Source organism: Lepus europaeus, chromosome 17, assembly GCF_033115175.1.
Source record: "Lepus europaeus isolate LE1 chromosome 17, mLepTim1.pri, whole genome shotgun sequence".
NCBI lineage: Eukaryota > Metazoa > Chordata > Mammalia > Lagomorpha > Leporidae > Lepus > Lepus europaeus.
This window is the reverse complement of record NC_084843.1, coordinates 7,884,254-7,953,918: the sequence shown is the minus strand read 5'-3', so window position 1 is coordinate 7,953,918 and position 69,665 is coordinate 7,884,254. Positions and strand designations below refer to the sequence as shown.

At 52.8% G+C, this 69,665-nt stretch overlaps 3 protein-coding genes across 3 annotated transcripts; all 3 read left to right on the top strand.

The window, feature by feature from the left end:
- The first annotated feature begins 28,755 nt into the window (after positions 1–28,755).
- HMX3 (H6 family homeobox 3) lies at positions 28,756–30,389 on the top strand. Its single transcript, XM_062215108.1, is given in 3 exon segments — positions 28,756–29,161; positions 29,715–30,292; positions 30,294–30,389. Coding segments are annotated over 3 exon segments (1,080 nt in total).
- A 9,556-nt stretch (positions 30,390–39,945) lies between these two features.
- On the top strand, positions 39,946–41,690 carry HMX2 (H6 family homeobox 2). Its single transcript, XM_062215134.1, has 2 exons — positions 39,946–40,213; positions 41,033–41,690. The coding sequence occupies exons 1-2, from the start codon at positions 39,946–39,948 to the stop codon at positions 41,584–41,586; spliced, it is 822 nt and encodes a 273-aa protein (XP_062071118.1). The 3' UTR covers positions 41,587–41,690.
- A 3,699-nt stretch (positions 41,691–45,389) lies between these two features.
- On the top strand, positions 45,390–54,269 carry BUB3 (BUB3 mitotic checkpoint protein). Its single transcript, XM_062214233.1, has 8 exons — positions 45,390–45,497; positions 45,862–46,056; positions 46,471–46,540; positions 48,238–48,389; positions 50,814–50,972; positions 52,575–52,752; positions 52,996–53,212; positions 54,200–54,269. The coding sequence occupies exons 2-8, from the start codon at positions 45,862–45,864 to the stop codon at positions 54,213–54,215; spliced, it is 987 nt and encodes a 328-aa protein (XP_062070217.1). The 5' UTR covers positions 45,390–45,497; the 3' UTR covers positions 54,216–54,269.
- The last annotated feature ends 15,396 nt before the right edge of the window (positions 54,270–69,665 follow it).

Below are 69,665 nucleotides of genomic sequence, written 5' to 3'. Positions count from 1 at the left end.
ACTTAACCTACTGTGCCATCTATGCCACAGCACTGGCCTGGACACTCAGCGCTGAGGTCAGGGCAGCCCAGGGTGAACTGAGATGTCGTCCCCAGGTGAGGGTCAGGGCCGGGGCTGGATCCGTAACTCACTGGGCCCTGGGCTTTCCACCCACCCCACCCCAGAGGAGTCCTCTTCTCCCTAAGGCTGGTGCACTCCTGGGATGTTGTTGTAGCCACCGCAGACAGCAACCATCACTCAAAGATCAAGTATGACTAGGGCGACAAAGGCGAACTTGGATGGTTTGGGCTCAGGTGCACACAGTGGGAGGATGCAGTCCTAGCCTGGTCACTCGGTAGCTGGGCGACCTTTATCAAGGCGCTCAACCCCTCGGAGCCTCAAGTGGGGGTAAAAATGCGTATTCCAGCAGGGTCTTGGGGAGGGTTCCATGGTGAGCGTGCGCCAGAGCCCATGGTAGGGAGTCTGAGCGGCGGTGGCATTCGTGCCTGGAGTATGGCACCCCGGGAACTGAGGGAAAGAACCCCAGTTCCTGGGGGAGGGACCAGCATTGCCACATTTGTTATGAATCAGCTCACCATGTGGAGCCAAAAATACTCTCCGTGGGTAGAGTCTCTGTGACTGATATTAAAAATGACTGATTTAAGAGGAAGTGCTTCACCCGTGTTGCAAACGAAGAAGGTAGGTCTGAAGTGTTCTCAGCCTTAAATGCTGCCAGTATTTCATCTTTGGATAGTCATAAAGTTAAAGGTTAATAGGCTGCACAAATGACAGGGTTTAAAGGGAAAGATGGGGAGGGGCTGCGGGACTCCGGGCAGCCACGGGCATGTCGGAGACAGGTGGCCGTGCACCTGCAGGAAGGAAATATGGAGGCGGGGCCCAGTGAGCACCCGGGCCTCTTCTCAGCCTCGCCCCCATGTGGCAATTCCTTATGCCAGGAGCTCCTTTATCATCGGGGGATTTGCTTTCTGGTGAGATCTGAGGACTCTCAGCCGCGGGGAGACTGACGCTGGGTGGGGTGGGAAAGGTTTGGTTCAGAGTTCTGGGGAAGAGAGCTGGGTCAGGGGCAGGTAGGGGTTCTTGGTGGCTCAGCAAGAAGCTGGGACGGTCTGAATGAAATTGCAGTGACCCCAGAGCTGCGGTTCTCACATTTGAGGGCAGAATCACTGGGGAGCTCGGGGCTCAAATGTAGATTCCTCGGCTCCAGCCAGGATGGACATGGGGCCCAGGAGTCTATATATTTTTTAAAAATTTATAATTTGAGAGGCAGAGCCAGAGAGAGAGAGAGAAAGAGTCTTCCATCCACTGGTTCACTCCCCACCTGGCCGCAATGGCCAGAGCTGTGCCGATCCGAAGCCAAGAGCTTCTTTTGGGTCTCCCATGTGGGTACAGGGGCCCAAGGACTTGGGCCATCTTTACTGCTTTCCCAGGCCACAGCAGAGAGCTGGATCAGAAGTGGAGCAGCCGGGACTCAAAACAGCACTCATATGGGATGCTGACATTGCAGGTGGCAGCTTTACCCACTATACCACAGCACCGGCCCCATAGGAGTCTATATTTTTAAAAGTTCCCACCCATGTCCAAAGGTGGCTCTAAGATGGCCGATTTGTGGCCCTGAGTCAGCGAGTGCACTGGAATGAAGCCCTACGTCCAGGCTCCTGGGCAATGATGACGTTGGAGGTTGTCGAGCTACAAGCTGCACCCAGCAACCATGTGCTTGTTGAAGCTCTGTGCCTCCCCCGGGACTTCCTCTGTAAAACAGAATGTGAGCAGCCTAGGTTGGGGACCACCTCCCCCACTTTGCCACTAACAGGGATTTGGAAGCAAAGCCCAGGAATGGCCTGCCAAAGTCAACCACAAAAGTTGGGCTCCCAGTGCTGGGCTCCTCCTACTGCGCTACAGGTGTCTCCCTGTGGATGGGGGAGGGGGGTGCTCACCCCATCAGCTGCTGCCCCTCCCCCTCCCACGGGCGTCTGTCCTGGCTCTGTCCTGCGCTCAGTCTGCACTCTAACACGGGCATCTGTAGAGGCCTGGCTGCAGGTGCGCAGGGGGGCTCCCTAGAATTCACAGTTTACCCCCAGTCTGGGTCTGGACACGGTCTGATTTGAGGAGGGAAAAACTGTCAAATCCAATCAAGCAGAATCCTTGGCAGAATTCCGCTGTGCATGTCCCCTGCCAGAAAAAACATTAATTCACCAAAAAGGTCTTCTCTTGGTAACAGATGACAAAGCACGTTTATCGTTCCGTCTCCCTAGGTCCTCATGAAACCACAAGGAAGTAGAGGCTGTTGTTCCACTTTAAGGACAGAGAAACTGAGGCCATCGAGGCCAGGAGACTTGTCCAGGATCCCCGTATAAGCAGAATATGACTCTGTCTACCCCCCCAACACACACAATATGACTCTACCCCCCAACACACACACACACACACACTGTTCACACCCCAGTCCTCAAAACTGGTGAATAGGCAGAAGGCACTGTGCAGGTGTGAGCAGTCCATGGCGTTGAGGTGGGGTCTCCTGGTTATCTCTGGGGTTACCAGGGTCCATACAGGGGACAGGAGAGTCAGACCTGGGGAGGACTCCACCCTTCACTCTGGGCTTGTAAGGTGGAGGAAGGGAGGCGGGTTAAACCACTTCTTGGGACACTGGCATCCCGTATCTGGGTGCCTGGGATTCTAATCCATCTTCCTGCTAATGAGCCTGGGAGGCAGCAAATGATGGCCCAAGTACTTGTGTTCCTGCGACCCATGTGGGACACCCAGGTGGAGGTCCTGGTTCCTGGTTTTGGCCTGACACAGCCCTGGCTGCTGCAGGCATTTGGGAGAGTGAAACAGCAGATGGACGATCTCTCTCTCTCTCTCTCTCTCACTCTCTCTCTCTCTCTCTCTCTCTCTCCTCTCTCTGTTGCCATGTATGTCAAATAAGAAAATAGTAAATAAGGGGCCGGTGCTGTGGCGCAGCGGATTAACGCCCTGGCCTGAAGCATCGGCATCCCATATGGGCGCCGGTTCGAGTCCCGCCTGCCCCTCTTCCAATCCAGCTCTCTGCTGTGGCCTGGGAAAGCAGGAGAAAATGGCCCATGTCCTTGGGCCCCTGCACCCACATGAGAGACCAGGAGGAAGCTCCTGGCTCCTGGCTCCTGATTGGCACAGTTCCAGCCATTGCAGCCAATTGGGGAGTGAACCAACGGATGGAAGACTTCTATCTCTCTCTCTTTCTCTGCCTCTCCTCTTTCTGTGTAACTCTGACTTTCAAATAAAATAAATAAATCTTTAAAAAGATAGTAAAGAAATAAAACTTGAAAAAGAAAGGTGGAGGACGGACCGTGAGCCGAGGATTACCAGCCACCTCCAGGAGCTGGAAGAGGCCGGAAAATGGATTCTCCCCGGCGCCTCCGGGAGGAGCCAGCCGTGCACAGCAAGAGCCATCGCGGCCTGTGTGCTGACTGTCGCTCTGTGTGAAGCCCCGGATCTGTGGAACTCTGCTGTAGCAGCAGTAAGAAAGGCACCCAGCCAGGATCAGAGAAACGGGCGAGGGGACACGGTGCCTGATGCCCAGCCACGTTCCCCCGCTGCAGCCGTGACACTGGCGATGGGGCTGTGAATTATTCAAGCTCCAGCGCCAGTCCTGAGCAGGTGCACCCAACAGCCTCTCGAGCTCTTGCCCTCAGCCCTGGCCTGAGCCGTCGCTCCACCGCCCCCACCCCCTCCGCCCCTGCCTATGGGATGTGACTGGGGGTTTGCAGAGAGGGACGTGTGGTGTGAGCTTTTGGAAGCACCAGCCACCCTCTGTGCTTCGTCTGTGCGAGCCTGGGGACCCCTCCCAGGGCCCTCGCTGGCTCTGGGGTCCTGGCCAAGTCTGTGACCCAGGCTCAGCCTCTCGCCCGGAGGCTCCAGGCCTGGCCCAGAAAGGCGCCTCTCACGATCAATCTTGCCACGGGCTCCATGAATTTTAAATAATAGCGGCTTTGCTCTTTCTCGCCGGCTCCCTGGGTGCTGCAGACTACAGATCATATTTCTTCACATTTTCATACAATTATTTTAAATGGACAAGATAATGTTGAAATTCTTATTTAAAATGTATGCAGGTAGAGAATGAACCTTCCAGCTTTTTATATTTAACACCAGACGGAGCGATAGAGGAGAATTTAACAACAGCCCTGAAGTGCCAGTGCGTCGCGCGCTCATGATGGACTGGGACTTTTAAGCAGCCGGTTTTCTTCGATGAATAAATAATCACACCCCAAATAGACACTTTGGCCATCGCTCATCTCATTTTCGACTGCGCACATTTTATTGATTCTTAAGTACAAGAGTTTCACAATCTTAAGTTAAAAGGGGAAAAGCAGTGTCTCTGCGGTCTTGACCCAGCCCGTGGGGCACACCGCCTGGCTTCTTCCAGGATGAGCCCCCGCCAGAGTGGTGGCCCCCAGAAGTCCACGCAGCCAGCCCCACTCCAGAGCACAGGGGAGACGGACAGAGGCCCAGCCCGGGAGGAAGCGGCGGGGTGGGGTGGCGGTGGAGCCCAAGCCCCTCCCCAGAACAGCACAGGGAATTTTTCCCCCGCGGCACTCCCTCCTGAGGGTCTCTTGTTTTCTAAATGCTAAGTCGGATTTTCTAGAGAATGTGATAACACACAGCGCGTTTCTAAATTGAGGGTATCCCGACGTGGTACCGGTAGAAGGGACCCTCATTTCTGGGGCACCGGCTACCGTTGTGCGTACTGGAGAGTTGGGTAAGGAATCACCCTGCCTTGTGGCTGAGGGACCCCGAGGGACCGGCTGCCAGGGAGACCCACTGGGGCTTGAACCCTGCCCCTAGGGGCATCCTGGTGCTGCCCCTTAAACAAGAGGGCATAAAGAAAGCCAAAGCCACGCACCCCTCCGAAGCCAGTCACTGGCGGTGGTTTCCGGTAATGTCTCCCCCAAAACAACCATCAGCGCTTGCATTGCGTGTGCTCTGTGTGCAGGATTGGAAGTGTCACACAGCAGGCAGGTTCCTCACCTAACAGTGGGTTTGCGGGAGACCCCACCCCATCCCTGTGGCCTGCTCTGTGGCTGGCCCTTCTCTGCCTTGTGCTATATCAACCTCCGTGAAAAGGGGTCTTGGCCCATAGCGGGTAAAGCCGCCACCTGCAGTGCCAGCATCACATATGGACATCCATTCAAGTCCCAGGTGCTCTACTTACGATCCAGCTCCCTGCTGTTGGCCTGGGAAAGGGACAGAAGATGGCCCAAGTCCTTGGGCCCCTGCACCTGCGTGGGAGACCCGGAAGAAGCTCCTGGCTCCTGACTTTGGATCAGCCCAGCTCTGGCCATTGTGGCCATCTGGGGAGTGATCCAGTGGATGGAAGACCTCTGCCTCTCTGTAACTCTGCCTTTCAAATATATATATATACACACACATATATATATATATATATATATCTTTTAAAAAGAAAAGGAGTCTCACTACTACCTCTCCCTCTCTCGTTACTGTGCCTTTTAAATAAATAAATAAATAAATAAATAAAACACACCCAAAGTTGGAAAGCTTTAAAAAAAAATACTAAGGGGAGCAATTGGCAGATCATTCATGAGAGCTGTTCCAGCTCCACAAAGGGCACCTTGTAAGAGCAGATATCAGGGCCAGCATCGTGGCGTACCTGGTAAAGCCACTGCCTGGATGCCTGTATCCCATATGGGCGCTGGTTCGAGTCTCAGATGCTCCACTTCCTATCCAACTGCCTACTAATACACCTGGGAAAGTGGCAGAAGATGGCCCAAGTGCTTGGGTGACATGGGAGACCTGGAAGAAGTTCCTGGCTCCTGGCTTCTGCCTGTCCCAGCCCTAGCAGGTGCAGCCATTTGGGGAGTGGACCAGCAGATGGAAAATCCCTCTTTCTCTGTAACTCTGCCTTTTGAATAAATAAATCTTTTTTTTTTTAAGGCTATAGTAATTGTCATGTAGTCTTGTCACAAAAATAGACAAATAGGTCAATATCAATGGAACAGAATATAGAACCCAGAAGCAGTCAGAGAAAAAGAAAAGCACAACACTACCCACAGAGAGGACCCCCCACTGCCCCTCACCTCACAAGGCTGGACTTGGGCTGGGCATGAATTAGTGGGCAGGGGAGCAGCCTTTGGTGTGACGGCTAAGGCGCCTCTCGGGACACCTGCCAGCTTCCGCAGGACAGGAGGCCCTGGGTGCTGCAGCTGATGGTGCAGGTGCTTGGGTCCCTGCCACTCACATGGGAGACCTGGACGGAGGTCCGTGCTCCTGGCTTCTGCCTGGCCCAGCCCTGGCTGTTGTGGGCATGTGGAGAATGGACCAAGAGGCGGAGAGCTCTCTCTGTGTCTCTGTCTCTCTCTGCTTTTCACATAAAATAAAAATTAAAAATAAGAAAGTTTTAAAAAGGAAAGAACAAGTTTGTGTGTTCTTAATGATCCAACATTAAAAAGAGAAAGAAAGAAAGAAAGAAAAGAAAACAATGTGGCAAAAAGTGACGACTCACTCCGGGACTTTGTCTGCAGCATCCCCGCCACACCTGCCTGCTGCTCAGGGCACTGACGTGTCTTCTCCAGCAAACCTCGCTCAGGTGCCCGGGTTTCCCTGGGCCTGGGGAGCAAAGCCCCATATGGACCCATTAGCTGGTGCCGAGGGGCCAGGAGGTACCAAGAAGACGAAACTCAAGACCTGGCGTGGCTCACGACTTTGTATGAAATCCACGCTCCGAGAGGGGGAGCAGTGTGGGACTCGGGAGGGAAGAGCCCGTAGGTCCAGGATCCCACACCCAGGCAGAGGAGCCTCCCCCACTCTCTGGTTCTTCTGTGGGTGCTGCGCACAACGTAGGTTCTTCCACCAAGGAAAACCATCACAGGTGAGTCAGGAGCCCAGCCGGGTCTCCTCAGGGTCATCTGCTTGTCACAATTCCATCTGAAAAGTCCTAGGAGGCCATCACACCTCCTGTTAGCAGTGGCGACGACCCTTGTGCTGCCCTGATTGGTGCTGAAAGTATTTCACGGGCCTTGGTGCTGTCCTGAGCAAGGGGGCGCATTCTGCTCGCCCACCCAGGAAGACGGCGGCCTCGTTCTGTGGCAGGGCTCCTTGGGGTGCTCCTCAGGGGCACCAGCGTCCGAGATTTACAACAAACCCCGGGGAAAGTTCAGTGGAACTGGGATGGTTATGGCCGTGTTCCTTGATGGAGAATCAGACCGGCAACCGGAGCAAAGACTTGCCTTTTATTACCCGCACCTGTCTGTAAAGTAGCTGGTTTATGTGCCAAGAAAAGGATGAACATATGGCACAGTATTGGTTTTTCAGTAACTTGGTTTAAGCCAGAGTGGGGGGAAAGCCCACCCTGACACTATTTATGTAACAATTAATGCTGTCAACAGCCCCCCCCCCCCCCCGAGTCACGCCTAGCGCTCCAGTCCAGGATGGCTCAGAGATGTGTCAACAATTCCAATATGAGCTGTTGAGGCACATCCATTCGAAAGGACTTATTTCTACAACTTATAAAATGTGCTGATGGATCGCTCCTTGACTGTAGGTTACAAAAGGCTCCTTTTTCTCCAGTAAAATCCCCGCCTCATAAAGCTAACGTCAAGATAACAAGCAGCTATGACGCGCAGGGCGTTTCTGCCAATGCTGCCTCGCTTATTCTTAGCCACCGCCGGGGGAGGTGGGTGCTGAGATAGGCTGAGTGTCCTCTGTACGGAAGGCTTGGGCCTAGAAGTAACTTGGATTTTTCCATATTCTGAAATGGTTCCATGTCCACCTGCGATCCCTTGGGAATGGGGTCCAAGCCTGAACAAGAAGCCCACAGATGGCTCCTGGTCATCTCACACACGTAGCTTGAAGGTCATTTGTACACTGCTTTTAGTGGCCCCGTGTTCTGATCGTGAGATCAGGTGTGGAATCCTGCACTTCTGGCCTCATGTGGGCACTCAGGGTTTCAGACTTGGAGCCTTTTAGTTTCAGCTTTTCAGACGGGGGATGCTCATCTTGTTTGTTGTCTTCCATGCTGTAGCTAAAGAAGCTGGCCTTATGGAAGTCAGTAACTTATTCAGACTTGTGTAGTACTTAGGTGTGAACAAGGATTTCTGCACCAAGTCTTGGGGATCTAAGGGGTCCAATATGGGCAACTCGCCCAGAAGACCTAATATTTCAAAATTAAGTTTTTAAAAAATTAGATTCTCAAAACCTGGTTTTTTTTTTTTTTAAAAAGGTTTTATTTATTATCTGTTTGAGAGGCAGCGTTATAGACAGAGAGAAGGAGAGAGAGAGAGAGAGAGGTCTTCCATCTGCTGGTTCATGCTCCAAATGGTTGCAATGGCCAGAGCTGGGCCAATCCAAAGCCAGGAGCCAGGAGCTTCTTCTGTATCTCACACACAGGTGCAGAGGCTCAAGGACTTGGGCCATCTTCTACTGCTTTCCCAGGCCACAGCAGAGAGCTGGATTGGAAATGGAGCAATCAGGACTCGAATCAGCGCCATACGGGATGCCGGCACTGCAGGCGGAGGATTAACCTACTGTGCCACAGCGCCAGCCCGCTGTTTGTTTTTAAAGACAAAACACTGTGAAATGGTTTTGAAAACTGTTTGGCATCTTCTTAGGAATTTAAACACAATCTGTCCTGTGACCCAGCAATTCCACTCCTCAGTATTCACTCAGGAAAAATGAAAACACACATCTGCACCAAGACTGGCAGAGGCACGCCCTTAGCCGTCCTGCGCGGAGAACAAACCAAACTGGTCAACAGGGGAGAGAGAGCGCAAAGCCGTGCAGGCACACCAGGCAGCAGTGAGCAGGAATCTGCTGCTAATACTGCAACGACTCGGATCAATCCCGAAAGCATTATGCTGAGCCAAAGAAACCAGACACAAAAGAGCAGTTATCGAATGAGTCCATTTATATGAAATTTAGAACGGGCAAAGCTAATCTACAGCGACAGAAAGCAGGTCAGTGGTTGCCTGAGGCCAAGAGGGAGGAGCTTTGGAGGGAAATGGAAATGCTCTTTATCCTCACGGTGGAGGCGGCTACTTGGGCGCGTGCATTTGACAGGGCTTCTCGGCTCTCCACTTAGAAGTGGTGCCTTTTATGGCATGCAAATGATACCTTAATCCTGTTGCTTTTCTAAAAGGCAAGATGATGTGTTGGAGAGAGCCTGGTTCTTGAGGCAAGAGGACCTAACCCCATCAGCCCGGCAATTTCATGGACTCGCTGAGTGGCATTCAAACATGGTGCTTGGCCCCCTGGAGCCCCGGCGTCCCTATGCATTAAACAGAGGTGACAATGCGAGGATTAATGTGGCTGCAGCACAGAACCCTTAAACAGACGTCCCAGATGTATTTATGACGCCTCCGCTTCTGCCTGGTTGGCTGCAGTCTGATGGCACCGACACTCTGGCTGCAAGGGAGGCTGGGACGTGCGTGGAGCCCTTTATTCCAGCCAGCAATGTGTTGTCACAGAAACAGGCCTGTCGTGCGGAAGAGGGGAGAGGCCCCGAAGACCCCCTCTCCCCAACTGATCTGCGGATCCCTGGACACCCACACACTGATTCTGTACGGCACTGTGCATGTGGGTGCCGGGGCTGGTCATTGATCAGATATTGTCGATTCTTCCTCCTTCTGAGCGGGATGTTGTCTGTGCAAAAGCTGTCACGTTAGAATTTCACTAACTGCCACCCTCCTCTTTGCACCAAACTTGCATCTTTCTCCCAGAGGGCAGAGTACCCGGCAGCATCGTCCAATTGGCCAAGTCTTAAGTCTCACAGGCGGCAATTACTAACAAACCAACAAGCATCAGAGCAGGCATCAGTGAGGCCCAGATGTGTGCATTTTCTCACTTAACTCTGTCTACAAAGTTGCTGTGTTTTGGCCACAAGACGTGGGAACACCGGCCCCACACAGGGGAATCCCCCCACCGTCAGGATCCTGGAGGTGGAGGCAGAGCCTCGCTCCTGTTGCAGAAGCTGAAGTGGGCCAATCCCCTGCCTTCCCAGCCCCTGCCGCATCTCAGCTGCCCTGGACCGGATGGACCAGATGCCGCTGGCCGAGACACTGTCTTGGGAGGGAGGTGCAAAGGCTGCAGAGCTGGAGTCAGGCCGGTGGGGGTCTCTGCTGGGGGTTTCAGGAGCACCATGTTCGGCAGGAGGGGGTACCCAGTGCGACCTTGCACTTGCCATCCAGACACCTTTGGTTCTGGCTGCTTTTTGAGCCTGTTCTCCAGCATTTCCGTGTCTTCCAGAATTGCCTGGTGTCCTCCTTCCCTCCCTTCCTAACAGTTCTTTTCTTTTCTTTTTTAGATTTATTTATTTATTTGAAAGTCAGAGCTACACAGAGAGAAGGAGAGGCAGAGAGAGAGGTCTTCATCTGCTGGCTCACTCCTCAGTTGGCCTCAAAGGCCAGAGCTGAGCTGATCCGAAGCCAGGAGCCAGGAGCTTCCTCTGGGTGTCCCATGTGGGTGAAGGGGCCCAAGGACTTGGGCCATCTTCTGCTGCTTTCCCAGGCCATCGCAGAGAGCTGGATTGGAAGTGGAGCACCCAGGACTCGAACTGGTGTCCATATGGGACGCCAGCGCTGCAGGCCACGGCTTTACTTGCCACGTCACAGTGCCGGGTCCTCCAAAGAGTTCTTTCAGCCGAATCCCACTGCCACCCTGGGGTCCATCCATGAACATTATTTGTTGGGGGTGCTTGATGTCAACTCTGTAAAGGGCAGAAGGCTGGCCTCCTGCTCCACGCCCCCTGAGCCATGGTGTCTGGGCCCAGAGCCTCCTGCACTGGGAGTGAAAACAGCTCCCTGTCTATTTCTGGCCTCAGTTTCTCTCCCAGTCAAGGCTCCAAACCAGTCCTGGGAGTTAGGAAGAACGGGCAGAGCCCAGACCTCTCCCGTCTCCTCTCCTCGCATCTCTCCTGGGAGCTAAACAACATAATGAAACAAAAGTCTTACTCTTTTCTCTGCCAAAAAGCCAAAGCCAACGTTCATCCCAGTATTCATAAAAGAGACTATCAGGTGACCAGTTATTATTTTTTTTTTAAATAGCTGAATTCTAAATCCCATGGAGCATTTGGCTAGAAGCCATCCCACCACCATCGTCATCTTAATGACAACAGCAAGCGTTCTGGGCACAGGTAAACGCACTCTGGTTAGGGTGATCTCAGCGGCAGCTGGAGAGGGTGGCCACACCCACTGCTTGAGCTGCCGGCACTGCCAGTTTTGTTTATTCTTAACCATTAGCTCCGCTATTAAGAGACTTTCCAATCTACTATCATTTGTCGCGAGAAAGCAGTCATTTTGTCCGTCAATTTCAGAGCTGATTGGTGCTTGATAGGAGCCCACGCAACCTGCTTTGTGTTCATTTTGTGTTTTATTGCAAAGAGCACTAATACTTTCTCCCCAAAACTCTTCCCTTTGAATGCTTTATTTCAAGCATCCTGTAATCTTTTGAAACATTTTTTGCTGATTAGAAAAACGCTTGCTTTTTGGGGAGAATTTGAAAATTATACAAGAGTACAAAAACTAAAATATAATTATCCATTTTTCCATTACCAAAAAAAAAAAAAAAAACCCTGTGAAAGTTTCATTATTGTGTTTTTCAAGATTTTTCTTCTATACACACAGATTCACGGTGCTTTTTAAAAAAAAAACAAAAAACAAAAAACAACTGTGTCCCTGTTTTATTATTAAGATGATATGAGAACTTTTCCTTGTCATTAAACAGACTCCAAAGCACCGGTTTTGATGGCCTATGTAACATTCCATTGCCTAAAGCACAGTTTATTTAACCATTTGCTTGTTTAGACTTTATGGTACAGGCAACAGTGGGATGGAGGGCTCTGTATTTGTGGGCATGCGTGTGAGAGCTGAATCTTCCACCTATTTCTTTAGGATGTATACTAAAAAGAAACTACTGGCTCAACGCGTGTGGACATCTTAAAAGTGCTAATCTAGGGGTGAGCACCATGGAGCAGCAGGTTAAGCCACTCACATCCCATATCAGAGTACCTGGGTTCAAGCCCCGCCTCCATTCTGATCCAGCTTCCGGCTCATATACACCTTGGGAGGCAGCAGATGATGGCCCAAGTACTTCCTGCCACCCGTGTGGGAGATCCGGATGAAGTTCCTGGCTCCTGACTTGGGCCTGAAGGGGAGTGAACCAACAGAAAAAAGATCTCTCTCTCTCTCTTTCTCTCTCTCTCTCTCATAACTCTGCATTTCAAATAAAATAAATCTTTAAAAAAATAAAATAGAGGCTGCTGCTGTGGCGCAGTAGGTTAATCCTCCACCTGCAGTGCTGGCATCCCATATGGGCGCCGGTTTGAGTCCCGGCTGCTCCATTTCCCATCCAGATCTTTAGCCCAAGTCCTTGGGCCCCTGCACCCATGTGGGAGACCTGGAAGAAGCTCCTGGCTCCTGGCTTCGGATTGGCCTAACTCCGAATTTGGGTAATGAACCAGTGAATGGAAGGCTTCTCTCTCTCTCTCTCTCTACCTCTCTGTAACTCTGCCTTTCAGATAATAAATAAATAAATAAATCGTTAAAAATAAATAAATAAAAATAAAATACAAAATAAAGATCGGGGCGTGGGCTTGGTGCAGCAGCTAGGACGCTGTTTGAGATGCCTGTACCCCACATCAAAGCCCCTGGATTCAAGTCCCAGCTTTGGCTCTCATCCAGCTTCCTGTTTGTGTGCATCCTGGGAGGTGGCAGGTGACGATCGGTTGCTTGGGTTCCTGTCACCCGCATGAGGAGATCTGGGTGGAGCGCTGGCTCCTGGGCTGTTGCAGGCATTTGGGAATGAACCAGTGGATGGGAGCTCTCTGGCTCTCTTTCTGTCTATCACATTATAAATAAGTAGGTAAATAAGTAAAACTTGGAAAGGTGCGATGAGAGAATTTAACAGATAAACATCTAAGGGTCACGGAGATATGTCCCTTTCTCCCCTCGACTTCCTCCCCAAGCCGTTATTTCTTCCTGGGGAACTCATCGGAGCTCCTGCAGCCACTGCACCACCGAGAGGGACGTTTTCTTGTATTATTTAATAATGATATATTTTTTGCTATTTTTAAATAATGGAGAATGTGTGAACTGTGCCTCTCCCCCTATTGCCAGGTGCTCCATTACTGTAAATTGTAAAATAACATTTTAGTGAGTAATATTCCTTCTCCAGGTCATACATCAAATATATGTCATCTTCATTGTTTAATTGATGCTTTATTCCCCTCATTAAGACACAAGCAGAAATAAATTTCACTTCCTCCCCTGTAGATGCAATTTCATTTCGATCACACGTGTCAGTGGGAGCAATAAAACATCAATTAAGCAATGAATTCCTGACAAATACATGGCATTTGATGCATAATTACCCCCCTGCAATCTCATTCTCCCCAAGGCCAAGGCTCCCTGGACCATTTATGCTCCAGGTTTCTGATGAACTAGACCGTGAGCACCCAGCTCCCTGGCCCAGGACGAGTATTTTGGATTCTGCTCGCCAGGGAGGAGTCGGCCAGCAGGGATCTTGCCATCAGGGATGGTGGTCTTGTTCTCCAGATCAGGAAATGGACCCCATCCTCCCATTCGTGCAGGGATTAAGCAGAGCCGGAGTTGGAACCCAAGTCAGCTCACTTTCCACCACACCGTGCATCCCCCTGGGGCCTGGGATGCGGGGAGCAGAGGGACAGACTTCCACGAGAGAAGCCTAGAGGAAGCCGGCAAGGCTGGGGATGTGTCTCAGCCTTCCTGGGGGGCCTGGGGTGGTGGGCCGCCGGCTGAGAAGCTTGCACAGAGCAGCCCCTCGCTCTTTCCCATCTCCCTGGCGCTGCCTTCCACACACATGGTTGGAGGCGCCTGGGTGCTGGGCTCTGAGCAGGCCCTGGGGAGACTGGCTGTGTGCTCAGCGCCATGAGAGGTAGATACGTTCAGTGTGGTAGGAGCGCCGTCCCAGCCCAGGGAGGCCTACACAGCACCACGAAGCGCCCGTTCAATAAAGAGCACTGAATGGATTAAAATGCTTTGAAACAGCGATTGCTTCGCCCCCAGAGGAGCCAGCCCTACGCCTTGGCTGCAGGCATCGTGGAAGCAAATTGGCTGGCCAGCGTCTGGGCTGGGCGGGCAGGCCGTGGGCTGCCTGGCCCACTCTGATGATCCCAAGGGTGTTAAATGTTTGGGGGCCTCTGCTGCCTCCTGGAACCTGAATGCTGGCTCCTTTTTCAGGAAACGCTGTCACAATTGGACTATGGTGTCTGGTTGGGGGGTGGGGGTAGAGGCGGGGGTACAATGGGCCGTGCCTGAAGTGTCATTTAAGGGGATGTTTAACTTCCACTCCCTGTTTCTGAAGAGTCATTTTCTGCAGAGACAGGAAGAATAATAGGAGGAACTTGGCTCATTTTGGCAAATTGCTCCAATTTTCCCACAATCTCAGCCCCCTGTATCAGCTGCCCCCACCTGTCTATTTGGGCCACTTAATGCCCTGGATTCAGACCTAATAGAGGCTGTTTGTTTGGCCCTGGCTCAAAGGCTAGACTTGTTTTCAGGACAGAAGCTGGAGGAAAAACCAAGCTGGACATCTAAATCACAGCCAGGACTCATTACATAAATGATATATTTACACAATCGATCCTTTTCTACCGGGTAATTAATTTGGCATTGGAACCGTTAACGATTTCATTGTCATATGTTTAAACTGAAATGGTCACCACAAATTTCCAAAGACAAGGAACAGGTTGGGCAGAGGGCTGTCCTTGGTTCTCAGAGTGGGCGTGGCCTCCCTTGCTTCACCATGGCCACCCCAAGAGGGACAACCCCAGCTATGAGCCCCAAAGGCAGGCCTGGGGACCTGCCTGTCTTGTCGGATCAGACCATGTCGCAGACGGAGGGGCGAGGTGTGGAGAGAACACACGGGAGGAGATTGAGGGGCAGCTCCCTCACCGAACCGTGCTGATACCCCCGGACCCCTGAACGCCAGGAACACACGCCTCACCTCCCCACCCCAGCATGGCACCAGGCGCTTCTGCCTCCAAGGAAAGGCACCAGGGACTCTGTTTTTTGGAAGACTCCTGGAGTTTAGAGCCGGAAGTACCTGGGAGTTCGTGTCCCCCAGGGCAGATCTTGACCAAAGACCACCCAGAGGCGCAGGGGGATGAAAGACAGGGACGGTTCTGAGCCACAGCTCCCCCTCCAGAGCCCCACAGGGTCTAAATGCATCCGCTCGTGCACAGCGGCTCCCGTTTGGTATTTTTGTTTTATTTTATTTTATTTCTGAAAGGAAATAAATATTTCTGACCTCACAGGAGGGAGATGTTGGAGATTAAGAGGAGACGATAATTTTCTTTTTAAGGTTTGTTTTATTTATTTGAAAGGCAGAGTTACAGAGAGAGGGAGAGACAGAGATGGGGAGAGAAAGAGATCTTCCATACATTGGTTCACTGCCCCAAACAGTCACAACAGCCAGCACTGGGCCAGGCCAAAGTCCGAAGCCAGGAGCTTCTTCCAAGTCTTCCAAATGGGTGCAGGGGTCCAAGGACTTGGGCCGTCCTCTGCTGCTTTCCCAGGTGTATTAACAGGGAGCTGCTCTGGAAGTGGAGCAGTCAGGACTCAAACCAGTGCCCATATGGGTGCCAGCATTGCAGGCAGCAGCTTTACCCATTACACCGCAATGCTGACGCCCAAAATATTTGTCTAAATGCATGCCCAGCACCTAGGTGAGGTCTGGTCAGGCTGACATGAGCAGTTCTGGGAGCACCAGGATCCCACCCTGGGTACTCACTTCCTTACACCGCATCTGTCGTTTGGATTTTACCTATGAGAAGAAGGGAACAGAGTCATATCTAAGGCCCACAGTCCCAGTCCTAGAAATACTCAACAGAACCTCACACACGCGTTCACCGGAAAGTGGGTTAACATCAAGCCTCCGAGTGTGGACGACAGAAACTCCTCAAATGTCCATCCACAGCCAAATGGATAAAAACTGCTGTGACCACTCAGTACAGTGCTAAATGAAAACAAATAAACCACTGCACCAAACACAGCGGCTAACTCACGATCATCACGCCAGCAAAAAGAAGCCGGACACCAAAGAGAACAATAGCAAGATTCCAACCCTATAGCATTCAAATACACTTGAAACTCATCTGTGGTCAGGATGGTGGTTACTCTTGTCGGACATACGAGGAGTGCAGATGAGACGGAGCACAAGGAAGCCTTGCAGGATTCTGGAATGTTCTGCTTCCTAATCGGAGTGCTGGTTGCATGGGCCGTTCACTTTGAAATATCCCAGTTAGGTCCTCATTCACCACCTCCTAACAAACTCCACAGCCTCCTGTCCCTTCCTGCTCTGACAAACTCTTCACTGTATCAACAGGGTCTTCCCAAGGCCAGATCCGATCAGACCCTCTTGCTTCCTGTTGAACACTCTTCCACGGTGCCCCATTGCTTAGGTCTTCAAGCCTTGATGGGCACAGAAACGCCCAGGGGGCTGGTTTATTAGGTATCCCTTACTGTGCAAAATTACCTGCAAGGCTTGGTGTCTTAAAGAAACACAGATTTATTAGCCTACAGCTTTCATGGGTCGGGGGCCTCGACGTGGCTTCCCTGGGTCCTCAGCTTCCTGGTTTATTTCACAGCCCAGGGTCTGTGCTCTCCTCTGAAGCCTTGACCGGGGAAGGAGCCACTTCTAAGCTCACCAAGCATTCTGGAAGGTTCCTCGCAGCTGTTGAACTGAGGGCTTTCATTTCCCCCTGGTTGTTGTGATGTGAGGCCACCCTCGGGCCATCCAAGCATGCGAGCTGAGAAGGCAGTGGAGCGAGCCAGCTAACAAGACAGGCTCTTCAGTGATGCAGCCACAGAATTGCCACCCCATTGCCTTCGCTGTACTCTGCTGACTACAGCACAGTTACCAGGTCCCGGCCACACTCAAGCGGAGGGGCTCACACAGGATGTGGGGCATTGTGGTGCCCCAGCCAGTTCAGCTGTGCCCCCCAAATACAAATGTTGAAGCCTTAACCCCCAGTACCTTATTTGTGACCTTATTTGGAAACACATCTTTGCGTCGGTGACCCAGATGAGATCATAGCGGATTTGTAAGTGGTGTCTGCAATAGCAGATCACATGAAGACCCAGGAGCACACAGAGAGGGAAGCTGGCCATTGCCGTGGGAGTGGCAAAGCTGCAAGCCAAGAGATGCCAAGAAGCTAAGAAGGTAGAAGCTAGGAGTGAGACATTCTTCCCAGCACAGGTTCTTCTCTGGAAACTCAGAAGAACAGGGCCCTGCTGAGTAAAAATATATGAGTGTGTGTGTGTATGTGTATATTTGATGGGGCCGGCACTGTGGCCCAGCATGTTAACGCCCTGGCCTGAAGTGCTGGCATCCCGTATGGGCGCCGGTTCTAGTCCTGGCTGCTCCACTTCCCATCCAGCTCTCTGCTATGGCCTGGGAAAGCAGCAGAAGATGGCCCAAGTCCTTGGGCCCCTGCACCCGCGTGGGAGACATGGAATAAGCTCCTGGCTCCTGGCTTCGGACTGGCACAGCTCCGGCCGTTGCGGCCAATTGGGGAGTGAACCAGCAGATGGAAGACCTCTCTCTCTCTCTCTGCCTCTCCTCTCTGTGTAATTCTGACTTTCAAATAAATAAATAAATATTTTTTAAAAATTATTTATTTGAAAGGCAGACTTACAGAGAGAAGAAAGGAAAGACAGAGAGACAGAGAGATTGTCCATCTGCTGGTTCACCCCCTAAATGGCTGCAATGGCGAGGACTGGGCCAGGACGAAGCCAGGGGCCAAGGAGCTTCATCTAGGTCTCCCATGTGGGTGCAGGGACCTGAGCACTTGGGCCATCTTCTGCTGCTTTCCCAGGCATGTCAGCAGGGAGCTGGATCAGAAGTAGAGTAGCTGGGACCCAAACTGGTACTCATTTGATGCCAGGGTTGCAGGCAGCGGTTTAACCTGCTGTGCCACAGCTCGGGCATCTCCCCCACCCCCAGTGCCTCTCCTGATTCCTTAATTTTGGACCTCTGGCCCCTAGAACTATGAAATCATGAAGTTCTGTGGTGGTTGTTTTTAATATTTATTTATTCACTTTTTAAAATTTATTTACTTATTTTTTTTTTTGACAGGCAGAGTGGACAGTGAGAGAGAGAGACAGAGAGAAAGGTCTTCCTTTTACTGTTGGTTCACCCTCCAATGGCCACCGCGGCCGGCACGCTGCGGCCAGCGCACCACGCTGATCCGAAGCCAGGAGCCAGGTGCTTCTCCTGGTCTCCCATGGAGTGCAGGGCCCAAGGACTTGGGCCATCCTCCACTGCACTCCCGGGCCACAGCAGAGCTGGACTGGAAGAGGGGCAACCGGGACAGAATCCGGCGCCCCGACCGGGACTAGAACCCGGTGTGCCAGCACCGCAAGGCGGAGGATTAGTCTAGTGAGCTACAGCGGCGCTGGCTTTATTCACTTTTATTTACTTGAAAAACAGAGGAACAGAGAGAGAGAGAGGTTGTCCATCCTCTGGTTCACCCCCTCAAATGGCCTCCAGCCAGGGCTGGGCCAGGCTGAAGTCAGGAGCCAGGGACCAGGAACTGCATCTGGGTCTCCCCGCGGGTGGCAGGAACTCCGTACTTGCACCACCTGCTGCTTTCATCTGCTGGGCTGTAAGAAGAAATAGAGGCAGGCTTGATCCCAGGATGCAGTGGGCTTGACCCACGGCCCCACCACACCTGCCCCAGGTCTGCAGTCCTTTGTTTCTGCAGCCCCAGTGACCAGGCTGTGAGTCAATCAACGACACTCAGTGGAAACGGCAGATCCTAGTGCCCACGCTCCCCCCCCCCCATGACTGCCCTGTGATATGAAGGTATAGTTGAGACCTATTGACTCTGATGCAGAAGTCCAGGACCCACACGAGAGCAACGGTCTCTTTGGTTAGGCCCTGTCCCCCTCTCCCGCACTCTGTGCACCTCCCCGGCCCCCATGGCTGTGCCTTGGCCGGGGCTTCTGCTTCTTTGCCCTCTCCCTTCTCCTCCCTAATAAGGCACTGGAGGCCTTGCTCCCCCCTCCTCGGGAAGCCGCCGTGACCTCCCTACAGCAGCAGACTGAATGCGCTGTTTCCTTCTTTGAGATCCAGATCACTCCGTGCCTCCCGGGCTGGCTGCACCGCCTTATCCACTCCCTCCTCAGGCTCCCTTCCGGGGCTGTGCGTGCCTCGAGGACACAAGCAGAGACTCATCCAGTCTTGTCCCCCAGAGCCTGGCCCAACATCTGCCCAGCTTACTGTTACTGAGTCAATGAATGGAAGCACCCCTAGGGCACTCAGCCCTGGGCATGCGATCTGGAGGAAGCTGGAGCCGCTCCTTGCCTGGCCGTCTGCAGGAGACGGCTGGGTTGATACCATGTGACCGCCAGACTTGTGTGGCAGAACAGAACCACTGGTTTAGGGAGAGTGGGTCACGCCCAGTCACCCAGGTAAGGAGCACAAAACCAGAGAACATCATTGGAGTTGGAAGGGAGCATCCGGAATAATAGCCCTGTATGGGCCATGGGGCCGGCTGCTGAGAGTCCAGCTCCAATGTGGCTCACATAGCCCCCACCGAGAGCGAAGAGGCCCAGGCTGCCCCCTGTGCAGCGGGGAGAGTTTCCCACACACAGGAGGCTGAGCCCGTGTTCCTGGGTCCCTCCTCCTCTTCCCAGCCACTGCAGAAGGAGGAGCGGTGGAGGGGAGGTTGGGGCAGCCCCATCAGTGACACGGGAACAGCTTCTCAGGCTGCTCAAGACAAGACACCTTGGAAAGCTTGTCCACGTGCGTGGTGGCTGGGAGCTGGCTGTGTTTACAACAAGCTAGTGAGGCAGCATTCGTGCAGTCCACAATCCACCCACTCCGTGTGTGGAAGCTAGCGGGCTTCCGCAGTCGTGGGGCTGGGCAGCCATCACCACTACCGACTTCAGAACGTGTCACCAGCCCCGAGAGGAATCTCACGCCCTGTAGCAGCCACTCCCCTCCCCTCATAACCCAAGACCCCGGCAGCCGCTTAGCTCCTGTCTGTCTCCGTGAATTCGTCTGTTCCAGACATTTCACACAAACGGAGTCAGACACCACGGGGTCCTTGCCGATTGCCTTGCCCCGCTTCGCACGGTTACTTCAAAGTTTCATCAGATGTAGCAGATACCCCTACGCCATGAAGTAATACTTCATGGTGTGATTATGCCCCATTTTCTTTCTTCCTTTAAAAAATGTTAAAGATCTGTTTATTTATTTACTGGAAAGGCAAAGTGATGGAGAGAGGGATCTCCCATCTGCTGGTCCATTCCTCAAAGGGTGCAATGGCCAGGCTGAAGCCAGGAGCTTAGAACTCCAGCCAGGGCTCCTGGGCCACAAGCCCTTGGGCCGTCATCCTCTGCCTCCCCAGGCACCCTAGCAGGGCACTGGACTGGAAACAGAGCAGCCAGAACTCAGAGCAGCACTCTGATATGGGATGCTGGCACCGCATGCAGCAGCTTCACCTGCTGTGCTACCACACTGGCCCGTCTATGCCATTTTCTTTATCCATTCATGCGATACGAACTTTTTTAAGGGTAAGAATACTGTTAGAACTTGACAAATCTAAAATAATTTTCTAAAGATTTATTTATTTATTTGAGAGGTAGAGTCACAGAGAGAGAAAGGAGAGAGAGAGGAGAGAGATCCTCCATCCACTGGTCCATTCTCCAAATAGCAGCAACTACCAGGACTGGGCCAGGCCAAATCCAGGAGCCAGGAGTTTCACCCGGGTCTCCCATGTGGGTGCAGGGGCCCAAGCGCTTGGACCACCCTCTGCCGCTTCCCAGGCACATTATTGGGGAGCTGGATGGGAAGTGGAGCATCTGGGCCATGAGCCAGTGCCCGTATGGGATGCTGGCTCTGTAGGCTGTGGCTTTAACCCGCTATGCCACAACACCAGTCCGTAAAATAAATTTTTAGGTATAGACCAGATTTGCTACTCCTCTGCTAAAACAAACAAAAACGCAACTTTGGGATACTATGCACAACACAGGTGAGCTGCAGACTTTCTGGACTCATAAGGAATACACACTGTATGTTGTTACTGATATGAAATTCTAGAACCAGAAAAACTAGTCCTTAGTGACGAGATCATAGCCATGGGCTGGTGGGAGTGTCCTGGGTGAGCTCACAGCAAAGGGCCAGGAGGGCGACTGTGACTCCAATGCACACATTTGCCAAAGTTCATTGCCCTGTGTCCTCAAAATGTAGTAACTGTAATGCATAGCAAGTTATACTTAAAAAAAAAAAAAGGTGGAAGTTATCGATATAAAAATGGAGTCACTTATGTGAAGCTGGAACATGCGGCCATGAAGAGGAGCCCTCGGGCATGTATGCCTTCTCTCAAGAAATGTCTGCAGGCTTGCCTATGATGGGAGCTATGCACCAAGTGCCTAAAAAAATGTAGCATTCGAGGGGCTGGCACTGTGGCACAGCGGGTTAACGCCCTGGCCTGAAGTGCCAGCATCCCATATGGGCGCAGGTTCAAGTCCCAGCTGCTCCAATTCCCATCCAGCTCTCTGCTATGGCCTGAAAAAGCAGTAGAAAATGGCCCAAGGGTTTGGGCCCCTGCACCTGCATGGGAGACCTGGAAGAAGCTCCTGGCTCCTGGCTCCTGGCTTCAGATCAGCACAGCTCCGGCCGTTGTGGTCAACTGGGGAGTGAACCAGCAGATGAAAGACCTCTCTCTCTCTCTCTCTCTCTCTCCTCTCTCTGTGTAACTCTGACTTTCAAATAAATAAATCAATCAATCTTCAGCCACTCCCACCAGGACACACGCCCAGTAACTGCTGACGCCAACTCCGCAGGAAGCGCCTGTAGCCAGGGCTTTCTGTTCTGAATGGCTTGCACGGATTTCTGCTTGTTGCCTTTGACCCTCCTTTCCCCAAGACGAACCCATGGCCCATCACAGCCTGTGTATTGCAATCTTCTGTTATTTCCAAGTAACCCTTGTCTCTGTTATTGTAAGTAGACAATTTAAAAACCTAATAACCTGCATGGCTCCTCCATTCACCCAGAGCAAAGGTAAACTTCCGGCCAGGGATCCAGGTCAGCCCCTTTAACCTCTGTCGTCCTCCCTACAGTTCCTGCCATGGGCCTTTTGCTCAGCCAGTGCCTTCTGCCTGGACGTGCATCCTAACAGCCCACCTGCTCAGAGTCCTTGTCATATCAGAGGCTGGTTAGGAGTCCTAGCTGCTCTGCTTTCAATCCAGCTTCCTGCTAAACGCACCCGAGGAGGCAGCAGATGGTGGCCCAAGTGCTTGGGCCCCTTCCACACATGTGAAAGACCAGGACGGAGTTCCTGACTCCTACCTTCAGCCTGACCCAGACATAGCTATTGCAGCAATTTGGGGAGCGAACCAACAGATGGAACCTCTCTCTGTCTCTCTCTCTCTCTCTCTCTCTCTCTCTCTCTCCCTTTCTCTCTGCTGCTCTGCCTTTCAAATATAAATAAATCTTAAAAAAAAAAAAAACCACCTCACTGTCTAGGGCTGGCATTTGGCCCAGTGGCACACCAATATCCTGTATCAAAGCACCTGGAGTCAAGTCTCAGCTCTGCTTCTGACTCCGCCTCCTGCTGATGCGCACTCTGGGAGGCAGCAGGTGATGGCTCAAGTACCTGAGTCCCTGCCACCCACGTGAGAGACTCAGACTGAGTTACAGCCTCCTGGCTTTGGCCTGAGCAAGCCCTAAATGTTGTAGGCATTTGAGGAGTGAACCAGTAGATGGGAGATCTCTGTCTGTCTTTCTCACTGCCATTCAAATAAAAAAGATAAATCAGTAAATTAAAAAAAAAAAAAGAAAAGAAACCTCCCCGTCTACTATGGCTCCCCTGACCACCTGATTTAGCACTCTCCCCACCCCAGCATCTCTGTTCCCTTGAAGTTTTCCTTGTAACACCCATTCCCTTGTACGCTTTATAACTCACCTGCTCCCTCCATTAAGATGTGAGCTTCGCGGCAGCTGGGCTCCTATGCTGTTCACTGAGGCACCCAACTCCCTGGGAGGGTTCCTGGCACCTAGGAGGTGCTCAGCAGACATCTGCGGAAGACACCGAGGTGATGCTCCTGGTGCTCGCTGGCCTCGTTGTGGAAACTGCAGCAGGTCTCAACAACGCAAAGGAAACCAGAGGAGGAAGGTCCACAGCGGCGCCTCTGTCACCTCTGAGAGCAGATGCTCCTCCTGAGGTGAGCGGTGTGGAGCCCCGCGGGCTCAGAGGGAGACTGAGGAGGGGCCGGGACCCACGGTGGAGGCAGGGACTTCCGGCAAACAGGATCTTCTCCCCAGACACGGAGGCTGTCCTGCTGTGGGCGTAGCAGGTTTGCTTTCATGCACACCCATGTTTTGCAGATACAGAGGCTGGGACACAAAGACATTTCCTGTGTGGGAAGCGGCCACAGTAAATTCACAGCCAGAACCCAAAAACTATCCAGCCACTTGTAGATGGCAAGATGTGATAGAGCGGCCAGCGCTGCGGCTCACTAGGCTAATCCTCCGCCTGCGGCGCCAGCACTCCGGGTTCTAGTCCCGGTCGGGGCGCCGGATTCTGTCCTGGTTGCCCCTCTTCCAGGCCAGCTCTCTGCTGTGGCCCGGGAGTGCAGTGGAGGATGGCCCAAGTACTTGGGCCCTGCACCCGCATGGGAGACCAGGAGGAAGCACCTGGCTTCTGGCTTCGGATCGCTGCAGCTTGCCAGCTGTAGTGGCCATTTTGGGGGTGAACCAACGGAAGGAAGACCTTTCTGTTCTCTCTCTCCCTCTCTCTGTCTAACTCTGCCTATCAAAAAAAAAAAAAAGTGCATTATCCACACAGGTGTTCCATTTTAAGAGGAAAAAAAAAAACAACAACAACGATGTGATGGAGCAAAATGCAAAAGTCTATCTAATCTGGGGCCAGCACTGTGGCATAACAGGTGAAGCTGCTGCCTGCAGTGCCAGCATCCTATATGGGTCCTGGTTCGAGTCCTAGCTGCTCCATTTCCAATCTAGCTCTCTGCTATGGCCTGGGAAGGCAGTAGAAGATGGCCCAAGTCCTTGGGCCCCTACACCCACGTGGGAGACCTGGAGGAAGCTCCTGGATCCTCGCTTTGGATCAGTGCAGCTCTGGCCATTGCGGCCATTGGGGGATGAACCAGCAGATGGAAGACCTCTCTCTCTTTCTCTCTCTCTCGCTCCTTCGCTTTCTGTGTAAATCTGACTTTCAAATAAATAAAAAAAATTTTTTTTAAAAAAAGCCCTATCTAATCTAATTCAGGGAATTCTGAAGACAGCAACCTGCAAATAATTACATATGAAAGGCTGTTGGCTTGGGGAGAAAGACTTGAAGAAGACAGGAGAACCGGGAGGAGGAAGGGCGATGTGAGAGAACTACCTTTAGCCTTGGTAGAGGGGAAGGTTTGAGACAAGCAGGCATCTCTCGCTCATTGGGCTGGGTTAGCTTTCTTTTTTTCTTTCTTTTAAAGATTTATTTATTTATTTATTTAATTTGAAGGCAGAGTTACAGAGAGGCATAGGCAGAGGGGGAGAGAGAGAGAGAGAAAGTCTTCCATCTGCTGGCTCACTCCCCAGATGGCTGCAATGGCTGGAGGCTGGAGCTGAGCTGATTCGAAGCCAGGAGGCTCTTCCGGGTCTCCCACATGGGTGCAGGGACTCAAGGACTTGGGCCATCTTCTACTGCTTTCCCAGGCCATAGCAGAGAGCTGGATCAGAAGTGGAGCAGCCGGGTCTCGAACCAGCGCTCATACGGGATGCCGGCACTGCAGGTGGTGGCTTTACCCGCTCCGCCACAGCGCTGGCCCCTGTGCTAGCTTTCTCTGGGAAACCCTGTAAGGATGGACTTCTGGCCTGTAGGTTCATCTTAAAGACTGGATGAATGGAGAGCTTCAGCAAAAGCAGCCAGCGTGCACGTGGTACTTCCTGGGCACCTACCGTGTCCTTAGAGAACCCTGTAGGGCTAAACACGCCTTAGTGCTCGCTGCAGCCTCCCTCCGGCATGCGGCCTATGACTCAGCTGCCTTGCCTGATAATACTACCTAGCTCACCAGATGACAGTGCCTGGCGTAAAACGAGGACCTGATGGCTGGTCACAGATGTTACCTGTGTATAAGTATGACCTGTTATTTCTAAAGGTGCCTCATTTATTTGAAATACAAAATGACAGAGAAAGAGGAAGAGACAGAGAATCTGCAGGGCTAAGCCAGGGGACTCCAGGAGCCAGAACCTCCATCCGGGTCTCCCACATGTCAGGCAGGGACCCAGTTTGGACGCTCTTCCACTGCTTTCCCAGCGCCCAATTTTTGAAATGCCAGCATTGCGGGCAAGGGCTTGACCCGCTGTGCCCCAATGCTGCCCCAAGGCAGCCTGTTCCTCACTAGAGCTGTCCAGGCCGCCTCTGCCTCTGGGACCTTGTCCTTGTGGACATCCACCCACCTGGGACCAGCCCCAGGGGCCTGTCCCCGGGCTCCTTCAGGACCTGTCCCCGGGGTTTTCATTAAGCTCTAGAATCCAATCCACTGTAGGGAAGGAAAGAAGTCTAACCAAGTGGGCAGCAGTTTGCGTGGGAACTTCGAATTCCTTCCTTCCTGCCCCTGGCTCCTGTCACTCAGGTATTCATTCACACAAGCCGCTGTGAGCACCCACTGACCCAAGCCCGCGGGTGCCCTGAGTCCTGCGGGGACCCACAAGACTGCCCTGGCCCGGCCGCGACCTGCTCCTTCCTGCGTCAGGATCCACGCGAGAGGACAAGGCCGGGTGGGGAGGGACGCAGAACTCGCCCTAACACGCGCAGGGAAAGCGGAGAGCAGAGAAGGAGGCGGCCAGGCGAGGCTCAGCAGAGAGCTGCGTGGCATCCCACCCCCTGCCCTCCCAGAACCCAGAGGGTCAAACTCTTTTGTCCTCCGGGCGCGGCGGCAGCGAGGGCTAGGGCCGCAGTGGGTTTCAAGCGCCTAGCGCGAGGACTGCGGTTTCTCCGGCCCAGCCCGCAGGCTGGGTTTAGAGGACGTCCCATAGAGGGTGCTGTTTGCCTGACTTTGAACGGAGATGCGCCCAGCAAAGCTCGGGAGCCCCCTACCCGCCCCCACCGTCGGAGGGCCGGCGAAGGTCTGTGCCCCCGCCCGGAGCCCCGTGTCCCCCAACTTTCCCGAAGTGGAACGGAAAGATCTGTGCACCCTGCTCTTCAAGCCCCGCCTCCCCAGTTCGGAGGATGGCTGGGGGCGCTGTTACCGGAGACATTCCCTGGGCCGAACGCCTCGCACACAGGCGGCGTGCACCTGCGCGCGCCCAGGAGGAGCGGCACCGGCATTAGGCCCGGCGGCCGCGGAGAAGCGAGGCTCCGCGGTGCCGCGCGGTAGAGGCAGGGGCTGCTGTCCTGGTTTGGGCCTAGCCCACCTCCCCGGACGGGACCCTCGGCCTCTCTCGCTATGTCTGCCCGCGAGATGAGCAGCTTTTCCGTTTGTCGCAGTCTAAAGGCGGCTTCCGCGCTGCAGAACTTTGGCCAAGTTTGCACGCGTCCGCCCGGGGCGGGAGAGCTCGCGCCATCCCCGCGCGCACTCAGGCGGGGGCCTCTCTGCTGGCGGCGCGCAGGCGGTGGGCGCGGAACCCGCACAGTCCCCCACGCGCATCCGGCCACTTGGGCGGCTGGGGCGAAAACGACCTCTGGGAGTTCAGCCCCGGGCGGGGGATTCAGGCCACGGCCTCCTCCTCGACTTCTGCCTCTCGAATCCCAGTGCAAAACCACCCTGGTTTGAGTCTCGGGGCTGTGAGTGGTTCCGGCCCCGGTTTTTGGGTGGTGCAGCGTTTGCGCATTCCGGTAAAGCCGTTCGAAACGACGGCGACGACGGTGATCATTGTTAAAGGCAGCTCCGTCGATAGTCCCAGGTTTGCAGAGGAAAAGTAGGGTCCATTCCTGCAGAGCAACGTTTGTTGAGACATCGAGATTTGGGGGGAGAGAGTCTGAAAAACGAAACATACCTGCTTTCCACCTGGGGCCCCCCAAACGATCTCCTCGGCCAATACCGGGCGGCCTGGAATCAGGCGAGGGCTCAGCCTAACCAAAGGGAAGTGCAAAGACCCGGCTGTACCAGGCTTCCCCGGGAGCGAGCCCAGTGTGCCCCCTCTTTTCCTATGGTCTCTAGGGAAGGCACCCCCCCCAACAATTCTGACTTATTTGATGCTTCAATCTATGGTCTGAGATGCCAGCCTCCGGGAGCTGTGTTTAAAGCGAGCGCGAGAGAGTGGCGTCCGCCCAGGTGCGCCCTCGCAGCCCAGTGAGGCTCCCTAGAGACTTGGCGGCCGTCGGGATGTGCTGCGGCTGCCGCGGTCCCGGGCACAGCTGGGGCACGCACGCCGCCGCGCCTTCGGTTCCCAGGGCGCCTATAACGCGCCGGGCAGCCCCCCAGCACCTGCAGGAGAGACTTTCGGGAGCGAGTGCTGTCTTCGGGGCCACAGGCTCGGCGGATCCGCGAGCCCCGAGCCCTGGCGAGCGCAGCCGTCGGTGCGGGAACCCGGCTCTGCCCCAGCAACCCCACCGAGTGACGCGCGGACGTCGGCGGTGCTGCGCGCCCGCGGTGCCGCGCGGGGACGCACGCACACTCCCGCTCCTGCGGGAAGGCTCACCCTTCGGTTTTCCGGGGCCAAAGACCAAGGCCACGTGGATTCTTGAGCCCGTGGACGCAGTGCAAGAACTTACAACCCGATCCCCTTCCCACCGGCCAGCCGGCGGACGGAGAACCCGAGTTCCCCCTCTTCGTGGCCGCGCCCTTCTTAGCCGGCTTTGGGGAAAATGCGGAGGCCGCCGGACCCCAAAGGGTAGGAAAGTGCCGAGTTCGCCGCGGCCGAGGTCGCGTCCTGACTCCGGGCTGGCGCTGCGTGGCTCTCCAGCCGCGTGGGGGCGGCGGGGCCCTGGCGAGCCCCTGGAGGCGGGGGGAGCGGCAGCTGCGAGAGGGAATAACCCTGGGGTGACCCGCGCGGGCCTGGCCCGCCCCTCCCCCCTCCCGCAGGCCCGGCGGCGGGAAGCGGGTCCCCCGAGCCACAGTGGGGAGAGGGAGGCGTGGGCTCCGGACTCTGGGCTGCCGGTGCGCGCGGGCCGGGGGCGCAGCCGGCTCCGGGTCCCTCGCTCGCCTCCTGCGCTCGCAAGAGCGCTCCGAGTGCCTCTTTAGCGGGAGCCAATATCCTTTTGTGCTAATAGGCTTGTCCTCATTTGCTGCCTAATTGGACTATATAAAGCCAATAACAGCCGGGCTCTTATAGCCCGAAGCCAAAGCGCCAAAATCCGAGGGGAAAGCGAGGAGGGGGCGGTGGCGGAGGCGGCTTCGGGGCCGGGGCTCGGCTGCGCCTTCGGCTGCCTAATCCCATTTGCCATTGTACGCGCCCAATCGCCGTATACTCCCCGCATTTAACTTGGATGACATTTTGATTTCATCATTAGCATCCGGCGCCGGACTGACGCAGCCCCAAGCCGGGGACTGCTCGTGCTGCCTCCTCCCCGGGAGCTGCAGCCGCCGCCGAGCCGCCTCGCTCCCCGGGTGCCGCGGCCGGGCCGCTCCCCGCCCTCCCGCACCCCTCCCCCATGCGAGCCCGCCCCGGCCGGGTCCTCACCCCGCCCTCGCGCCGCTGGATTTGCGCCCGGGGCGGCCCCCGACTTTGCGCCCCGTAGTTGAGTTCCGTTTATGGTCTGATTTCCGGCCGCCCGCCCGCGCACCCGGCCGCCCGCCTGTCCCGCTCCCTCCCTCCCCGGGACCCGGAGGAGAGGGGACCATGCCGGAGCCCGGGCCGGACGCCCCCGGCACCGCCAGCGCGCAGCCCCCTCCGCCGCCGCCGCCCCCGCCTCCTGCGCCCAAGGAGTCCCCGTTCTCCATCAAGAACCTGCTCAACGGAGACCACCACCGGCCGCCCCCTAAGCCGCAGCCGCCCCCACGGACGCTCTTCGCGCCGGCCTCAGCCGCCGCTGCCGCAGCCGCCGCCGCCGCCGCCGCCGCGGCCAAGGGGGCCCTGGAGGGCGCGGCGGGCTTCGCGCTCTCGCAGGTGGGCGACCTGGCTTTCCCCCGCTTTGAGATCCCGGCGCAGAGATTTACCGTGCCCGCGCACTACCTGGAGCGGTCCCCGGCCTGGTGGTACCCCTACACCCTGACCCCCGCCGGCGGCCACCTCCCGCGACCTGAAGGTACCGACCTCTCTTTGAACTTTGGGTGTCTCCCTCCCCGCGCGCCGGTCGCATCCCCGCCCTGCACTGCTTCCCACCGCAGCCCTGGGACCCCCCCCCCCCCCCACGCCCCCCAAGTCCCTCTCCACTTCCCCGCCCCTGGTCTGCGTCTCCGGCCCGCGGGGCTCGGCTGCGCCGCCCGGGAATCCAATCCCACTTGGTGAGAAAAGAAGTGGAGCTGGAGCCGGGGCGCAGCGCTTCCCGCGAAAAGTGGTTTTGCGCTGGAAGAGGGAGGCCTGGGGCGGCGGGGGCTGAGGACGCGGCCTGAGAGGAGGGGGTGACCTGGGTGGGCCCGAGCCGAAGGCAGATCTTGCCGCGCGCCCTGGAGGGAAGCGGCCGCGTCGCCGGCGGCTGCCGGAGCAGGGGCCCCGGGACGCGGCGCAGCTCGGCGGGCGCAGCCGGCCGATAGGAAGCCCGCGGGCGTGGTGCGGCCTCGCGGCTGGCGCGGGGCTTCGCTCAACTCCGTGTCTGTGCGTGTGCGTGTGTGTGCGCGTCCGTCTGTCTGTCTCCCCAGCCTCGGACAAGGCCCTCCTGCGAGACTCCTCCCCCGCCTCGGGCACCGACCGCGACTCCCCCGAGCCGCTGCTCAAGGCGGACCCCGACCCCAAGGAGCTGGACTCCAAGAGCCCGGACGAGATCATTCTGGAAGAAAGCGACTCGGAGGAGGGCAAGAAGGAAGGCGAGGCGGCGCCGGGCGCGGCCGGGGCGAGCGCGGCGGCGGCGGCGGGCACGCCGGGCGCCGAGGACTGGAAGAAGGGCGCCGAGAGCCCGGAGAAGAAGCCCGCGTGCCGCAAGAAGAAGACGCGCACCGTGTTCTCGCGCAGCCAGGTCTTCCAGCTGGAGTCCACCTTCGACATGAAGCGCTACCTGAGCAGCTCGGAGCGCGCCGGCCTGGCCGCGTCGCTGCACCTCACCGAGACGCAGGTCAAGATCTGGTTCCAGAACCGCCGCAACAAGTGGAAGCGACAGCTGGCGGCCGAGCTGGAGGCGGCCAACCTGAGCCACGCCGCGGCGCAGCGCATCGTGCGGGTGCCCATCCTCTACCACGAGAACTCCGCGGCCGAGGGCGCGGCGGCCGCGGCCGCAGGGGCCCCCGGTGCCGGCCAGCCAGCCGCTGCTCACCTTCCCGCACCCGGTCTACTACTCGCACCCGGTGGTCTCGTCCGTGCCGCTGCTCCGGCCGGTCTGAAGCCCGACAGGGGAGGGGGAGGGAGCGCCCGGCCCCCTTCCCGGACCCTGGAGGAGACTGGGCGGGCCGAGGGCGCCGAGACGTCCAGCGGCCTTCGGGAACCGGGGCTTCGACGCGGCGCGCTGCCCCGGCCTCCCCTCCCCCAATCGGTAGCGTTTTGTAAGTATTTGCAACGCATTTCCGTGCAATCCGTCCCCAATGGATTTGAGGCGCTTCCCCCTCTTACTTTTGATTTCGTGTTCTACTGAGAGAAAGCAGGAGAAAGACAGCATTCCCGGGTCACCTATTTCGGCTGAAAGCTCTGTACGATGTGCAGCCCCTCCTCCCCCCCAAGTTTGCACTGTGCTGTGGCGTTTTGGTCTTATTTTTATAGAAGGAAAATAAGTGCGAAACCCAGATCCCTCTGGCTCATTCATTTTTCCGTAGCACTGTTTGCAGAATCCAACGGAAGAAAGCATCCATAGGGTAACCATGTTTGTATCCGCGTTTCTGGGTGTGGTTCTGCCTCCGCTCCCCACCCCAAGCCGAGTAACCCCTCACTGGGACCCCACCTCCGACCGCTTTCTCTCCAGGACCTCCCCCGCAGCTGACCCCTGCATCTGACTGGCTTTAGGGCCAGAAGATTTCTATTAAGTATTTAAAGGGAAAGACAAGACTGCCAAACATCAGAACCCAACCCTCCCAACAGGTCCACGCAGGGTTTGATCCGAGTGGTCTTATTTATGAGCAGCATTTATTTGGGGGGGGGGTTCACTTCCTCTGAATTATTGTTGATATTACTTGTCATGACTTGGCTCCCTGTTTTGAAAGGATGATTTCAATATTAAAAAAAAAGAACCCGTCATCCGCTCCCCTTGCCTTTTTTTTTTTCCTTTCTGTAACTGTGGTCCCTAGATCTGTGCAATATTGAACAAATTTCCTGAAACCCTGCGCCTCTCTCCATGGAGGGACGCTCACCTTTTCACCGCATAGTCGCCATCATTCGTTTAGAAAGAGAAGACGAAGCAGGGGGAGGGGGGGAGGAAGAGGAGGAGGACAGATGCGGTGCTCTGAGGAGTAAGTTAGGCATACTGGAGCGCTTTAAGTGACGGACAATCAATTTAGGAGAATTTTAACTTATTTGATAAATGTACAGATTTCTTGTAAAGTTTGCCCCGCACCGGCAGGGCTCCCGGCTTTGCCACCCTCTCTGTTTCCTTCTGTCTGCTAGGCTACACCTGTTGTTCTGCGAGTTTGCTAACCTTCATCTCTGCCCGGGTTCAGACCCTTTTTAAAAGAGAGAGAGAGAAAACCTCACAAAATATTGTTACACTTAATGTTGTCGTGAAATTGAATTAATTAAAAAAAAAAAAGCGAAGCCTTTCGTGTTGGCGGAGTGTGTCACTTCGGGCGCTTGTCCCCGGAGCAGGTGTCTCCGGAACGCCTTCCCGGCGCGCGCTCCGGCGGCCTCTGCTCCGGCTGAGTCCCACCCCCGGCGGCCTCCGCTGTAATCCGGGAGGAGGCCGAGACAGAGGCCGCTTTGTGCGCCACCGGGGCGCTCTCTCCGTAGTGGCTCCCGCAGCGTGGAAGCGCCGCCCAAAGAGGGAAGGGGTGAGGACCCATGCTCCATCCTGAGAAAGTGAGCTGCGCGAAGCTACAGCCGCGAGCGTACAGACAGCTGGTGTTTCTAAACGGAGGGGCTGCGGCCGCCGTTGGGTTACCGATCCACCGTCCCTTCCAGAGCCCAGCGCTACTAGGCCGGCATCTCCCAGCGCTCGTCCGCAGGCCAAGAGCGTGGTCGTTCCAGTAGCGCCTGGGGAGGTGGAGGGGACCGAGTGAGCTTTAGTTGCAGGCCTATCGCTAAGCCAGGCTGGGAGATACCGGACCGCGAGAGGGCAGCCCTGGGGAACCCAACCAGCCCCGGGACCGTGGCTCCCACTTCCAGGTCAGGGTGCTCCCTACCTGGCTTCGGGAGCTGCGGCTCCGCGGGGGCGGCTCGGGCGGGGGCTGTCCTGTTGCGCCCAGGCCTGGCAACAGAGGCCGTCTGGCTGGAGTAGCCAACAGACAGGACCTTGTACCTTCCTAGCCAGACCCTTCTCTGTCCACCGGCCCCCAACACCTCCAGAGCGGCCACGCTCGGCCTCCCACTACTGTCCGGGCCCAGGAAGTGCCGCACGTGCTGCCGGGCAAGGGGCCGCCCAGCTCTCGGTGAGCAGCCTGCAGAGGCACGGCGTGCCAAGACGGCCTGGAACCGCAGGTCTGCCCCGCAGAGGCAGGTGCTTGAACGGGCGCCCCTCGCCAGCCCGGTGTGGCCGCCTGCTGCAAGCTGGGGTGTACCCGCGAACCCCGAACCCCGGTTGAGTACGTGGGGAGCCGATGAGCCCCAGGGGGCAAGGCTAGGCGGAGTTGGGCGCGACCGCTGGGGAGCGCCTGCACGCGCTTGCTTTTCCTTGCCCGCTGCTTTGCCGGGCTCCTCGAACTCAATCCGACACGATTAATTCTATGGTGGCCGAAATATCAGTATCGTTTTCTGTTGATGGAAAACTGCCTCCAAATAAACCAGCATGCGTATTTATGGCAAAAATTTACTCTGGACCCCAGTGAGGACAGACTTCTCTTTATTCCCTCTGGTTCGGAATAAAAAAAAAAAATGAGGGCATGAGTCGTAAGTGAAAAAATAAACAGGAATTCGGGGTCAAAATATGTTGTGCCTTGTGTTACCTGCAAACAGAGTGATGCCTTTTACTGTTGGCAATACTAACTGTGGGGGACGCCAATAACAGCATCATTAAAAATAATGTTGCAACAGCAAACACGGCCTTAGATTTTACAGCCAGCACGCGATGCAATCAAATGCCAAGAAAATACTTCTTTATTTGTTTGGATTCTGGAAAAACGGTTCTTGACTGACCCAGTCTTTACCAAGTCGAGGAATAACTGGTTCTCCATCAACATAGCTTAGCCTGTGTTCTGCTCCCAGCGGCTTCTTTCCTTCTTGTTGGGGAGCCGGGCTGCCCTCCCCAGAGTCCCCCCCCACGCCCCTCCCACAAGCTCTGGGGGAGGGGAGTGGTGCTGGCTGGCAGCGCTGGGAGGGCTGGAAGCAGGGCTGGTGGGAAAGGTCCACTTCCCTCGTGACAGGTGGGGGTCATGGTAGGAAGAGTGGAGCCAGTGTGCAGGGAGGTGGAGCAGACAACTTGCTCCACTCAGGGAGCATCCTAGGTGTGACTGCAGGCTTTTTGGAAGCCTGGTGTCAGGAGGGGGCAAGGAGCCACTTGCCGAGACTGTGGCATCCTGAGAGCTGGCTGGGGGGCATCTTCTTCCCTCACCAGGATGCCCCTTCCTGCTGCCTCTGCAGGAACCACTCACCAAACGTAGAGGGAGGATGTCGGGCGGAATTCTTCCTGGACATTCCATGGGGGAAGCCAGAGCAGCCTGTGTCCTCTATCCAAGGACACTGAGCCGGCTGGTCGACACCCCTGGGGGGAGCCCAGCATATCTCTGCCTGGTCTAACTTCAGATCTTTCCCCATCTGTACCCCCAATTAATCTTGAAGTTAGAGCAAGTGACATGGGCCTCCCCCAAACAGCCACACGTGCAAACAACACACAGGATACATTCACACTGGACAGAAGCGTCACACTCTAGACCCAGCACCTGCGGCACCCTCTTCACGGGGCTCCTGGCAGCCCAGCCACATATGTGCTTAGCATCACACTGTGGCGAAGGCGATCCTGGACAGCCAGTGTTCCAACGGTGGGCCCAGGCTAAGGCACCCGGGAAGAACCTTGGGAAGGATTTGGCTTCGAGCAGGGTGGCGCTCCCACTTCTGCCGCCGGAAGCTGAACTTCATCCTCCGGCGGGGTGTCTCGCGATGGAGCCCCCCCACCTCGCCACCGCGGACCCTCGAACTCCTACCGCCAGGACTTCACTCCCAGCTGAAGTCCCCGCAGTGCCCGGCTCTGCGGCTCTGAGCGCCTCCCGGCCCTGGGAGACCGCGGAGCCAGCTTGCGAACTGTTTCTGTTGGCAACACAGATGTATTTCTTTTATTTGGTAGTAAATAGAGCAGATGTGTGTACATCAAACAACAGCAAGACAGATATAAACTGCCCCCTGCCACTGGCGCTCATTCGGAGCCGGGACGCCCCTCGGCAGGCTCCCGGCGCGCCAGAGCCCGAGGCCAAGCCGGGTGAGCCCAGGGCGCGCGCCTCTCCTCGCTGGAGAGGCTCAAGGTAGAGCCGGGGAAGGAGGCGGAGGCGGAGGCGGAAAGGTCGGTGGGATTCGCTTTCCTCTTCGGCGACTGCGCCAGCTAGGGCCTCGGCAATGGGAGGAGGGGGTCTGAGCCCGAAGGGCTGCGCCGCCAGCGACCTTCAAGCGCTTTGATGAGGCCTCGCGATACGGGGGTGATGAGCACGCACCCCTGCTTCTGCCCCTCTGCGAGCGTGGGGCAGCTGCACTCCACTCGCGAGAGCGACCGTGGGGCTGGAGCCTTTGCCGGGCGCAACCCTGGCCGCCTCCAGGACCCCATTGTGCCCTATCTCTTCTGATCTTCCAAGTCCTGGGGTCCAGGGACCCAGCCTGGGGACCTCTCTGTTAGTGCTCCAAATTTAGCCGCTAGAAAAAAGACCCCTCTACTGGGCCTCGAGTGTCATAGAAACCACTATGTGGGGTCCAAAGCGCAACCAGGCAGACCCAGGGGACAACGCCTGTCCTAGCACGTACACGTGGCCCCCCTAGAGCCTTGGGCGCGACTCCTCCTCTCCGCTGCCCGCCCACTCGCTGCTCTCCACCTTGCCCCACCTGCAGGTCCTCCCCGGCTTTCGGGTGCCTGGATCCTTGCGCCTGGACATGCGCCCCTGGAAATGTGCACGCCCATCTGGGTATGCAGTACGCTTGATGTTGACCTTTTGACCGGCAGTGGGGGCGTCGAGGGGTGGAGCAAGAGACGAAAGGGCCGCGGAGATGACTGGGCCGAGTGTAGTTCTGAGCACTGCCGGGCGCCTCGGATAGGGATTCTGGGTTGAGATTTGGGCTGCTGGCACCCTGGCGGTTCCCTCCTGCACAAGTATGCCGAAGGCGTCGGGGGGGCGGAAAGCTGAGGCTCCCAGAGGGCGACCCTGCCCTAGAGCCTCGCTGGGGAGTCCGCCCCACGTTTCCACCTGCGGGACGCAGACCGCCTGAGCGTCGGGCAGGTGCGGGAGCTGGAGGCTGCAGAGTTCCTGCGCCGGGCACTCTGCTCACAATCGCACAGATCCCTTGCTGGGCAGCTGCGCCTCCGGGGATAGACTGCCGGAAGTCTGCGTAGCTGGGGTTCCGAAAGGATCCCTTCGCGTTTGCGAGAGGAAAAGCCGGGCAGCCAGAGCGAGAGCGCGCTCTGGCACCCATCGCTGAGGCTGGAGCGGCCAGGTGCAGTCACCTGGCCGGCTTCACCCCCGCGCCGATGTCTTCAAGAAATATAAAGAATCCCCTTCTCCCCTGAGCGCCTTCTCCGCCCTCGCCCCCCTTGGTGATGGAGTGCACGCATCAGATTTTCATCAAAGTTCTATTAAGTGAAACATAGGGTTGCAGGGCACCCTTTGATTGAAACAGTTTAAATTTTAATTGTGTTTTTAATTTGACATATAGTTGCAGAAAGGAATGACACTGCGTCGCCAAGGGGCGGTCGATTTTCTTAATTTCTCCCAGAGGAATTGATGAGTCTATCAGGCCACTAGATTGGAAACCCATTAAAGCTCTCTGGTTAGGCTGTTAATTGGAACTTGATGGATGGGGGGGGGGGGGGGTGTCGGGACTCGGCTATGCTGATCCAATCTTCATGACTTTCTGTTTTCCAATAAATTACACAATTCATTCCCAGCCACAGATTACATAAATTGTACACCTCTGGGGCGCTCTCTTTCAAATAGGGAGCCCTTTTCCCCAAAAGCCCATTGCGAGATGTCATTTGCACCAACGAAGGAACAGCAGAGACTCTTGAATGAAAATCGAAACATAATCAACGTTTATACTTAGAAAATTTATTGAGATCATTTTCTCTGGTATTTCCTTATTTTAAAGTTCGGACGCGCCATATATCATAATCCAGTCGCGTTAGGTGTGGGGGGGCAGGCTGTGTTTAATATTTATCGAAGCTTGATTCCAAGATCAAACTTGTTTATGACTTCATCTGTCATTTGGAGGAAGCCTTCTTCCACGGGCATCCGGCTCAGCCAGCCTATTTCCCAACCGCCGCCGAGCACCCGGGATCAATTTTTATTAGGCGCTTCGGCAAGTTTGCTCGGGGCCGCTTCACTGGTGAGCAGTGGCGTCTCGGGACCTAAACTTTAAGCGCTCCTTCAGAAAGTTTATCTTTCCTGGACCCCCGTTAAGCCTCATTCCTAGGGGGCTGGGTCGAGGGGTGGCGCTGCCAGGCAGGGGAGGGGTAGCCTTCCCGGGTGTGGCCGTTCAGCAGTCAGGGTGGGGGGTGGGCAGCTTGAGGAGGGGCGTGGGGTCGCCAGATTGTCGCTCTGCAGGACTGAGCGTGGCGGGGTCTACGCGGGTTCCTGGAAGTAGAGGTTCCCGGGAGTCAGCTTTGCAGCTGGGCCCAGGAGAGGGCGTCTGGCCTCTGCGCACTTAGCGAAGTCTCGGGGATCCCCACATGTGTCTGAAGAGGGTGGAGAGGGAATGTCTTAGCGCCCCCCCCCCTCCCCGGCCCGGGATTGTCCCCACCATCCGTGTTCCAGCGGTCGGAGCCCGGCAGGGGACTCAGGAGAGCCGCATCCGGTCGGCGGAAAAGCTGGGAGTCGGCAGGTCCCTGCCACCGCCATCCTGCCCCGCCCTGCGCCCGCCGCCGCTCCTGCCTGGCTCAGGGCGGAGTGTGCGTGACGCGGAGGGAATGTGAGCGCGTAAGCGTTAGTGCAGGTGCGTGCGGGCAGCTAGGAGAGCGCACAACCGGAGAGCTGGAGGGTGTGGACAGGGTGTGGACGAGGAGGCGGCGCCTCGGTGTAGACCGGACCCCCGATGGGGGGGGGGGGCAGGGGTGGCGGAATACGAGGCCACAGGGCGCCTGCTGACTCCCCACGCTGGCTCTGCGGAGAGGCTGGAAGGGTTCACAGCTTCCTGGCTTGGACTTCACTGGCTCGGAGGTCCGGCAGCCGCCGCGGACGCCTCAGGCTCCACGCGCACGCCGTCGCTTGCTGTCCCGGGATACCGCGGGCCCTTAGACTCCCTCCCCCTGCACCTGTCCCGCAAGTTCCCAAGGGCGTGGGACTGGCGGAGGAACAACCTTGAGCGCCAATCTTGCGTTCTCTGCCAGGGCCGCCCACATTTTTTCGCCTCGTGCCTCAGTTACCCCTCCTGTTCATGGGGGCGGGGAGATATAAAGAAAGACGGGGGCTTCCAGCAGGTTCCCCGCACCCAGTATTAATTAGCATCTCAGGAAGTTCCACCCCTTGACCCGGACTGTCTTCTTCCCCGGCGGGGTGCCCGCGAGAGGCCGCGGTTTGTTGGCGCGGGGGTCGGACACGGCTTTTCCAGAGCCTCCGCCCGCACCTCCAGCCGCGCGGGAGCGCGCCGGCCCCGCTGCGCCATGGCCCGGGAGCCCGTGCCGCGGCCGCGCGGAGCAAGACGCACAAATTGTATTTCAGCGCCGGGTCCTTCCGGGTTAATGAGCTGACACCATGATTAAAGCTGACCATTTGTAATGTGTCTCGACCCCGCCGCCGAGCCCTGAAGAGGTTAATGCGGTGACGGAGGCCGGCACCTGCCCCTCGCCGGCCTCCCGGGCCTCGGCGCACGGCCTCTGGCCCCCGCCCCTCGCCCGGCCCTGCCCCGGCTGCGCCGCCGACTCCTAATCAATTAGCCCATTAAGGAGCCCTTGGAGGAGTTAAGTAGGGGGAGATCTGCGGCAGGGCCGCCGTCGGGAACTCACCGCGGCTAATGATATTATAAGCGCGTTACTCAATACCCCGGGCTCTGCGCAGGCGAGGCAGGAACCCCGCCGTCGCGGGGCGGCAGTGCCTGGATCTTCGTGGCACTGATTCGAGGGTGCCCCCTGCCCACAGGCTGCATTTGGGAGCGCCGCAGAGACAGGGTCCGCCCCAGGGACGGGGTTGGGGTGGCTCAGAGGCGCCTCGCCTCGCCTCCGTGCCCATGGGGATGGTGTAGACGACTGTAGCCCCACACCGTGACTTTTTTTTCCCTGCGCGCTGGGATGATTCCAAATCAGGTAACAGTTGACCTGGGAACTGAAGGGGCCAGAGCCGGGGCCATGGGAGCAGAGGAAGGAGCCATGGCTTATTGCGCTCCTCCGCGTGCCTGGCTCCAGCCTGGGCACCTGACCCTCCCAACAGCCTCGGCGACACAGGCATCGCTGCCCCCAATTTCAGGAACGAGGAGACGGGGGCTCAGAGGGTCTGTTTCCCGCACAAGGGCACTCTACCCCACTCTAAAGCCGCGTCCGGTCACCACATCTCGCACTCCTCGGGAGCAACGCGCCTCTCGTCTACAGCAACTCCGGGACCTCCGCTATTTACTGCAACAAGGGTTTCATCTGTGGCTCGGGAGGGCGGCCCGAGGGTGCCCTCCCAGCGCTGCTGGCTTCGCAGCGCTTTCCCCTCCCACGGGAGGCGATGCTCAGAGCCGGCGAAAGGGGGGAGGCGCTAGGGAACGCGTTTCACCCACGCGCAAGGGCAGAGGCTTGTGCAGGTTCATGCAATGGGTCAATGGCGGTGCTAAGACTCGAGCCAGGGCCTCAAGACCCCAGGTCTAGGGCTTCCGCCTCACTCCGCAAAGACCGTGTAGCCCCGTTGGGCCTGTGTCGGGGAGGGGTCTGTGCACTGGATGGGCACACCTGGTGTGCACCGGACGGCAGCCCGCCGTACTCCTGGAGAGAGCGCGTTAGTCTGGGGACACGGGCCTGCAAACCGCCCATCCCCACGCGGGGCCGCCGGGGCTGGCAGGATAGAGGGCTGCGCAAAGGGATGGGGGCGGGGAGCAGCCCGTGGAAGACCCTCGGAGGCGCGAGGACTCCTCGCCGGGCGAGGCGTCGGGCCGCTCCTGCCCGGAGCCCCGCACTGCCCTGACCCCTGGAGACGGCCGGGGGTCTAGCTGCAGCAGAGGCCAGGGACCCGGGCTGGAATCTGCGCTTCTTTCGGCCCCGGCCGCCCCCCGGCTGGGCAGCGGGTGCCCGCTGGGCTTTCCGCGCGCTCGGGGGCGCACGGGCGCCGCACGCCGGGCCGGGCCTTTTTGAAATTTTCCGGGGCCGCTCGGCGGCGCTGCGATTGGCCGCGCTCTGGTAACCTCTATGCAAATGAGGCCGCGCCGCCTCCGCGCTGCCCGAGACCCGCGGAGCCGGCTGGCGAGTAAGGGGCATTCGCACCCGGGCTGGGCGGGCGCACCCAGAGCCGGGCGGGCAGGGACCCCCGCCAAACATCCGGTGCCCGCGTGCCCCCCGCGCGGAGGGGACGCCTTGCCGGCCTTGACGCCCCCTCCTCCTGGCTTCCCTACCCCGCCCCTCCCCGCCGCCTGTCTGCACCACCTTCCACCCGCATCGTGTCTAAAGGGAGTTCTTGGTTTCCTCCGATTTCTTATGAACCCAGGATGGGCAGCAAGGAAGATGCGGGCAAGGGGTGTCCGGCGGCCGGTGGCGTCTCCAGCTTCACCATCCAGTCCATCCTGGGCGGGGGCCCTTCGCAGACGCCGCGGGAGCCGGCTGGCTGGCCGGCCCGGAAGCGCAGCCTGTCAGTGTCCTCGGAGGAGGAGGAGCCGGACGACGGCTGGAAGGCGCCGGCCTGCTTCTGCCCAGACCCGCACGGCCCCAAGGAGCCGGGCCCCAAGCACCACCCCCCCATCCCTTTTCCTTGCCTGGGTAAGGACTGCACGTCGCCGGCCGGCCGCGAGTACGCGCGAGGAGCCGGAGGCAGCACGCCCCGCCAAGACTTCCGCGCGCGGCCCCTCGGGTCAGAGCTGCGGCCGCTGGGGGTTCCGGGCCCAGGAGAGGGGGCGCGCGCGCGCCGTGGGGTCAGCGGGCCCTCAGGCTCTGGGGAGGAAGTGGGGAGCACAGGCCCGGTGCGCCTCGGGCGAGCTGGGAAGGCTGGATTGGAGGGAGGCTGGTTCGCAGCGGGTCGGGCACCCCGTCGGCCCAACTCGCGGCTCTGCCCTCCTTCCCTTTGCGCATCGGATGCTTCCTTTGCAGACACGAGGTCTGCAGCTCGGGTCTGGGCGTTCTCTCTCCCTCTCTGTCCCTCTAATGAGCACTCTGCGGTGACCGTGACAACTGTGCGGTTCAGAGCCTTCTCTATACCTCCGAGAAGGAGAACTCCGCGTTAGCCCTTCGCGTGATTTCCAAACGGCCTGTGAAATGAGGCCGCCCTATGAGCCTCGAGAACCGGCCGCTCGGTGGTTCCAGGGCGCAGTCGCCTTTGGAAATGATGCTCGCGTCCCCCTCCCGACCTCCTCCCCCTCTTGCCATAGAGGTGTGCGCATGGAGACCCCAGACTCTCAGTCACTCAGTTCTCCCGTAGCTTTTTATTTTTTTTAAAGGCCAGGGGTTGGAGCTTCAGGTGCTCGCAAGAGGGAGGGGAGGGTGGGGGTCCCTAAGCCAGGACCGAGCCTGCGGACGGCTGCCATCCCCCTGGTCTCCAGGGCGCCCCAAGTCCATGCCTTGCTTTCTGTTCTCGCTCCCCAGGTACCCCGAAGGGCAACGGAGGCGCGGGGCCGGCGGGCTCGGAGCGCACGCCTTTCCTCTCCCCGTCGCCCCCGGACTTTAAGGAGGAGAAAGAGAGGCTGTTGCCCGCGGGCTCGCCCTCCCCCGGGCCCGAGCGGCCGCGGGACGGCGGCGGCGAGCGGCAGGCGGGCGCGGCAAAGAAGAAGACGCGCACGGTGTTCTCGCGCAGCCAGGTGTACCAGCTGGAGTCCACCTTCGACATGAAGCGCTACCTGAGCAGCTCGGAGCGCGCCTGCCTCGCCTCCAGTCTGCAGCTCACCGAGACGCAGGTCAAGACTTGGTTCCAGAACCGCCGCAACAAGTGGAAGCGGCAGCTCTCGGCCGAGCTGGAGGCGGCCAACATGGCGCACGCGTCGGCGCAGACTCTGGTGGGCATGCCGCTCGTGTTCCGGGACAGCTCGCTGCTGCGCGTGCCGGTGCCGCGCTCGCTCGCCTTCCCGGCGCCGCTCTACTACCCGGGCGGCGGCCTCTCGGCCCTGCCGCTCTACAACCTGTACAACAAGCTGGACTACTGACCCGGCTCGAGCTGCCAGAGACGTGAAGAAATACACCATGTGTATTCGCTAGCTCTTATTTATGGCCTCCGTCCTGCTTTTTCGTTTTGATCCTTTCGGGTATTTATCGGCGTCCCGCGAGCCGGATCGCCTGCTTGCTACCCAACCCAAACCAATGCGCTTTGAAAACCCACCTCGGAGGGGGATGTCCTCGGGTGGGCGGTGGTGGCGGTGGGAAAGGGGGTCTTGGCCAAGTCGGAACGCCGGCAGCACCCGGTGCCCTCCTCCCCGCCCCCGTAGGCACACCTGTACGTATGCACCTGCACGCGCGCTCCGCCGCGCCAGGCCCTCGGGGGCTTCGGACAACTCTCTAACCGCCTCTCATCCTGAGGATGGGTAGGGGCGAAAGGGGTAAGAGTCCAGATCTGTAAATATTTTTAAAGAGGAAAAAAAAATAAAACGTTTTAAACATCGTTGTTAACTTCGCAAGGGCTTTTTGCCCGGCACGCTGCCACGCGCAAAGTTTTCTCCCCGTTCCGTGGAAAGCCTTGCGGGCTGCTGGCTGGAAACACGTGCGGGATGGGGCGGGGGCCAAGGGGCAAAGGTCAGGACCTTGGCGCCACCCAGGCGGCACGTGGCCGGAGCTTCGTTCCCTTTCCAACCCCTTGTCGGTGCCTCTGAGCACCGGACTGGGGCGCACCCCGGCTGGAGTCCAGCCCCGGAGCCCGCTCCGAGTCAGACAAAAGCGGGGAGGCAGGCCTCGTCGCTGGAGCGGGTGCCTTCCCGGAACGAGCCTGGTGGGGGCTCGCCCGGGCTTGGCCGAAGCAGGGCACCGCCGGACGTGGCGCAGGCTGGGCCGCGCGTCTCCTCTCCGAGCGCGAAGGGCTGGCGGTGGCGCTGCCTGCACCCAGCGAGTCATCCCCTGGGCTCGCCGCGAACCTTGGCGCCACCGGCTTGCAGCCGCACCGCGTTCCGCAGCCGGTGCCGCGGCCGCGCGTCCCGCCCCGAGCGGGAATGGGCGCCGCAAGGCCGCACTTCGGCCCAGAAGGGTTCCCAGGCCCAAGACCAGGCGAGGCAAGATCTGGAGGCACAGGCGCTTCCGAACCGCACTCACTGGTTTTTGTTAGCGGTTTGCGTTGTGCGTGGCTCAATGGCTGGGTCACGGGGCAGCGGCCGGCGGCTTGCTCCGAATGGACGCGTGGCGCGCGGGGCGGGGAGGGCGCCGCGCGCGGAGAACGGCTGCGGGACAGCCGTGCACGTTGTCCGCGGTCCCTCCGGTTAGGTCGCAGCCACCTGTTCCTCGGGGAAACCTCGGAAAGGCGAGCCTGGGCTTGTAGGAGGCCGCTGGTTTGGCACGGGGCGGGCGTGGGGCGGGGGTGGGGGGCGAGCGGAGCCAGTGCGAGGGAGCCAGAGACCCCGGGGGCCGCAGCACCCAGGCCGGCTCCCACCCTCCAGAGGGGAAACGTTGGCGGGAGAGACTTCTCTTGGAGAGAGATCGAATCACTACATTTTCTGAAAATCCCAACCGAATATCTGCAGACGTTTGAGCGATATGCAGTGTTATGTGAAGTGCTTGGCCCAAAAGCCCCAATCTGATCTGGTCCAGTGTAAGATTTTTTTCCCCCTCCTTGTATTCGACTTCATAAAGATCACGATCTATGCCAAGGTGACGTCAGAAGGAAGTTAGCAAGAGCTAACTGCCGACACGAGGTTGGTTCAACTGCATTTCTTTGATTTCAGCGAGTTCACGCCAGATTGACTGAGCCGGGAACCTGCGAGAGCCGAGGCTAACCACTGGGCAGTGGGAGGGAAGCCCGCAGCGGCGCTGGGCCTGCTTGCTTCTGATTTCTTATGGGCGCTACTTTATTTCGGTGGTCTCTCTCTCCAGATGACCCTCTTTAAATGATTTCCCCCAACTTTGCTGCTTGAATATTCACGCAGACACGAGGAGCTACGTGCATAGGGTTAGTCCTTCCCTGTCAGTTTTCGTCTGCATTTCAATATGTTGCAGTTTTTTTTTTTTTAATGAGATGATGGTTTTAACAGCGTTGGGTCACTGTGTGCCTAGGTTCACTTCTCTTATAGGAAGTGGCCATGTTAGTCACTGTGTGCATTTAATCACTGTTTTGCCCTTAACATTTGAGGGAACGTCGCTTCCAGTTTGTCAAAATGTGTATATTTCACTCTTTTTTTACTAATCCAAAATTGCCAATTAAAGGTGACCCAATAGTGTAATTAGTTTTTAGGAATTCCTTTCTCTTAGAGATAACTAAATATTGCACACACACGCATACACACACACAGGACGTTGCGTTTGGATTTAAAATGCGGTTCAAGACCACACTGTTGCCGGATTTCCCTTCTCAAGACTATCAATTCATTTGAATAATCAGCAAAAATCGTCAGCCTGCTTTCAGGCTCTGAGCTGGATTTAAAAGATTGACGTTTCTTAGAACTCAGATGGAATCCGGCTGCAGCCGCGTGCCCGGAGGGACCTGAATCCTGCACACACTGGCTAATGAAATACACTCGGATTTTATTAGTGGGTAATTCATGCTCCACATCGCGCAACACTGATGGAATTAAACAAACAACCGAGGGAGGGAACCAAGTGACTCAGGAGATAAGGTTATTTAGCTGAAGTTAGAATGGACATCAGGTGCTGCGTTGTGAAGTCTAGAACTCGTGGAGAGAGAAGGGGTGGAGAACCCAGGGTGAGGACTGGACAGGACGAGGGCCGGCCGAGGCCGTGACGTCACCGCCCCGCAGAAGCGGGGTGCTCTGTGTGCCGTGTCAGGCTCAGCTCGGCGTGTGTGGACGCCCAGCTCTGCGTGTGTGGACGCCCAGGGCTCGGGGCGCTTTTCTTACTAAAGCCTTCCTAGCTAAACGCTGGAGCCTCGCGCTCCGGACAAAATCACGTAACAAAACAAGTTTTCTTTACAAAAGGCAGCAAAAGGCGAGATTCTGGAAGGACTGACCGGGAAGGTGTCGCGGAGCCCTGAGGGACCCAGTGGCCGCGCTGTCCCGCGCCTCAGTCGTTGCTCATTCCCTGAGCCCGGGGGTGGCGGGCCGGCCGGACCCTGCAGTGAAGGGTCCTCGCCCTGAGGGCAGGGGGTGGTCTGGGTCGACGCAGGCTTCCCCAGCCCCTGCCCAGGCCTGGCAGCCAGCGCAGCCCAGCGAGCGCGCGCAGAGAGGGCGTGGAGAGAGAGGGCGTAGGATAAATGAGGACGGGTTCTTAGGGGGAGGTCGGCGGCACTTAAGACGGTCTGGGGTAGAAAGTCCAGGATTATGGAAAACAAGCAAAATAGCGCAGCCGGTTAGAGCAGACACTTCCCGCTGTATACCAGTTTTGGCTACTTTAAGGGCGTATATGCGCCTAGGGGAGCAGAGAATAATTTAACTTCAAAGGAGTATGGACCACAACGGAATTCTTGTGCCTGAGAGCTACAGAGGCGAGGGTGCCGCGCGCAGAGCTGGAGAAAGCATCTTTCCCGCCTACTCTTCAGGGCACCAGCAAAGGGTCCGGCCCCAGGGAGACTACATCTCCCAGCGTGCTGCACTCGGGCGTAGGCGGGCGTCAACGAGGTCTTGGCGCGATGCTCCCTGGGAGTTGTAGTTTTCATTAGATCAGCAGGAGCACGGGTCCCTCAGCGCTGTGGGCAAAGTGAGACCACGTGATCGGAAAAGCGGCGGTTTCCCTTTGAGCCGGAACAGGATGAGTGCGCGGGATGACGCCACAGAGGAGCGGACCAATCACCTGCCTCGCCTGAGACGTTGGCGTTTGAAATCAGCCAATGGGAGGCCTGCTCCGGAGCTTCCTCTCCGCCTCCTTCGCTCAGCCCGCGAGTGCTCTGAGGGAAGCGAGTAGGCGGCGGCCGCGGCGAGCGGCGAGCGGCGGGCGGTGGCGACGTTGATTTTGAAGGGAATCCACGGTACGCGGGAGAGAGGCGGGCTCTGTGGGGGTTCCTCAGGCTCGCCGCCGGCGGGGTCTTACACCGGAAAGGCTCTTTCGTCGTTTCTCCTTTGTTTTAGGCTCTCCGGGGGGACGGGCCTCGGGGGAGGGGAGGGGACGCCTGGGTCGCGGGCCGGGGCGGCGGCGTGGACGGGGCCGGGGCGGCGGCGTGGACGGGGCCGGGGCTGGGCGCGCGCGCGGGTGGGGGAGGGCGTGGGTCCCGCGCGTGGCGGGCGCCGGCTCTGCGCAGGCGCGGACTCCTCGCCGCCCCTCCCCGTGGGCGCGCGCGGACCGCGACCCCGGGGAGTCCCGGGGGACTGACCGGCGGCGTGTTGTGCGTGCAGATGACCGGTTCCAACGAGTTCAAGCTGAACCAGCCGCCGGAGGACGGCATCTCCTCGGTGAAGTTCAGCCCCAACACCTCCCAGTTCCTGCTCGTGTCCTCGTGGGACACGTCCGTGCGCCTCTACGATGTGCCCGCCAATTCCATGCGGCTCAAGTACCAGCACACGGGCGCCGTGCTGGACTGCGCCTTCTACGTAGGTGCCCTGGGGCGTGGGCGTGGGCGTGGGCGGTCGCAGGGCGGGACGTGGGCCGTCGGCGCCCGCCTCGGGCCCGCCCCCGTGGTCGTTCGCACGTCGGAAGGGGGTCTTCCGTGTCAAGTTCAGGCGCGCGGCGCCCTTGCTAAGCGTCCGGACGCAGAGTTAGGTGTGAAAGTCGCCGCCGGACAGGCTGGGCTGTTGGGAAAGCGGGCCGGTTTGCTCTCGGCCGGCGTGGCTTGCCCGTTAGTGCCGTTTGCTGGCATGGTTTTGGCGATCCCTGAACTGTGTGGTCTGTCTGCCCCGTGGGTGTCGCTGAGAGCCTCAGCGGAACGCTTTGGTGTGGCAGTGAGGGTGTTGGAAGGATTGCTGCAGCTCCGTGAGTTGTAACGGGTTCGGAACTTTGTTTTCTAGGATCCAACGCATGCCTGGAGTGGGGGGTTAGATCATCAGTTGAAAATGCATGATTTGAACACTGATCAAGGTATTGCGACCACATTTCACCGCTTTGTTTTCTTCGCTCATTTATTAGGGTATAAATGTGTATTTAGGGAGACTAGAGCCTTAATTGCTTTAGTTAGATGCAGGTAGAAGTGGCCTAAATTTAAGGATTTTTGTTTTTGTTGTTAAATGATAGCCATTAAATTATCACAAAACATGCCTGTTATTTTTATAATAAAACTCGGTACAATCACATTGCCAGGTGTTCATGGAAGTGACTGATGTGTCCTTGCCCTTCTTGTCCTTAGACAAGGCCTGGGCCCTGTGTATTTGTCATTAGGAGTTTCCAGGACAGTGCTGATGGTTCAGAGTTTTCTTTTCAGAAGCTAATTCAGTTTAAACTACAAAAAGATAGGCTTTTAAAAATCAGTGCTATAAAATAGCAAATCATGTCTATGTCAACCCAGCTTGTATACTTATTTAGCAGTATGTTTCAGTTGCATTTTTATTGAACGAATGATAAGATGACGCATTTTATGTAAGTAATTCCCTAAAGGCCTAGTATGAAATGACTTACCTAAATTTTTATGGCGACGTTGGGGCAGAATAGATATCAGAACGGAAACCAAGTGCGAAGAAGTTTCTACTGAGAGTTTATTTTTATGTACATTAGATACAGATACCCTGGAAGGAGATGGTCGTCACAGTTGAACCAGATTTAGAAGAGTTGGACAGTGGGAAGACAGATGGAAGGTGCACACATTTGGTCAAAAAACCCAAGCATGAGAGATTTTTGCATGAAAGCCACTTATGTGACAATTACAGATGTTTGGTTCTGTATGCCAGTAGCCTAAATCATAAGTTAGTTTGAAGGTTAGGTCCTGTTTGCTTGAAAACTTGGGAAAAACTGAAAAGCAAACTTAGAAGACGGTTTTCAGAGTTATAGGCTATAACTTGAGGAAATTGGCTGTTTACTCTCTGAGGATCATCCCTAAACTTTATGAAATACTTTTCTGTTTAAATGATAGGTTTTTTTTAAATAAGGGAAAGTTTCTGATTGAGGGTCAAGACCACATAGTGTTCATTCTGGTGTCCTTAGCAGGTAGCACAGATACTGGCACATGAGAGGTATTTAGTAGATGTTGAATGAGTAAATGAGATGGTTGAAATTGAAAGGAAAGTAATTGGGTATTGGGAACTTGACCTGCCATGAAAACCAAGTGTAGTAATCACCAAGGCTTAACCCCCAAGCTCTCCTAATCCTGTAACCATGTAAGTCAGTCTCTGAAGCATTGGTCTAATGTTCAAGATAAGTGTTGTCGCAACAGAAGACCAGAGTCATCATTTCTTCCTTGAGCAGGTGTTGAGCAGTTAGCGTGTAGCAGACCATGTGCTAGAGTCAGGCAGAGGTACAGAGCTAAATGAGGTTTCTCATACGAAATTTAGATTCAGATGAGGCAAATAGCAGCCACGCCACCATATAATCTGAAATTCACTGGACCCTGGATGCGTGCCGCGCTGTGAACTCCACGGTGGACGGAGGAATGGAGAACTTGGTGGTTCTGAAGAGATTTTTCTGTGTGCCCCCCTTTCCGCGGAGTTATGAAGCTGATTGATTACAGTTGAGTGAATGTTGCCTTCACTTGTTCATTTGAGGAATCTTTGTTTAGCTGATGAGGTAGTAAAACTAGGTGTTGGTGTTTTTCTCCCCTTCTCTCTCTCTCTTTTTTTGTTTAATAGAAAATCTTGTTGGAACCCACGATGCTCCCATCAGATGTGTTGAGTACTGTCCAGAAGTGAATGTGATGGTTACTGGAAGTTGGGATCAGACAGTTAAATTGTGGGATCCGAGAACTCCGTGTAATGCTGGGACCTTCTCTCAGCCTGAAAAGGTAGGTCTTTGCATATACTTAGCACAGGAATTACAGGCCTTGGGGTGATTTGTCTTATTGTGCTTTTCATGAATACTCAGATTTAGAGGTTGAGAATCGACAAAGTCGGTTTTATAAACATAGCTCTAAAGAAATGCTTTAGTGGAAAGAAAAGTTTGTTTTTGGATTTCGATAAACGTCCTTGGTGTCAGTTACTGCAGTGGGAGTGCTAGTGTAAATGAACCTGCTTCCCATCTCAGCACTGGGGAGAAGTCATGTAGCACACACAGGCTTCAGTTGGCTTTGACATGCCCAAGCCCGAAAATGGGACAGAGCCTCACCGTTTCCATTTGTGACCTGAGGTTTCATTTGAGTTGTTGTTCAGAGAGCAAAATGGGGTATTTTTCATGGGAAAAGTATTATGTGTTACCTGGCTTTTACTGTTTGTGTCTTTATCTGTTTTTTAATATTGACAGATGTAGTTTGAAGGCTTAGTGAAGGAAGCTTTGGAAAACCATAACATTGTGTATTGTTGTAACCTTTTGATCTGTGAGATGAAGTGTAATTGAGCATTCTTGCTGTGGTCTCATCAGACTTTATCAGGTGGTAGTTAATTTTAATGATTGACTGCTTTAGCAGTTTAAAAGTATCCTTCACTTGAGTCTGTTTCCTTGGTGTAAATATACTATTCAGTTCCTGTTAGCCATCATTATATACAGGAGTGCATCCAAAGAGCCATTATTTTTGTCACATCACAGTTGAATCTTCTACTGGCAAGACCTTTGTTCAGAATAAAATAATTGCATTGTTTCTAGTTTTGATTTATGGTTGTATGTAACATGTTAAGAGCTGTGATAAATTGCTGACAGAATATCATATAATGGACAGCCACACTGAATCAAGCTGCTTATTGGTTCAGCAAGGTTCATTATGTCACTTTTTTTAATACTTTTTTTGATAAATGTATATACCTAGTCAGTAGCATGACAGTGGTTTCACTTGATTTACGATCAGTGGGGATAGAAAGCACTATGAGAAGCTTGTGTGTCACCTGTATAGTAAAGATTTAAGATAAAATTCCCGATACGATTGTACTATTATAAATTGATCTGTTTTTGGATTCTTTATTTTCAAGTTCGCTACTTTATACATCTTAGATTTTTGTTTTTTTTTTGTAAACACGTTGTTTTCTGGATAAATTTTACATTTTTAATTTAAATCTGCTTGTATTAAATTTGTTTTAAATCTTTTAAAATCCTTATTTTTCCTTTGGTCACATTATTGTTGAATTTTGAGGTCAATATGTAGAGACTCTTGGGGCATCGCACTGTTACCCTAACGTGATGGGCTGATGGTCTGTAGTTAGCTTACTCGTGATCATTAACCATGTGGTTTAATAACTGAATGTTACAGAGATGTCATGGGGCCTCTAAATTTTTTATAGCAATTCTTGAGGTTTGGAAATAATTATATCAGATTAAATTAAAATTGAGAATAATCACATTTAAGGATCTAAAATCTAGATTTAAAGATACTATTTAGTATCATCAGGAAGATTTTTTTTGCCATTCTTTTTTTGAATTTGCTACCTCTGTTTGGCTTCCAGGTAGCTTTATATTTGCAAATAAACCATGAAATATCTGCTTGTAGGAAATTCTGTAATGTGTTAAAAGGGATGCTTAAAGCAGATTTAATGGTATTTAAAGGTAGTATAGTGAGGAGGAGGAGGCAATTATAAGGGATAAAATGCTTTTTGAATTTTTCTCTAAAGATGAACTTCTGTCTTGAATATTTAGTATTATATCAGTTCTCAAGAATTTGCTTTGCCATATGACAGACCATTGTCCTTGTCTTTCAATTTTGAGTTTGTATGCTACCCACAACAGCCAATCAGCTAATTAAAGATGGTTCCCTCACTCTTCCTTCGATGGCCTGTTTATTCAGTATAACAGCTGGAGAAAAATCAAGGTTTTAAGAGTTGCAAAATAATACCTCCTTCAAAAAAATAGTTGTGGAAAGTGAACTTTGAAATTTATTGCTTTTTTTATTGAAAGGTATTTTGAATAATTTTGTGGCTTTATTGTCTCATTTTTGAGTGGTGTTTTGTTTCTACTTTTGTACTGTCTGAGTGAAACATGGGCTGGGAGAAATTTGTTTCAATAATGAGAATTAGGTTTTCAAAAGTGCATTCACAGGATTAATTACAACATACATTATTTGATACTTTGAAGAATTGAATCTTAAGAATATCTTGGGTTTGCTGTTTTGTGTTAATTATTTGATTTGAATATCTGTCTACAACTGGTGTTTGGCATCTACTGGTGTTTGGGCATCTAATCTTCTAACTTTTTATGGTTTTGTGAATAGATGGACTTTGTTTTGAGGCAAAACTCCCATTTTCAGGCAAGTAGATGATGTTTAGCAAGTTTTGATCTCTCTTAAAAGGTATATACCCTGTCAGTGTCTGGAGACCGGCTGATCGTGGGGACGGCAGGCCGCAGAGTGTTGGTGTGGGACTTACGGAACATGGGCTACGTGCAGCAGCGCAGGGAGTCCAGCCTGAAGTACCAGACTCGCTGCATACGAGCGTTTCCCAACAAACAGGTACTGATAACGTCCGGAAAGACCTCATATAGTAATTAATGATTTGATCATTTCCTTTAAAGCTTATTTTTTGCGTAGTGATTTAGAATTTGTTGTTAGGTATATCTTCATTTAATATTTTTGACAACTTTTTGTCACAAGCTAATGTCTTAACACCCATTTTAGAGAAGGCCTTGATGTTCACAGAGGTTAAGATACCTGTCCAGGATCACTCACCCAGTGGCTTGAATGGACATTTTTCAGTTTTGTTGATCCTGGTCTGGGTGCTTGAAGGGTATACTGTAATCAAAGAGTTTGGAAGGTATTCTAATTTATAAACTGGTAAATTAAAACTTAAATCTGGGAATTCAGGTCTATGGAATCTACTGTTCTTTTTGCTGTGACCCCAGTACTAGTAGAACTCTTTCTTGAAGGACTCCAACTGAGGTGTGAAAGAGGCAGTGCCCCTTATATAATGAGTAACTCTTGATGTACAGGATGGGTCGCCTTCTGTCATCATCACTGAATGAGATTAGCCTGTTTATTAGCCACTTCGAAGGCCTCCCAGCCTGCCCCCCACCCCCTTTTACCGTTCTAAGAAGCTGCTGGGATGGGCAGCTGCAATAGGAATTTTGCAAGAGGAAGAGTCTTGGAATCTTACGGCTGTCCTTTAGAGCTTGTGGAATGTAAAGCAGTTCAGTTAGTTATTCTGTTGGCTCATTATCACAGGAGGCCAGTACCTCAAATGATGATCATGGTTCTTTTGTTTCAGGAGATTGGGAATTTCCATTGGATATAAGAATTGCAGTGATTCTAAACTTTAGAAGTTGATATGTGATTAAAATATGCTTGCGTTGATTACATTGCTTTTAATTCTTCATCTGAAATTTTTGGAAGGCTGTTTCCACATTGTTGTGGAAGTTGAAATTGAGTTTTGTTGAATTTTTTTATCTCATAAGCATTTTTTAGGAATAAATCTTTTTTATACCTTGAAGGATTTTTAAAAATGAAGATACAAAACAGACGGCATATTTGTTTATTATCTGTTCCTTTTAGCATGCTGTCTGTACAAGGAAAGATGAGAACAGTTTGAAATTGTAAACCTGGTCTGTGTGTGTGTAAACCTGACTCGCTGACGTAAATGCAGGAGGCAGAGCGACTGAGTTGGAAGACGGAGTATCTCAGTCGATTTGGATTATCGGTTCCCCTGGTGAAGGCAACACATTTCTTAGAGTCAGAGGTGAAGAGGCTGGAGCACAGGAGTGTGTATTTTAACTGCAGGAACAAATCTGAGTCCAGACAGGACAACAAATAAATGACACTAAAACACTTTACAATTCTTGTTTAGGTTTGACTGAATAACTAGACATTTTTGGTTGCAATGCGGGAGATGCTGGAGAAAGCAAGTTGTGATAGTTTTGTTTTTTATAAAACAGGTATTAGTCTTATGTTGTAGAATTGTCATAACTGTGTTAGCGTAGTGTAAAAACTTTGCTAACACTTGGTTATGCTTTCTTTTGATTCCTGAAGTAGTAGTCTTTCCACCTGGATTGAATTTGGAATTAGTGCTTTTTTTTTAGAACCCGTGTCACCCTTGTTGTCCCCTTGTTTCCCTTTTGTCAGGGGTATGTGTTAAGCTCCATTGAAGGCCGAGTGGCAGTTGAGTACCTGGACCCAAGTCCTGAGGTGCAGAAGAAGAAGTATGCCTTCAAGTGCCACAGGCTGAGAGAAAACAACATTGAGCAGATTTACCCTGTCAATGCCATTTCCTTTCATAACGTTCACAATACATTCGCCACAGGTAACGTATGGCATGCTAACTTGTATCTGCTTACTAAGATAACATAATTTCTGAAGTTAATTGAGCAGTTTTTATGCTTAGGCAGGTTTTTTTTTTTTTTTTTTTTTTTTTTTTTTTAAATTGTGCTTAGTCTCCTGGTATTGAGGGAAAAAATTCTTCCATGACTTTAACAAAATTAAGATTAAAGGTTACTTTGGTATTTGGTATTAAGAACCATTTCAAATATTTTGAAATTACTTGTAGGTGGTTCTGATGGATTTGTAAATATTTGGGATCCATTTAACAAAAAGCGACTGTGCCAGTTCCATCGGTACCCCACCAGCATCGCATCACTTGCCTTCAGTAATGACGGGACTACGCTTGCAATAGCATCATCATATATGTATGAAATGGATGACACGGAGCATCCTGAAGATGGTATCTTCATTCGCCAGGTGACAGATGCAGAAACAAAACCCAAGTGAGTATGCTTCACCTGTGTTTGAGCCTTTTCTTGCATTCAACCCAGGATTTATTAATTTTTCTAAATTCATGAATAGCATTGTTGATGCCTGCTTGATATTACAGCTGACTGTAGGGTTGGAGTTGATTTTATCTTGTTCTCCCAAGCTTTCAATATCCGTAGGTTGATAGACGTCTGATGGATAAAATTGTGCCTAGTTGTTTTGTAGAGAAGAATGTCAAACTCTCATTCTTCTTGAATAGGCTCTATTATTTGAATCTCTGGAGTTATTACTAGCTCATTGCATCAAAATTAAGTTGAGGAATTCAAGAATAATTTATTTTAGCAAATTTCTATTTAAGATATTTTAAGGATTTGAATTGCCAAAAATCTTCTCCATAACAGCTGTTTCTTTATTTACACAAAGTGAATGACCCTCAGATTTTACTGAAAATCCAGAGTAATATGGCCTTGCCTGGAGTAGCAGATTTCCTTAGTTTTGAAATTTTCATAGACGTCTTTGGTTCTTGGTTATAATTATTGACTGAGCGGAACCATTTTTTTTTTTTTTTTAATGCTAACAGAGCAAAGCTTTTTTACTTAAATTATCTCCACCAGGCTTGAGGGAAGATTAACATTTAAGCATTTGTTAAACTGTAAAGTATCTTCCCCAAGTGTCTTTGTCCTCTTCCTCTCTTGCTTCTCCTCCAGGCCCTTGAAGGAAATTCCGAGTATTTGTGGAATAACAAAGTTTTCAGAATTCCTATACTTTTTGAATTAAATGGGTATGGTAACTTTGCTAAATCAGTTCAGCCTCTGAGAAAGAGTAGAATACTAAATATTCATATTATACATGTTTTTACAGGTTTGACTTTAGAAAAGTGTTAGCATGTGAGGCTTGTTGGATAAAGGGCTATGTTTGCATTTAATTTGTCACTTTTGTGTCTCTTGTCCTGGCCAGCCATTTTGATCTTATGCTCTTCTTTTTTTCTTTTGAACTTGTAGGTCACCATGTACTTGACAAGATTTCATTTACATAAGTGCCATGTTGATGATAATAAAACAATTCGTACTCCCCAGTGGTGGATTTATTACTATTAACAAAGAAGCCAGGGAAACATACTAATTTTAATATCATAAGAGCCTGAAAATAATGGAAAAGAGGTTTTTATTAATTTTTTTTAATGAACAATTTCTTAAGTGCATGAGATGGTTTGATGGTTTGCTGCATTAAAGGTATTTGGGCAAACAAAATTGGAGGGCAGTGACTGCACTTTTGAGAATCAGTTTTGACTTTGATGATTTTTGTTTCCACTGTGGAAATAAATGTTTGTAAATAAATATGGGTAATAAAAATCCCTTTGCATTCTTTCTGGACCTGAAATTAGAGGAAAAGGCTCCTGAGCCATTTGTTCTCTCACTGGTCAGAGTTGCTAATTCTAAAGCTGCTTCAGACTGCCTCACGAGGAGGTTAATCTACAATTAAACAATATTTCCTCTCGGCCAGCCATTATTTTCTGAAGCAGATGGTTCATCATTTCCTGGGCTGTTAAACAAAGCGAGGTTAAGGTTAGACTCTTGGGAATCAGCTAGTTTTCAATCTTATTAGGGTGCAGAAGGAAAACTAATAAGAAAACCTCCTAACATCATTTTGTGACTGTAAACAATTATTTATTAGCAAACAATTGATCCCAGAAGGGCAAATTGTTTGAGTCAGTAATGAGCTGAGAAAAGACAGAGCATATCTGTGTATTTGGAAAAATAATTGTAACGTAATTGCAGTACATTTAGACAGGCATCTATTTGGACCTGTTTCTATCTCTAAATGAATTTTTGGAAACATTAATGAGGTTTGCATATTTCTCTGACATTTATATAGTTCTCATGTCCATTTCAGTTGCCCAGCCGCTGGTGATTAAGGTTAAAAAGAAAAAAAATGACAGTGAGAATGAGATTTCAGTGTAATGCGTTGAAGCAGAACATGAACTTAGCTTGGCCTATTCTAGGTAGCTCCCATAATATTTTTGATGTCAGACTTTTTTTCAATTTGTTGTTTGCAAATGTGTGTCTCTGAACAGGACTTGGACCTTTACTGAAATTTGTTTTATCTCCGATGTATGTGGAACACATTGTTTTGATGCAGAGAAGGCTCTTTGTTTTTTGATTGTTTTGGTGAAAGCGTAGTGTAAGTCTGAACCCAGCTTTTGAAATGTATTTTCTTCATTGCAGGTCCACCTAATCATCTCCTGAAAGTGGTTTCTCTGTGGAAAGCTTTGTTTGCTTCCTACAATACATGCTTATCCCCCGTCCCCTAAGGGGTGTCTTTTAGTCACTATGGACATGTGTTAGTATGTGGATTTCTCTGTTTTTATCTTATAAAGAACATGTCTGTACTCTAGTGTTGAGGCTGGGGCCTCTGTCCCGGTGTAGTAGTTGGAGAATTTCCCCACCTTCCCCCAGCAAGCCCGGTTGCTGTTTCTGAGTAGTTTGAGTCTTTCTTTGTAACACTCTAAACCTGTTATTTCCTTGCTGTCTAATAAATCAGAGATTCAGAACCCTTAAATGTTGGATGTTTTTAAATGCTGGTAATTAATGTAATTTACTGCTTAAAAGGCTTCTGTAAAGCAAAACTCTCTTCATCAAGGGCATGCTGAGGATGACATTTTACCTTTAAGTCCACTCTGCCTCGTTTAATTATGTCTGCTCTGATGAATGTTGGGGATTCAGCCCTGGATAAAGTGATCTGCTGGAGGTCAGCCATTTCCCTTGTGCCGCCTCCGTGGATCAGCAAGGTCCTTAGCCAGCTGCAGTTCTGCTCTGGACAAACGGAGACTGTGTGGCAGCCTTTGGGTGCCTTTTGGCCTCCTGCTTGCCTAGTGGTGCCAGTGCAGTGGCGCTCATTCGTGCCTGTGCTGGGGAAATTGCCGTCCACACACAGCCAAATGATAGATCGTTCTGTCTTTATCCATCACATGCTAAATCAGAAGCCCTGGGGATGGTAAATAATGTAATTGCCAAGGCCCTAACTGATGGTATTGTCATAACCACTTGATTGAGGGTAGCATGAATTTAAAACATTGTGTAACTACGGGAATATAGTATTAAAGGGGACCAAATGAAAGCAGTGTTGAGGACCTGTTTTGGAGGTTGTGTGGAAGGACTTGTTTTTTCCCTCTTTTTGATAGTTCATCTAGGGCATCCTCTTGTCTGTTGAAATCACATGACTCTGCCTTCCCTACAAACCCCTTAGCCAGCTGTTAACTGTTGTCTGGTGATAGTTGCTGCTGTTCCCCATATTACCCGGGTGTGGTTACCTTGGCCTTTTCCTTTTTTTTTTTTCTTTTGTGATTTGTTTGCTTATTTGAAAGAGTTTACGGAGAGGGAGGGAGATATATTTGCTGGTCCATTCTCAAATGGCTGCAAGGGCCAGAGCTGGACTGATAAGGAGCCAGAAGCTTCTTTAGGGTCTCCCATGCGGGTACAGGGGCCCAAGCACTTAGACCATCTTCTGCTGCTTTCCTGGCAAATTAGCAGAGAGCTGGATCGGTAGTAGAGCAGCTAAGCTGGAATTTGAACTGATGCCCGTATAGGATGCCAGGATCAGGCAGTGGCTCTATCTGCCGTGCCACAGTCAGACCCCTTACCTTGGCTTTTTCATTAGCTTCCTTTTCTGAGTTTTTTTGTTTGTTTTTGTTTTTGTTTTTGTTTTTAGAAAGCATTAGAGAAGGAGAGGCAGAGAGGGGATCTTCTATCTGCTGGTTCACTCCCCAAGCTGAAACCAAGAGCTAAGAGATTCTTTGGTCTCTATGAGTGCAGGGGCCCAAGTAATCGGACCATCTTCCGCTGCTTTCCCAGATACATTAGCAGGGAACTGGTTTGAAAGTGGAATGGTGGGGACTCAAACTGGTACTCATATGGGATGCTGGCTCTGTAGGCAGTGTCTTAACCCTATGTGTCACAATGCTGGGATGTCCACCCCTCCCCCACCTCTCCCACCCCCTGGTCCAGGTTCTTAAAAGTGTCTAGAGCAGTGACTGTCAAGCATTGTAGCCGTTAACCTTTCTTCTCATTTTGAATTTCAGTCCAGAGCTTGGTCATAGCATGTAGAACAGACAGAAGGTTCATAAAACATCAGTTGCCTGTCCCGCATGTGATGAACCAAGTGCTTCTGAACTGAGTTTACAGTAAATGCATCATTGCTATCTAGGACTTGTAAAAAATTGCCCAGTACCATGCAGGATTTTTAAACTCCTTTTTATCACCATATACTTGGAGTTCTCTGAGGCTTCCCACAGATCATCGTACTTCATATGGAGGTACTTCTTCCAAAGCCTTCACACCAAGGGACTGCTGACAGTAAAGTGCTCTCAGAAGAATTGTGGCAGGACTGTCACTGGGAATTCTGCGAAGTGGGTGAGATGGGAATTAGGGTGGCAGCAGTGTCTGTTTAACTGCGTACAAATGTATATGCATATTAGCAGGTCTTCCTTTGTTCTATGGGATACTAAGTTCTTGTTCCAAGGACGAGGGCCTCTTCCCAGTTTGACACTGGCATTTAATTCCTTCATTGTTTGCCTTCATTACCTACTAAAAGACTGGTGTTGCTTATAGACGTTTTTATTTTCTGTGAAAAAGGGTTCTGTGGTCAAATAAGATTACCTCTTTTCCCTCACTGGGAAGCATTTGGGGAACATGGAGAAATTCAGTGGAAAAAAAGATACATGTAAATCTGTTTACCTCCATTTTCCTCAAATTCCTTGGATCCTCTGCTCTTGCACACCCTGTCCCTACTCATTTTACTTTATTTTTTAAAGTCTTATATTTGAAAGGCAGAGTGACAGAGGAAGGGAGAAAGAGATCTTCCATCCACTGGTTCACTTTCCCAAAACCCATAACAGACAGGGTTGGGACAGGATGAAGCCAGGAGTCAGGAACTCTAGCTGGGTCTCCTTCCTGGGTGACACAAAACCAAGAACTTGGCTACATCTGCAGCCTCCTGGGATGCACCAGCAGGAAACAACCAAAAGCAGTGTACTGCGTGGTGGTGTCAGAAACCACAGCTTAAGGGGCCACTGCTGGTTTCTGCTCCACTCATTTTATCTTCTTCCATTCTCCAGCAAGTGTTTGTTGGGCTGCTTCCCTGTTCACTCATCTGCTTGCGTTGGTTCCTGAATCTCAGTATGCTCTGTCTTTCTGAGTTACTCTTTCAGGCTTTGATTTGGATCCTTAAAGGCCCTGTTCAGGGTCCCTTTTTCCATGCATACTTGCAGCTCACAAGGGTGAAGCCCCTCCATCTTTAACCTTAGGCAGTGGTTCTGCTGCCTGGTGTTGTAACATTTCTCTCATGCACCTCTGTGTTATATCAAGAATGGGGGAACCACATCTTTTTGTATACTCTGGCCCATGAGTGTTGGACCAGGGTTTTTGTTTGTTTATTTTCAGTTAATTTTCGTCTACTTGAAAGCAGAGAAACACAGAGTTGTTTGGTTTCATCTTATTCACTCTTCAACTGCCTGCAGCAACCAGGGCTGAGCCAGGCCAGAATCAAGAGCCTGGAACTTTATCTGGGCCTCCCACTTGGGTGACAGGGACCTAAACTCTTGAGCCATCTGCTGCTGACTTCCAGGATGCATTAGGAAGCTACGTCAGAAGCAGAGTAGCTGGGACTCCAGGCTTCCCTAGTGGTGGCATATGCCACTGAGCCACAGTGCCTGCCTTTAGGCCATTTTGATATTGCTTAATGGTTTAGATAGACATTGCTCAGTGCATAAACACCCTTGGTTTTGTTCAACTTTTAGGCATTTATTGTTTTTTAAATTTATTTTTAAAATTTTCTCCCCAAAGAAACCTTTATTTAAGGAATACAAATTTCATGCATTTCTTAAGCACAACTGTAGGAATATAGTGATTCTTTTTTCTTTTCTTTTCTTTTTTTTTTTTTTTTTACAGGCAGAGTGGCTAGAGAGAGACAGAGAGAAAGGTCTTCCTTTTTGCTGTTGGTTCACTCTCCCATGGCCGCTGCGGCTGGCGCATTGTGCTGATCCGAAGCCAGGAGCCAGGTGCTTCTCCTGGTCTCCTATGCGGGTGCAGGGCCCAAGCACTTGGGCCATCCTCCACTGCCTTCCCGGGCCATAGCAGAGTGCTGGCCTGGAAGAGGGGCAACTGGGATAGAATCCGGCGCCCCAACCGGGACTAGGTAGAACCTGGTGTGCTGGCGCCACAAGGCGGAGGATTAGCCTGTTAAGCCATGGTGCCGGCCATGAATATAGTGATTCTTTCCACCATACCCGCCCTTCCACCCAATCTGCCACCACTACTGCTTCTCTTCCATTCCCAGTCCCATTCTCCACTGAGATCCATTTTTGATTAACTACTTTACACACAGACGACCAACTCTGTACCAAGTTATTTGCATGAAAAAATGAAAGTTTTTTGCATGGAACAGAAAAATGTTAAACAGTCAAGACGAGTGCTGTTCAAAGTCATTGCATCTTGAAGTTAATTTTACTTTTTTTTTTTTTTTTTGAAAATTCTTTAAAGAAGAACCCAAGAATGATACATCTTTTGGGAGCACTTAGACATAGCTACAGTACGACTCTTTGAGGACAGAGGTCCTGCACGAAAGTAAGTGCACAGTGACTCTAAGTTAATTTAACAATTAACATTCTTATATATGATGTCAGTGATAACCGGAGGCTCTTGACATGAGCTTCCTAAGCTATGCAAGCCTTTTAAATCCACAAACTCCATTGGTGTTTAGTCAAGGCCATAAGCAAAGTGGAAATTCTCTCCTCCCTTCAGAGAAGAGTATATCTTTTGATGACTACTTCTTTCCACTGGGGGTATCACCTACTGAGGTCCTTCGTACAGGACTTTTTTTTTTTTTTTTGCCACAGTGTCTTGGCTTTTCAGCCAGACTGAAATGCCTTAAGGGCTGATTCTGAGGTCAGGGTGCTATTTAAAGTGATGGTCGTTCTGAGTCTGCTGTGTGGACTGTTAGGCCTTTATTGTAGAAATGATATTCTCATTGTAGAAATCCAGATAACTTAGATGTGAGAAATGAATTAAGCTATTACCATTCTTTGATAGAAGGTAAGTTTTTTTTCAAGCTTATTGTGGTATAATTAACAAAACTTGTATATATTTGAGGTATACATTGTGAGAGGATAACCACAGTCAAGTAAGTTAATATCCATCACCTCATGTAACTTTTGGTATAGGATTTTTTTTAGCATATTTCAGATACACAATGCAGTATTAGCTAGCCAGCATGCCATACATTAGGTATCCATAAGATAGTCATATCTGTGTACATGCATACCAGTTCTCAGAGCAGGGATTTGCTGTCATACTGCCAATTTCCCTTCTAGACATTTTCCTTGTAAATTAATGTAGTTCTCAAATATCCATAGTCCTTAAATATGCCCAGATGTTTTTCTTTGTAAAACATTTTTGAACTGTTTCAAGCGTTCAGAAGAACTCAGGATCACATCCATAAATTGACCATCTAGATTTAAAAATGGATATCTTGCCATATTTGCTTTATTTGAAAGAAAAAAAAAAAAAAAACAGGCAGAGCCAGCATCCCATCTGCTGGTTCACATCCAACTGCCTATAACAGTTGGGGCTGGACTGGGCCAGGCTGCAGCTGAATCAGATCCAGGAATGCACTCCAGGTACTGGCGAACACGGCAGGAACCCTGTTTCAGTCATCTTCTCTTCCCCCAGGATCCTAGTTAGCAAGGAGCTGGGGTCAGGCACTGGAGCTGCGTATCAGGCCTAGACCAGTGTGGGATACGGGCACTAGGCTAAATGCCCACCCCCTTCTCTGTTTCAAAATAAAATTTGGCGCATACTTGAAGTCTCATTTATACCCCTCCCTTACCTTTAATCCTATTTTCTGTTCTCAAATATTGTACTGATTTATGGCCAATGCTCATATAGTATCTTCATGTGTTCTGGATATTTTAAAAAACGGCGTAAGTAGGAAATTGTTCACCTGCATTCAATGCTGGGTGTGCTTAAGGTGCAAGAGGAGAAGGAGCAGAGCTCAAACTCGCTGTAGGGAGACAGGCAGCACTAAGGTGGTGCAGTGGACAGGCTGGGCTGGGCACTTGTTCCGGCACGCCCTCTTTTTTTTTTAATAACTTGACAGGCAGAGACAGCTGCCATCTTCCCAGGTGCCTGCGGCATCCTCGAGCTGACGCTGCGAGTCAGGAGCTCAGTCCGTTCTCCCTTTGGGTGGCAGGAACCTGCTCACTGCTGCCGCCCTGGCAGCGGAGTGAAGGGCAGGGCTGTGCGTGCGCCCAGGTTCCCCGATGTGGGACGCTGATGTGTGAACAGGACAGGTGCCCCCGCTGGATGCCACCAGCGCACCCTTGAATGAAGTTGGCCACCATTACAAAAGGACTGGCAGTTGTCTGCGGCTTGTTAGATCAAACCAAAACTGCTCTCTTCAGGAAAACAGTGTTACCGGTACCCGGTAGGCTAGATGTGTTAACGTGTAATATCCATGTGGACATTTGGCTTCTTGGTTCTTTTTTCTGTTTACTTCCCCACCTGTCCCTCTTTCACTTGGGGAAGTACTGATTTAAACCATTAGGACTAGCACAGCAGTTTCCTTTCGGAACGGCACCTGGCTCCATTGCTTTGAACTCGTGCTCAGAAAAATGAAAGCTGCTGCTCCTGGTGGCCACAAGTACCAGCTGGACCACGGAGTCCAAAGGCACTTTCCCCTTGACCAGTGGCTGTTCTAACAGCGCTTTCGTTTTCTTTTCTTTTTCTTTTTTTTTTTTTTTTGACAGGAGGCAGAGTTAGAGACAGAGAGAAAGGTCTTCCTTTCCGTTGGTTCACCCCCCAAATGGCTGCTGCGGCCGGTGTGCTGCGCCAATCTGAAGCCAGGAGCCAGGTGCCTCCTCCTGGTTTCCCATGCGGGTGCAGGGCTCAAACACTTGGGCCATCCTCCACTGCCTTCCCGGGCCACAGCAGAGAGCTGGACTGGAAGAGGAGCAACCGGGACAGAATCCAGTGGCCCAACTGGGACTAGAACCCAGGGTGCTGGCGCCGCAGGAGGAGGATTAACCTAGTGAGCCACGGCGCTGGCCCTACAATGCTTTCATTTTCAAAGGATGCCCACAGAACGTGCCCTAGGGTTGTTGCAGAGCACTGGCTTTTTGGCTGGGGAGCATTTTGAGTGCTGGGGACGGGGGGGTGGGGTGGGGGGGTGGGCGGGATCTGAAGTTTAAAAACTCAGACTACTGTAATTGTAGGGGCTGTAATTGGGAGGCTGCATGATGTGGGTCAGCCTGCCCATTTGATGTAACTCATGATTTGACAGTTGGTCTTCAGGACTGAATTTAGATGAAAAAGCAGTTGGATTGATTTTGTTTTGCTTTCCTGGACCCACACTGATGGTTTGACCTTCCAAGCCACCTGACTTGCAGAGAGAAGTGAAGGGATTGCCTCACGGAGTTCAGTGTGACAGGGTGTCAAGCCTAAGTAATTAAAGGTTCACTTCCCATGGTTTATTTCATTAACTAATTTCCCAAGAAATGTTCTTTCACTTCTGGCCGTGCTGGCTGACTGTGTGCGGTGAACACAAACCTGAAGAAGCCATCCAAATTATACCTGCTAGTCTCAGAGGTACGTAAGTTTGCTGTTCCAGTTTTGTAACGAAGTACCTTTCATGCAGGCTATTGCAGTAATTTCAAACCTCTGTACCTGTTCTCCTGACCTTGTTATAACATCACTTTATAATTCTCAAAATGCTTGGCTCTTGAAGATTTTCTTAGTACCAGCCATGTATTCTTAAAGAGCCCAGACGATTTGTCTTCAGGGTTTTAGTCCCCGTATCTCCTCAGCTGCCAGGACTTAACGTTCGTAGTGATTGGCCTGACCAGAGTCCTTTAGTTCTTTCATTATTTCACCGTTTCATGTGCCATTCAGTTATTAGCATTCTGCTCTTAAAGAAACCCCCTGGCTTGGCAGAGTGCACCTTCGTCAGGCTGTGGATATACAGGTGGCTGGCTGCTGCATTTGCTGTTAGTTCCCCACAGTTGCTAATGATGTGGAAAAAGCACAGCTGCACGTGGGACTCCAGCATAAAGGGGATCTTGGAAGTGGGGGACGGGTATATGAGTGATGGGCCTTCCAATGGGCTGCTCTTTGACTCTGTTCATCAGGTGAGCCTTGCACTTTTCTGTGACGAGCAGAAGTCTAGATTTGTCAGTATTTGAAGGGCAGAGTTAGAGTGAGATCTTCCATCTGCCACTTCACTCCCCAAACAACAGGAGCTTCTTTCAGGTCTCCCATGTGGGTGCAGGGACCAAATACTTGGGCCATCTTCTGCAGCTTTCCCAGGTGCATTAGCAGGGAGCTGGATCAGAAGTGGAGCAGCCAGGGCTCGAACCGGCACCCATATGGGATGCTGGTGCCGCAGACGGTCGCTTTGCCTGCTATGCCACAGGGCTGGCCCCAAGGGCAGTGTTCTTGAAAGCTTGGTGTCAGTAGCTTGGTGTTTTGCTCACTTTACGCTAAGAGAACACTGTTGCATGTTGGATTTCACCTATGCTTTGCTTTACAATAAGGGGAGAGGACTCACTGGAGGGGTGACAGCTGTGTCAGTATGAGCCTGTAGTATTTGTGGAAGAATGACTGCTTCTGTGAGACAGGGCTTAATCTTTGTTTTTATTAGCTCTCCTGAAATAGAGCTAGAGGTCAGGTATTGGAAACTGAAGAAGTCAGTTTGAAACAAGCTTCCTTTTGCCTGTACTGGAACTTGCTGAGGGAGGGTACCTTAACTCCTTGGACCTCTGAAGAATGTGGGTCTGAAAAGTTTACGGCCAGTGCTCTCAGTGCTGAGACCTCCTAGGGAACACGGGGCCGTGGCTGCTCTTCTAATGGGATCATCCATCACTGCCAGCTGCTTGCTAGAGAAGCTGTCAGGGGTCTTTCTTAAGAGCCTCGCAGCCCTCAGGGATTAGAAGCCCGCACCAGGCTGACTGCGAGGGGGGCACACTGTTAAGGTCTCGTGACTTTTCTCTGGTAATTGTGCGGGTCTGCCATTCTGGGCATGTAGCTCACGCTCTCTCTGCCCCTTACTTCCGTCTTCCTTTCTCTCCCTCTTCCCTTCAGTCAACAGCCAGTCAATAAAAGACATTTGTGCAGAGGTTGACTTAGGAAAATGTAGCAATTGGCTGGTGGGCCTGTCACACAGATGCTTGAGACTCCGTTGTGCCATTTGGTCCAAGTGGTGGGAGATGGCGATGGATAAGTCACCTGGTGGGGGCTTACAGGCCTGAGTTGGATCTGATCTAGCACGCGTGTGCCACGAAGTAATGGGTGTTCGAAGGAGCAGTGGAACAGTGGAGGCCAGTATGTGAGCCCCAGGTTAAGTTGCCGCCTGTGATGCTGGCATCCCAGATCCCAGTTCCAGTCCCAGCCTCTCTGCTGCAGATCCAGCTCCCCGCTTTTGAGCTTTGATGGGCAGTGGAGGATGGCCCAAGTGTGGCCCTGCCCCCATGTGGGAGACCAGATGGAGCTCTAGGCTCCTGGCTTTAGCCTGGTCCAGCCCCGGCCATCATGGCCATCTGGGTAGTGAACCAGCAGGGGGAGATCTCTGTCTCTCCCTCTCTCGCTTGTCACTCTACCTTTCAAATGAATCTTTTAAAAAAAGGGTGGGTGGGTGGGTAGAGGTGTTGGCATTGTGGGTCAGCAAGTTTAGCCATTGCCTGTGATGCCAGCATCCCATGTGGCCGCTGGTTCAAGTCCCTGCTGCTCCACTTTGGATCCAGCTCCCTGCTAATGCCACTGGGGAAGCAAAGGAAGAGTGCTAGGGCCCCTGCCATGCACATGGGTGGCCCACATGGAGTTCTTGTCTCCTGGCTTTGTCCTGGCCCAGTCCCGTGTGTTGTAGCCATATGGGGAGTGAACTAGTGGATGGAAGATCTCTCTCGATTTTTCCCTCTCACTCTGCCTTTCAAATTAATTAATTAAGAAAAGGGGCCGGCGCTGCGGCTCACTAGGCTAATCCTCCGCCAGCAGCACTGGCACCCCAGGTTCTAGTCCCTGTTGGGGCGCTGGTTCTGTCCTGGTTGCTCCTCTTCCAGGCCAGCTCTCTGCCATGGCCCGGGAGGGCAGTGGAAGATGGCCCAAGTCCTGGGCCCCGCACCCGCATGGGAGACCAGGAGGAAGTACCTGGCTCCTGGCTTCGGATCAGCGTGGTGTGCCGGCCACAGAGGCCATTGGAGGGTGAACCAATGGTAAAGGAAGACCTTTCTCTCTGTCTCTCTCACTGCCCACTATGCCTGTCAAAAAAAAAAAAAAAAAAAAAAAAAAAAAAAGGTTATACAGTCCATTGAATGTCTTAGACATTAAAATCCTAAAACGTGCATTGTGGGAGGATTCTGCCAAGCAGTAGCTTAGAGCCGCTCTCCTCCTCACTTCCGGGTGTGGTTCAGGGTTAGCTGAACATGGTGTTTCACACTTTGGTGTTCGGATGGTAAAATACATATATTAATAGATGGTCATTTGGATAGATCGTGTACAGATTTTCCAGATCTAGTACTTGTAAAGAGAGGAAGATGTTGGAAAAATAATGTGAGCTTGTTCTTGAAGCAGAATGTGTACCCTAAAATAAAACCAGAGGCATGGAAGTTGTGCTCACAGTTTTCGGCCAGTAGTCAGGAGACAGGTTGCATGGGAGATCGTGTTTGAAGACCTTGAGTTACCTTCTGACCACATTCACATCGTTGCTTTAATCACATTCTCAGCCACTTGAATTATTTAGCATCTTTTTGAGATTACATTTTTTATTCCTAATTATATGACAAAGATATATACCATGAAATATTTATCATGTAATTATGATTAAAATGTGCAGTCTCCCCAAAGATGTGAATAATCACTTTAAGTATTCTATATTTAATTAAAGTAGTCTGGTGGACTGTGCTGGGTCAACTTGGTTAAGCTGGGAACTGTGTTTCCCAGCATTCACCTCCCTGTGTGCTTCCGGGGTAGAGGGAAGCGGAGCAGCCAGCTGAGGGGAGGGCCGAAGGAAGGCAACGGCCGTTCTGGTTGGGTCTTGCCACTGTTGGGTCAGTGACGGGAGGCTGCATCCATGCCCGATGGGTAACGCCCCTGACCTTGCTCTCTTCCGCTCACACCCACCTGGAGCTTAGGCCCCGCGCAAAGGTGTCTTTGTGGGGATCCAGACCCATTCCGAGTCAGTGCTCGGCACATGTCTAGTTCTGTCTTCTTCCCTTCCTTCCCTCTCTCTGACACGACCTTGGTGTTCTCAGGACCAGTGGTTGGCATGTTTTTTTCATAGATGTCCAAGTTTTAGCCAAACCCGGCATACAGCAAGGCCAGGCCTTTGACCTGCCTTGCCTTGGTGGGCTGATGTCACTGGCCACCAACGCACTCCTCAGTGGATCACCTTTTGTTTTGCCAACTCATTCATCTCCTGAACCCAACATTTCAGGGTGACCTGGCCCTGAGTTCAGGAGGGCGGGTTCCGTAGCACACCCGTCAGGCTTGAATGCAGCTGCTGTGACTCAGCGACTGGAGTTTGGGGGTCCCTGATTACTGCCGAGCCTCATGTTCTCAGTGGTGACAACTGGGGTGCCTGTGTTACAGGGTGGTTCGAAGCGTGGGAAGACCGCGTGGGTGTAAGGCAATCAGCACAGCGTGTGATGTGAGTGCAGTGTTGCTTGCTGTTACTGTTGTTATTAAAGATGAATCCCATGTAATCCTTGTCTTCAGGAAGCTCGCAGTTTATTGAGGTGGCCTGGGGTGGAGGGGAGGGAGGCATTCATTAGTGTTCTCTCCCTGACCTGGACAGGGAAGTGAGTGAGAAGCGCATCAGGACACAGCCAGAGTTTCCCCGGTTTTCCTTTCTTCTGAGCTGTCAAGTGTTTTTGTCTCTGTCTTCCCGTTTACGTAAGCAGACATTTTTCTTTACCTCTTAGAGCCGTTGGAGGTATTGTGGATGAATATTTTGTGGATACCTGCAAAATGGAAATAATACCACATTTTCATAATTCTAATCCTTTTTTGAGATCTTAATTTTTTAAAGAAGTTTTAAAATTATTTATTTGAAAGGCAGAGTGACACAGAGAGGAAGAAATACACAGAAAGAGAGTGCTTTCATCCGCTGCTTCACTCTCCAAATGCTTTGGCTGGGTCAGGCCAAAGCCAGGAGCCAGGAACTCCATCCTGGTCTCCTGGGTAGGCAGCGGGAACCCAAATAGCAGGGCCATCACCTGCTTCCTGTGGCAGGAAGCCGAGTGGGAAGAGGGAACGTGATCCCAGGCACTGTGGGATGTGGTTTCCCAGCCCACTGTGCCAGAACACCTGCCCCAGTGATAATCATTTTTAGAAAGAATGAAAAGTCTTCCAAATCATGGCATGTCCCAGCTTATTGTCGGCACCAGGGCTGCTTCTGTCCTGGCCCAGTTCCTTTCTCTGCGTGGTGCCCAAAGCTGAGAACCAGCTACCCAGCCCCTCCCACCCCCAGGTGCTGACTGGGCTCAAAGGCATCTGCTCTCGTGACTGGCCTGAGGATGGTGACCTTGCACTTTCTGTTGTCCTCAAAAAGAATGATCTGGACCTGGCAAGGGAAACTGGGGCACTGGAGAGACGGAACCCGGGGTGGGCTCCGCAGCTGGGCGGAGAGTGGTGTAGATCAGGGAGTTTGCACACAGCAGGTGAGTACACTGAGGACAAGGAGCAGAGGTGTGTGCTGAGTGGCGACCGCAGAGGTCTCGCTTCCAGTGAGGCTCGCCCAGGGGTGTTGTCCACGCTGCCCAGGCTGCGTCTTCTGCTGCATTTCCTGCATGCCTGACTTTGTTGGCCTTTCCTTCTGATCTGTGTTGTAGTTAAAAATCACCTGGCTGTTAGTCACCAGACAGATGCTATTCCATTAAAACTGAGCCGTCCGCTCTCCCATGAGCATCTGCAGGGGCCCAGCCCCGCCCCTCCAGCACCTGATGGGTGCTGCGCTCTCCCTGGCCTCTGCTGGGAGCAGAGTTTGTCAACACCTGGGACGTAACAGGTTCATTGGAGAATTGCAGCATGGCTGCTGATCCTCCTCAGGGAAGCTTCCACTTTCTGAAGTGTGTGGGAGCTGACTGGTGAGCAAGGCAGGATTTGAACTGAAGTTTGACAAGAAGGAGCACTGAAGCTGCAGAAAAAAAATCTGGAAGTCGTACGCCTTAGGGAATGAAAAGTTCCGACCCAGAGAGCCTGGGGCTCAGAGCCTGGCTGTGCCAGGGCCTGGGGGTCCCTGAGTGGGTTTTCTAGCCCCTAGGTTCCAGCCATCCCATTTGTAAAAAATCACAGGTGTTCAGAGGATTAAGTGGAGATGCACGGAACAAGCCTCACCCAGTGCCTGGTGTGCAGGGAGAGCTCAGGGAGTGCTAATTGGTTATGTGTAGAGACACTGTGTATAAACATGCATAATATTTTATACAAATATGTACTTATACTTCCATGTTTTAAAGGAAGATTTTATTTCTTTATTTGAGAAGTAGAGTTATAGACAGTGAGAGGTAGAGACAAAGAGAAAGGTCTTCCATCCACTGGTTCACTCCCCAAATGGCCGCAATGGCTGGAGCTTCTCTGATCCGAAGCCAGGAGCCAGGAGCTTCTTCCAGGTCTCCCATGCGGATGCAGGGGCCCAAGGACTTGGGCCATCTTCTACTGCTTTCCCAGGCCATAGCAGAGAGCTGGATTGGAAGAGGAGCAGCCAAGACTAGAACCAGTGCCCATATGGGATGCCAGTGCTGCTAGTGGAGGATTAACCTACTGCACCACAGAACTGGCTCCTATATTTATACTTCTTTTGAAGGAAAACATATAAACCCAACTATAACCCCAAGTGCCTGGGACAGGCATTGGCACAGTGGTGAAGGTGCTGGTTGGGCCTAGGTTTGTGTCCTGGTGCTGCTTCCGGATAAAGCTGCCTGCTAATGTGTCCTTGGATCCCAGATTGATTTTCTGGGTCCTGGCATCAGCTTGGCCCAGTCCTGGCTATTGTGGGCATCTGGGGAATAAACCAGTGCATAGAAGATCTGTCTCTGTCCTTCAAAATAAGTAAAAAAGAAAATTTCTATTTGTTTCTTCTTTTTCCCCTTTGGGGCTGTAGTGTTGGACTCTCATGGCACTCAGTGAATCTAATATTGGATTATGTCACTACTCCCTAACCTTCATCCTATCCTGTTTTTTTTTTTTTTTTTTTTTTTAAGATTTATTTATTTATTTGAAGGCAGAGGCAGAGAGAGAGAGAGAGAGAGAGTGAGTGTGTGTCTTCTATCCACTGGTTCACTCCCTAGATGGCCACAATGGCTGGAGCTATGCCAGTGTGAAGCCAGGAGCCAGGAGCTTCTTACAGGTCTCCCATGTGAGTGCAGGGGTCCAAGCACTTGGGCCATCCTCTACTGCTTTCCCAGGCCATAGCAGAGAGCTGGATCGG

Coding starts and splice junctions, on each gene's coding strand:
- HMX2 (XM_062215134.1), top strand. CDS start 39,946: ATGGGCAGCAAGGAAGATGCGGGCAAGGGGTGTCCGGCGGCCGGTGGC. Junction 40,214..41,032: donor CATCCCTTTTCCTTGCCTGG/GTAAGGACTGCA, acceptor CTCGCTCCCCAG/GTACCCCGAAGGGCAACGGA.
- BUB3 (XM_062214233.1), top strand. CDS start 45,862: ATGACCGGTTCCAACGAGTTCAAGCTGAACCAGCCGCCGGAGGACGGC. Junction 48,390..50,813: donor CCTTCTCTCAGCCTGAAAAG/GTAGGTCTTTGC, acceptor CTCTCTTAAAAG/GTATATACCCTGTCAGTGTC. Junction 50,973..52,574: donor GAGCGTTTCCCAACAAACAG/GTACTGATAACG, acceptor CCCTTTTGTCAG/GGGTATGTGTTAAGCTCCAT.